General features: G+C 39.8%; 1 protein-coding gene across 4 annotated transcripts; it reads left to right on the forward strand.

Moving 5' to 3' along the window:
• Positions 1 to 5,956: 5,956 nt before the first annotated feature.
• Positions 5,957 to 40,307, forward strand: LOC133654342 (uncharacterized). Of its 4 annotated transcripts, none has more exons than XM_062054674.1 (5): positions 5,957 to 6,241; positions 6,900 to 7,549; positions 17,921 to 18,039; positions 25,383 to 25,601; positions 39,557 to 40,307. In XM_062054674.1, exons 2-5 carry the CDS (start codon positions 7,516 to 7,518, stop codon positions 39,650 to 39,652), a joined length of 468 nt encoding a protein of 155 aa, XP_061910658.1. In that variant the 5' UTR covers positions 5,957 to 6,241; positions 6,900 to 7,515; the 3' UTR covers positions 39,653 to 40,307. The 4 variants fall into 4 exon arrangements, with proteins under 4 accessions (XP_061910658.1, XP_061910664.1, XP_061910644.1 ...); XM_062054680.1 differs by having other exon boundaries at positions 6,961 to 7,549; XM_062054660.1 differs by lacking the exon at positions 6,900 to 7,549 and having other exon boundaries at positions 5,961 to 6,241; positions 39,557 to 40,301.
• The last annotated feature ends 31,782 nt before the right edge of the window (positions 40,308 to 72,089 follow it).

Raw genomic sequence — 72,089 nt, forward strand, 5'->3', positions numbered from 1 at the left:
GGGCGGTAGATAACAGCCAGGTCGAGAGGTAGCGGTGTGACAGACCTCATAGTAAGCACCTCAAACGATTTATATTTATTATTTAGGTTAGGGGTAAGGTTGAAATTTTCATTGTATATTAGTGCGACACCCCCTCCCCTTTTAAGAGGGCGGGCAACATGCGCATTCGTATAGTTAGGAGGAGATGCCTCATTGAGCGCAAAAAATTCGTCCGGTTTGAGCCAGGTTTCGCTCAGACCAATGACGTTAAGATTGTTGTCTCTAATGACCTCATTAACCAATAACGCCTTGGGAGACAATGATCTTATGTTTAAAAAGCCCATATTATAGGTATTGGGCTGTTTTGACGAGTTTTTGTTAAGATTATCCGTAGTGGCAATATTAACAATGTTGCGTTTATTATGCGTAGTGCACTTTAAATAGTTTCGACCATATCTAGGAATTGATATGACGGGAATTTTCCGATTGTTTGTTTGGTGCTGCAATAGACTGGACATATCATAATTTGCCACCTCAGTAGAATGCATGTCCACCCCTGACACAGACACAACAGAAAAAACATTATGTGAATTGTGTATTATTCTAAGAGAATTGCTATGCGTACATGGATTATCCAGCCTGGCGCTGGCTAGTTCTAGCTTAACTGACTCCTCACCCGGACTAACAGACATTGTAGTTGCCTGTGACCGGGCTTGCTCTAGTGTAGTCAGTCAAGTGAGACTTAAATAGTAGTCTATGTTTCTAGACAGGATGATGGCGCCTTCCTGGTTAGGGTGAAGGCCGTCTCTCATCAGCAAGCCTGGTTTGCCCCAGAAAGAGGGCCAGTTATCAATAAACGTTAGTCCCTTCTGCCTACAGTAGCTAGCCAACCACTTGTTAAGCGAGACTAATCTGCTATATCTCTCATCATTGCCTCTCGCAGGCAGGGGGCCAGAGACAATTACTCGATGCCTGGACATCTTTCTGGCGAGATCACAAGTCCTGGCTATGTTTCTCTTTGTAATCTCTGACTGTCTCATTCTAGTGTCATTGGAGCCAACGTGTACAACTATATTCGCATAATTAGTGGTGCGATTAGCCTGTCGTACGTGTTTACTAGGCCTGTTGCGAGTTAGCTCCCTAAGATTAGCTTCAATGTCAGGTGCTCTGGCCCCGGGGATACACTTTATTGTGGCTGGTTTGCTAAGCTTTATGTTTCGGGTGATGGAGTCCCCTATAACTAAGGTGTGGTGCCCGGTAGACTGGGGTGTAGGACTAGCTAAAGAGCTAAATCTATTATGCGTCTCAACCGGTACACCGTAGCTTGTAGGCCGCTTAGGACTGCTACAAGCTGGGCTAGTTAGCTCGCTACAGCTAACGCTAGCAGATGTGTCCGCAACATCTAAAGTTACGACATTACTCTGCTCTAACTGGCGGACACGGCCCTCTAGCAGAGCCAACCTCTCCGTGAGTATGGTGCAAGACGCGCAGGAAGCCATTACTCACAGTGTTTTCTGTCACCGAGTGAAGTTCCTGCTGTCCTCAGGGAAGTGGTCGCGGTCTGTAGGAGTAGCTTCTTACTGACCGGCGCTGCCTTTCTCCGCGCTAGCTTAGCAGCTAGCTAGCTGAGGAAAGGGTGGTGGGACAGAGATCGGGTGATTTGCAAGTTAAATAGTACCACTAAAAATGTTTGAGAAGTGATAAAGAAAGCTGTAGAACAATTAAAAGCACACAGATAGAGCGCTACTTAGCTTTTTCGCAACAGCGAACAGACGGCGAGCAGTCACGCACGGTGGCCGCGGGGTTGACTAGTTGATAGCGGCGCACGTCTGCCCGGATGCCCGGCCAATAGAATCGGACCATTACCCGGTTGAGTGTTTTATCATACCCCATGTGACCGGCCATCGGGTTAAAATGCGCCGCCTGGAAAATAATTTCCCAACGGCTTTTTGGCACCAGCAACTGGGTGATTTTCTCCCCTGTCTGAGTGTCACGACTCACTCTGTATAATTTGTCCCTAATTAATGCAAAGTGAAGGAACCCCTGCGCTATCCCCGGGCGAACCCGCTGCCCACCAATTGTTATCACTTGGTCCCAGGTCGTGCGCAGAGTGTCATCTCGAGACTGCTCGAGTGGAAAATCATTCATGGGGCGCCATTGGGGAACCGGGGAAACCTCTTGCGAAGCCCCCGCGGCTCCCCTTCCCCTTCCCCCACGGCAGCGTCGGATAATCTTGCGTCTCCGCTGAGAACAGCGCGGCTATCCCCTTTCCCTACCGGTCGTGAACGCACCCCTGCGCACTGCTTTATTAACCCGTTAAACCCCGGCCAATTGGTTACCAAGATTACAGGGTGCGTTAGGCGCGAATTTACAGCCACCTTCACAATATGCTTTTCCACTGGCACCATAGGGTACTCGTGAATATCCCCATGCACACATTTAACCCGTACCCCCCAACACTTTGGTTAGGGGGGTGGGCTTTGGTGGAAGCGGGGGTGTATAATGTAGCCCGGAAGAGTTAAGGCTGCATGGGATTCTGGGTATTTGTTCTATTGTGTTTATGTTGTGTTACGGTGCAGATGTTCTCCCGAAATGTGTTTGTCATTCTTGTTTGGTGTGGGTTCACAGTGTGGCGCATATTAGTAAGAGTGTTAAAGTTGTTTTATACAGCCACAGTCAGTGTAACCTGCATGGCTGTTGACCAAGTATGCCTTACTGTCGCTTACGTGTGCAAGCAGAAGCTGCATACAACATGTGGCTGGGCTGGCACGCCATTTTTACAGGATGTAGAGGGCGTTAAATGCTGTGCCATCACGGCACACCCTTATTATTGTTGTTGGGGTGAAATCCGTAGCATGTTTGACCCGGGAGATTTCTGGGAGAGGCACTGAAACCCGGAAGTCTCCCGGGAAAATCGGGAGGGTCGGCAAGTATGCAGCTGAGCCGCATCAGAGTGGTCAAAGAGCCGCATGCGGCTCCGGAGCTGCGGGTTGCCGACCCCTGTCCTAGGGCGAAAGGCCGCTCCTCCTGTCCTTGCCTCAGTGTCCGGAACCGGCGCCTGTGGTCCTCTTCCGATCCTCCTGTCCGGTCCTGCACCGCTCTCCTCATGTCCCGGTACTTCACCCGGGACGCTGGTGGCAAGCTGAGTGCCGCTCGCTGCGCTTCTCCCGCCAGCAGCGGCAACAGCCGTACCGCCCACTCCTCTTCTGGAAACGCGCATGCTTTTGCCGTCACCTCAAACATGTCCACGAAGGTTTGCGGGTCTTCCGTCTCCACCATCCGGTGCCAATGCTGGCGCTGCCGCCGTGGGTGTCCCCGCTCTGGACCGCTCCACCAGCGCTCACAGCACTTAACTCTGCAGCGCAATTTGCGCTTGCATCTCCTTCATCTGCTGCTGGTTTGCGCATGACATCTCAGCTATGAGCTGCCCGAGTGCCGCTATTGGGCTCGATGTCGACATTGTTCTTTTCCCTTTTAATTGGGCGCCAGATGTGGAAGTCGCTTCCTAGCGGTACCACTGACATATGCTTCACAGGATCCAAGTGTGCAGGTTTTAACAAGGTTTTAATAATAATGTTTCAACAACAGTTTTTCTCTCCAGTAGAACGTGACCTTTCAGTCATGTCCGTATCCTCTCTCCCCTCCTGCTCCCGGCCGCTTGCTGTTAAAGACAACAGATGATTAGATTACCACGTACCACCTGTGAAATCCAATCACCTGCCAGCTGTGTGTCGCCGTCAGCACTGCCACGGCCCCGTCTGATGGTGCTCTGTCCTCAGCACCATGGACAGAGGTGGTGACCTTTGGTCCTGCAGGCAGCGCTGGCAACATCTCCCTCCACAACTAGTAATATTTATTTGGGCCTGATGGGTGACAATTAAGGGAATCTGAATTTACAGTCGTGGTCATGTCGTGGCTGTCTTGAGTTTCCAATAATTTCTACAACTCTTTTTTTTTTGTGATAGAGTGATTGGCGCACATACTTGTTTGTCACAAAACATTCATGAAATTTGGTTCTTTTATGAATTTATTATGGGTGTACTGAAAATGTGACCAACTCTGCTGGGTCAAAAGTGACATGACATGGACTTTGGCGCAGTTTCCTGCGTGAGTTGCTTTCCCGGAATGCAAACAAACTTGACTGGACATCGGATGAAGGTAGATACATCATTTATTTTAACACTAACAAAAAGGAACAAACAAAAGGCGTGCTCAAGACGGAGACAAAAACTTGACTAAGAAAACAAAAACTAGCACTTGGGCAGAAACTATGAACATGAAACAAAAATACTTACTGTGGCATGGCATGAAGCATGACCTATGGTATCATCGGGTAGCAAAGGATAACAGCGGTAACAGAGTTAATGTCGCCAGGCTGACCTCCTGGCAACTATCGGCTTAAATAGTCGTGAACATGATTAGCAACAGGTGCGTGAGTGCAAACGTGAAACAGGTGGAACTAATGGGTTGCTATGGTGACCAAACAGGAACTAAAAAGAGTCCAAAAACCAAACAGGACATAACTTAGACAAAACATGATCACAGACATGACAAAAAGTATACATACGGCAATGTTAATATTTGGTTACATGTCCCTTGGCAAGTTTCACTGCAATAAGGCGCTTTTGGTAGCCATCCACAAGCTTCTGGCAAGCTTCTGGTTGAATTTTTAACCACTCCTTTTGACAAAATTGGTGCAGTTCAGCTAAATTTGTTGGTTTTCTGACGTGGACTTTTTTCTTTAGCATTGTCAACACAAAGTCAGGACTTTGGGAAGGCCATTCTAAAACCTTAATTCTAGCCTGATTTAGCCGTTCCTTTCCAAACATATTGCTGGGTATTATGGCCAAACAGCTAAATTTTTGTTTTATCTGACCACAGAACTTTTCTGCAGAAGGTCTTATCTTTGTCTATGTGATGACAGATGAAACAAAAATTGAGCTGTTTGGCCACAATACCCAGCTATATGTTTGGAGGAGAACTGGTGCTTTAAATAGGACAACGAAAAAGGAGGATTACCTCCAAATTCTTCAGGACAACCTAAAATAATCAGCCCGGAGGTTGGGTCTTGGGCACAGTTGGGTGTTCCAACAGGACAATGACCCCAAACACGCGTCAAAAGTGGTAAAGGAATGGCTAAATCAGGCTAGAATTAAGGTTTTATAATGGCCTTCCCATAGTCCTGACTTAAACATGTGGACAATGCTGAGAAACAAGTCAATGTCAGAAAACCAACAAATTTAGCTGAACTGCACCAATTGTGTCAGGCGGAAAGGTCAAAAATTCAACCAGAAGCTTACCAGAAGCTTGCCAGAAGCTCGTGGATGGCTACCAAAAGCGTGGACGGTGTGGCGAAGTTGGTAGAGTGGCCGTGCCAGCAAGCGGAGGGTTGCTGGTTACTGGGGTTCAATCCCCACCTTCTACCATCCTAGTCACGTCCGTTGTGTCCTTGGGCAAGACACTTCACCCTTGCTCCTGGTGGCTGCTGGTTAGCGCCTTGCATGGCAGCTCCCGCCATCAGTGTGTGAATGTGTGTGTGAATGGGTGAATGTGGAAATACTGTCAAAGCGCTTTGAGTACCTTGAAGGTAGAAAAGCGCTATACAAGTATAACCCATTTATCATTTATTTACCTTATTGCAGTGAAACTTGCCAAGGGACATGTAAGCAAATATTAACATTGCTGTATGTATACTTTTGACCCAGCAGATTTGGTCACATTTTCAGTACACCCATAATAAATGCATAAAAGAAACAAACTTCATGAATGTTTTTTGTGACAAACAAGTATGTGCGCCAATCACTCTATCACAAAAAATAAGAGTTGTAGAAATTATTGGAAACTCAAGACAGCCATGACATGATTATGTCCTTCACAGGTGTATGTAAAGTTTTGACCACGACTGTAGTAGATTGAAAAAATACATGCAGTACTCATGTCAATCGATAGATGGCAACCCCTGATGTGCAGACTGCAGAACCACCGAAGAAGCAGTTTGCCTGGTGTTGAAAAAATACATGCAGTACTCATGTCAATCGATAAATGGCAACCCCTGATGTGCAGACTGTAGAACCACCGAAGAAGCAGTTTGCCTGGTGCTGTTTTCGCGCGCGCCACCCTACTCTCTCCGGCAGGCAGGGATCAACAATGGCCACAACACAAGCCGACGTCGAGCTACAAACCTTTCAAATAATGGAACATATGTTCGCGGACGTCTGCGATTACCAAGTCGACTGCGGAGGGTCGAATTTGCAAGTGGATGGTAATTGGTATTTTAATGTTTTCATATACGATCTATGTATAGTACGTGACAGGTCAAGGAAAACGCTCGCCCCGGTTTGTTGCAGATTTGTCACATTTCCAAACTATGTTAAATGGATTACGAACTACTTTATAGTGCGATTGTCAACAATATTAAGCTTCTGAGAAACATTAATAATGTACACTTTAACAACTATAGGTTTTCCAATTCGAAAGTGAAAGGTTATATATCATGGGAATGAATCAAGTGCGTTTTCTCGAAGCGAACAATGACCGGGTAATAAGTGACAGAACACCTTAGAAGCAACTACAATTCAACTACTGTTGGTTATTTTAAAAACCGAGTTTAAATGTATTTGCGGAATAAAAAATCGATCCTACATATTTTTGGATTGCATGGTTTTGATTGTACACATGTAGTAAAGTGAGCACATAAGTTAAGTTTGACACTGTTGCCCTCTTTTGTTGTGTATAATAACGATGATACCAGTATGTGTTGATGGGCAATACAGTAGTAATAAAAACATATACATTTAATCTGGAATTAGGGCTGGGCGATATGGCCTTTTTTTAATATTGCCTTAGCCTTGATTGAACACTTGATACATATAATCACAGCAGTATGATGATTCTATGTGTCTACATTAAAACATGCTAAGAGGAAGGAAGACAGCTCCAGTGTGGACTCAGAAGACGCAACTGGGCTCTGGGTACGTGCAGGCTTCCTGTGGAAGACGTCGGTGGCGAGGGAGAGGCCTGGCTAGCAGCTAGCAGCAGCTAGCAGAAGCAAGACGACCTCGCGACGACGGGACCGGTAGGTGACGGCGGCGGCGAGTGACGGCAGCGGGGCGGCGAGGTAGAGGCCCGGCTAGCAGCCAGCAGCAGTGGGACCACCACCCCACCGCCTCACGGCGGCGAGATCGACAGCTTTCTTGCGGCGGCGTGTGATAGCAGCAGAGCGGCGAGGGAGAGGCCCGGCTAGCAGAAGCGGGACCACCTCGCGACGACGGGACCGGCAGGTGACGGCGACGGCGAGTGACGGCAGCCGGGCGGCGAGGGAGAGGCCCGGCTAGCAGCCAGCAGCAGTGGGACCACCACCTCACGGCGGCGAGAGCGACAGCTTTCGCGCGGCGGCGTGTGACAGCAGCAGAGCGGCAAGGGAGAGGCCCGGCTAGCGGCTAGCAGCAGCTAGCAGAAGCGGGACCACCTCGCGACGACGGGACCGGGGACAGCCTTGGCTGAAGGCGGTAAACACCCGCGACAGCCAAAATCAACATGGGGCCAAAGAAGGTGCTCTCTCCTGATGAAGGTGAGGAGATAAGGCGATCACTTGAATTTTTAACAGCAGAGGTATCAGCCATTAAGCAGTACCAACAGACAATTATGCAGCTGGTGGAGGAGGTAACAATTATACGAGTCGAGAATGATGCAAAAACTCTACAAATAGAACAGTTAACAGACCGAGTGGATGAACTGGAACAATACACAAGAATAAATGACGTTATTTTGACCGGGCTTAATATTAAGCCCCGTTCATATGCTCGGGCGGTGACCGCCAATGGTGGAGAAGAGCCCGGGAATTTGGACATCTCCACAGAGAGGCAAGTGGCAACATTCATGGAGTCAAAAGGCATATTCATGGACATGGCAAATGTGGAAGCTTGCCACCCACTCCATAAGAAGAAAGATAATTCGGCACTAGTAATAATAATGAGATTTGTCAATAGGAAACATAAAACTGCATTACTAAAACAAGGAAGGAAGCTGAAAGGAACAGACGTGTACATAAATGAACATTTAACAAAGAAAAACGCAGACATAGCCAGAAAAGCACGTAGCTTAAGAAAACAAGGAAAAATACAACAAACATGGACAGCAAACTGTAAAATATTTATTAAACTAAATGGAACACCAGAGGAAGCAAGAGTAATAGTCATAAGGAAAATAGCAGAGCTGGATAAATATCAATAACGATAAAAAAATTAAACACAACCATGACACAAACAAACAATAATCAATCAAACAGAGAATTTATAACCTTTTCCAGCACCGACTATAACAGGATGGAATTGGACAGTGCTATAGATCCAGACATACATTTTTTTTCTCACATGGACAATAATTGTTTATATTATACAGAAGGACAGTACAACACCAACATTAATTCCAATAACAAACTGTCAATTATTCATATTAACTGCAGAAGCTTGTATGCCAATTTTAACAATATGAAATTATTTTTGGAACACTTTAAAGAACCTTTCAAAATTATCGCTGTATCAGAGACATGGATGGATCCAAAAAAAGGAATGGACTTTGGACTAGAAGGATATGAACTCAATTATATTAATAGAGTAAATAAGAATGGAGGCGGAGTTGCTGTATATGTGATGAAGGACTTCCATTACAAGGTGGTAAAAGACATGTCACTGGCTATTGACAATGTTTTAGAGTGTATAACCATTGAGATATGTCATGAAAGAAATAGAAATGTATTGATCAGTTGTATATATAGGGCACCCAACTCAAGTATTGAAGGATTTGAAGACTGGATTAAGGGAACTTTCAATGGAATCAGTCAAAAAGTACTCTTTTTATGTGGAGACTTCAACATTGATCTCTTGAACCCCAACAAGCAAACGTCCATTAATGATTTCACAGATACAATGTATAGTATGAGTTTGTATCCTCAAATCACAAGGCCAACCAGAATTGCAAGTCACAGTGCTACACTTATTGACAATATATTCACTAATGTCTTTGATAATAATATAACAAGTGGACTGTTAACAACCGACATCAGCGACCATCTGCCAGTCTTTACTATTTATGATGGGAACTACAGGAAGAAGAACATTGACAAAAAGACATTTCAAAGACTATGTACAGAGGAAGGAATGATTTTCTTCAAGAAGGATCTGAGGAAACAAATTTGGGACAATGTATATAATGAAGATGATGTAGATGATGCATATGGGAATTTTGTCAACACCTTTCTAACACTCTATGATAAACATTGCCCATGGAAAGAACGTAGTAAGAAGCAAAAGAAAAACAACCAACCGTGGATGACAAAAGGACTGAAAAATGCTTGTCACAAAAAAACACATTGTATCGAATATTTATAACACAAAGATCTATAGAGGCAGAAAATAAGTATAAGAAATATAAAAACAAGGTAATTGGTATACTACGAACATGTAAGAAGGAATACTACAGTCAATTATTAAACAAGAACAAAAACAACATGAGAGCAACTTGGGGCATCCTAAATAGCATCATTAAAAATGGTGCTAAGAAAGATTACCCCCAGTACTTTCTAGATGGACATACAAAAAATGACAATATGAACCAAATAGCTGAATGTTTCAATGATTATTTTGTTAATATCGGAACAAATCTGGATCAAAGAATTCCAAATGCAGATGATAGGTCAGTTGAGGACTTGAGTGAGCTCATAGACAGAAATCCCAATTCCATGTTTCTTAACCCTCCTATTGTCCTTGGGGTCAATGTGACCCCAAGGCATTTTGAGAGTCTCTAAAAAGATGGTTGTCATTAGTTTTTCTTCCTAATATTTCATGACTTTTCCTAATCCATCAGGGAGACACAGAAAAATATAAAATCAACTGCATGATTGTTTCTCATTTCTCTGTACACATTTTGACCACGCCATCGTTCCTCAGGGGTCATATAGACCCCAGGATTGGAAAGCATTATAAGTCTTTGTGTGTTAGAGTGAGACACATGATCCAATTGACTTTTTTGTGCTCCCAAGTGATCTGAACACAGAGAATTCAATTGTGAGTTGATCTGACCATCATACACTGAATTATTGTTGGTTTAATATCGTTTGGCAGCCATTTTGACAGTTTTCCATAGATATTTCGGCACATTGCACCCCCCCCCCACCAAATACCCCCCAGTGGGAAATTACTTATGTGTGCTCCTAAGTCCCCTGAACACAAAGAAACAAATAGTGAGTCAATCCAACCATCATAGACCGAGTTATTGCAGTTTGAATACTGTTAGGCTTGGTCTTGAATGTGACCAAAAGTGATTTTCGTAATTTCTGAACGTACAAATACATATAAACTCAGTTTTCCATATAAGTGTCACACAAGAAATGAAATGGAACAATCACTGTGAGTTTATCTGACTATTACATGCTGAACTAGTGTGGTTTGAGTAGCGTTTGGTGGCCATTTTAGCGTTTTTCTACCTCGAACATCCCAGTAGGAAACCATTTATTTGTGCTCCTAAGTCCCCTGAACACAGAAAAAAGCAGTGAGTAGATCTTTATTAGTAATTGATGCAGAAACCACTGAGATAAATGGTCTTGAAAATAAATTTATAATTTATACTCTGTCGGAATGGCGGGATGTCGGAACAGTTCAAACATTCCGTTCCCGCGCCGTGTGAGAACAGGAGGAGGAGAGGGGGGAGGAGCAAACATATAAAAGCACTCGCATAGCAGCCTTCTAAACCATTTCTCTGCTGCTGTCTCTGCTGCTGTTTGTGATATACTCTCTCTCTCTCTCTCTTGTTTCGAGTTTGCCTTCTAAACCATTTCTCTGCTGCTGTTTGTGATATACTCTCTCTCTCTCTCTTGTTTCGAGTTTGCCTTCTAAACCATTTCTCTGCTGCTGTTTGTGATATACTCTCTCTCTCTCTCTCTCTTGTTTTGAGTTTGATGATGCCAAACCACAAGACGTTCTCTGTCCAGGAGGTTTTGGATCAGGTTTTTAGTGAAGAGGTAGACATAGAGGAAAATGTGTCTGAAATCGAAGACAATGTTGTGGAAGACCCTGATTATGGGGCATCGTCCTCTGATGAGGATGAGACCCTTGATGCTGAAGTTCCTGTCAACACTGGAACACCAGCAGACATTTTCCTGTCCAAAAATGGAAAGTTGTCGTGGTCCCCTGCCCCACGTCAACGGCAGGGTAGACTTAGCGCTGGTAATGTCATCAAAATGGTTCCAGGCCCAACCCGATATGCGATTAGCCGTGTCCAAGACATAAAATCTGCATTTGAGCTCCTCATGACACCATCAATTGAGAACCATGTACTCTTGATGACCAATTTAGAGGGGAGTCGTGTGTTTGGGGACAGTTGGAAGCCGATCGATGCAATTGACTTGCAGGCATACATCGGGTTGCTCATTTTGGGGGGCGTGTACAAGTCCAAAGGCGAGGCAGCAGAAAGCCTGTGGAATAAAGAGACTGGAAGGGCCATCTTCCCAGCCACCATGTCTCTGAAGAAATTCCATATTATGTCTCGTGTCCTACGGTTCGATGACAGAGAGAAAAGACAGGGCCGGAGAGAACATGACAAGCTGGCAGCTATCCGGGATGTATGGGACAAGTGGGTTCAGCAACTGCCATTGCTTTACAACCCAGGCCCCCATGTGACTGTGGATGAATGTCTGGTGGCGTTTCGTGGCCGCTGTCCATTTAGACAGTACATCCCGAGTAAACCAGCCAAATACGGCATTAAAATATGGGCAGCATGTGATGCCCAGTCGAGCTATGCCTGGAATATGCAGGTCTACACCGGCAAAGCCCCTGGGGAAGCACCTGAAAAAAATCAGGGCATGAGGGTTGTCCTGGACATGGCTGAGGGACTGGAGGGGCACAATATAACGTGCGACAACTTCTTCACCTCCTATGCCCTTGGTGAAGAACTCGCAAAGCGGAAAGTCACCATGCTGGGGACAGTCCGCAAGAACAAGCCAGAGCTTCCCTCTGAGCTTGTTGCAATCAAGAACAGACAGGCTACATCCTCAGTGTTTGCCTTCACTGAGAACGCCACAGCTGTTTCGTATTGCCCCAAGAAAGGGAAGAACGTTGTGCTCATGAGTACGATGCACAAGGATGCCCAGCTCAGCACCAGGGAGGACAAGAAGCCACAAATGGTGTTGGACTACAATGCCACAAAGGGTGGTGTTGACAACCTGGATAAAGTCACAGGCACGTACAGCTGCCGACGCATGACTGCACGATGGCCCCTTGTTGTATTCTTCAACATCATCGATGTGAGTGCCTACAACGCTTTTGTGCTTTGGAGGGAGATCAGTGAAGGCTGGAACAGCGAAAAGCTGTACCGGAGGAGGCTGTTCCTGGAACAGCTGGGGTACGTGCTGGTGCAACCCCAAATTGCACGAAGAGTTGTCCTACCAAGAGCCTCAGCGGCTGCTGTGGTGATAGTGGAGGATGTTCAGAGGGAGGCACACACCTCCAATCCTCCAGTGGCCAGAGGGCAAAAACGAGGCAGGTGCCAGATCTGTTCCACTAGGAACGATAACAAGACAACTAATACATGTGGGGGATGTGGCAAATACATCTGCAAGGAGCACATCCGTTGTGGATCATGTGCCCAGTAGTGCTTTACCCTTTCTTGGAGAGTGGGGGATGAATATTGCCATTTTTCATTTGTTTTACATTTCTTGAGAGAGGTAGACTCTAGGCTACTTTTTGCAGTCTGTGAAAAAATAGGAGTGGCAGACTTTTACAGTATTTTAGTTTTTTTGAAATAAGACAATATTTTTGGTAAATAGCCTACTGTCTTGTTATTTTTTTCTTCAAATATGGACACTCCAAATGGCCGGCCAATGGTCAGATATTTGTTGTTGTTGAAAAAAAACAAAACAAAAAAAAAAAAAATACAAAATATAAAGAGTAATAAAAAAACTTCCCCCATTGAGGATTGCCACCTTATCCTGGTCAGAGGGTTTGTGCTTGACCCTTTCTTGGAGAGTGAGACGAATATTGTTATTTTCAAATGGACACTCCAAATGGCCAACGGTCAGATATTTGTTGTTGTTGAAAAAAAAAAAAAAGAAAAAAAAAAAAAGTTATAAAAAACTTCCCCCTGGAGGATTGCCACCTTATCGTGGTCAGGGGGTTTGCGTGCTTCCATGACCCTAAGAGCTATAGCTGGTCTTAGGGTAGAAGCCTGACTAAGTGCAATCTAAATGGCAAAAAACAACAACAACAACAACACCATACAATTAATACAATTCGGTCACATTCAATGATGGCCGCCTAACAGTATTCAAACTGCGATAACTCGGTCTAAGATGGTTGGATTGACTCACAATTTGTTTCTTTGTGTTCAGGGGACCTAGGAGCACAAATAAGTGGTTTACCACTGGGAGGTTATCTGGGGGGGGGGGCGTAGTGTGCCAAAAAATCAATAAAAAACGGTCAAATTTGACACCAAACGGTATTCAAACAACAATAATTCAGTGTATGATGGTCAGATCGACTCAGAGTTGACTTCTCTGTGTTCAGAAGACTTGGGAGCACAAAAAAGTCAATTGGATCATGTGTCTTACTCCCACACACAACAACTTATAGAGCTTTACATCTCTGGGGTCTATGTGACCCCTGAGGAACGATGGTGTAGGCAAAAATCGAGGTCAATAGGAGGGTTAAAAGTGTAACAAAAGAAGAAATAATCAAAATTGTAAATACAACACTTCAACTGACTGTCATGGAATACATATGGTAACGATAAAAAAGGTTATAGAAGACATTTCAGAACCTCTGACATATATCACCAATGTATCATTTTTAACCGGAAAATTCCCAGACAAAATGAAAATTGCAAAAGTCGTACCAATCTATAAGAATGGAGATGTACACCAGTTTACTAACTACAGACCAGTTTCATTACTTCCACAATTCTCCAAAATCATGGAAAAATTATTCAATAGTCGATTAGATTTATTTATTAACAAAAGTGGGACGCTCGTGGAGAACCAATATGGATTTCGAGCAAATATCTCAACATCAATACCATTAATTAAAATAACAGAGGAAATTATTATAATGATAAATGGGTTGTACTTGTATAGCGCTTTTCTACCTTCGAGGTACTCAAAGCGCTTTGACAGTATTTCCACATTTACCCATTGACACACAATTACCAATGCAATAGATGGTAAAGAATGTGCAGCAGCAGTATTCATGGACTTAACAAAAGCATTTGATACAATTAATCATGATATTTTAATACAAAAATTAGAACGATATGGCATCAGAGGTTTGGTATTGAACTGGGTAAGAAGCTATTTAACCAACAGGAAGCAATATGTGAAGATGGGTGAAAATATGTCAACACGGCTAGATATGTCCTGTGGTGTGCCGCAGGGATCAATACTGGGACCAAAATGGTTTAATCTTTATATAAACGACATTTGTAAAGTTACAAAGGACTTAAAGTTAGTTTTATTTGCAGATGATACAACTGCTTTCTGTTCAGGAGAGAACACACAGAAGATAATACAAATAATAACAGAAGAAATGAACAAATTAAAAAGATGGTTTGACAAAAACAGACTATCTTTGAATCTCAGTAAAACTAAAATAATGCTATTTGGTAATAGTAGGAAAGAGCATCATACGCAAATACAAATAGACGGAGTAGACATCGAAAGGGTAAAAGAAACCAGATTTTTGGGAGTATTAATAGATGATAAAATGAACTGGAAATCTCATATACAAAACATACAACATAAGGTAGCAAAAAACATTTCAATAATGAATAAAACAAAACACGTCCTGGGCCAAAAATCACTTCATATTCTCTACTGCTCACTAGTGTTACCATATCTGACTTATTGTGCAGAAATATGGGGAAAAAACTACAAATGTGCGCTACATTCGTTAACCATGTTACAAAAAAGATCAGTTAGAATAATACCTAATGTTGGATATAGAGAACATACAAACCCTTTATTTATTAAGTCAAAAATATTAAAGTTTGGTGATTTGGTAAAATTGCAAACAGCTAAAATGATGTACAAAGCAATCTATAACCTGCTACCAAAGAATGTACAACATTTCTTCTCAACTAAAGAGGAGAAATATAACCTTAGAGGAAAAAATAATTTATAACATTTATATGCACGTACAACACTTAAAACGTTTAGCATAACAATATGTGGAATTAAATTATGGAATGGATTAAGTAAAGAAGTTAAAAATTGTACTGACATGATCCAGTTTAAGAGGTTGTTTAAATTAATAGTGCTTACAAAGTACAAAGAAGAAGAATTATGAGAAAAACTTCCAACCTTATTGAAAATATTCATCTCAGTATGTTAATAATGACTGAATTAATTAATTACATATTACAAACTGTTGTATATACTAATTCATAGATGTTATTTTATTATATAAAAAGGTCAGTAAATGATTTTATATAATTGTAAATGCTTTGAAGTGGGAAAGGGGTAGGATTAAATAAGCTTTGCTTCTTCCTACTCCTTTTCGGATATGATGTAAATGAAATGATATGAAATTGTGTGATGTATTATGATGTAAATGTGTTCATGTTCGAAATAAACTAAAAGAAAGAAAGAAACATTCTTGTTCATACTGCATTAATATATGCTCATTTTAAACTTTCATGCAGAGAGGGAAATCACAACTAAGTCAATTGACCAAAAGTGTATTTATTAAACAGTTATTAAGCAGTTGCACAAACATTCATGTCATTTCCAAATCAGAAAGTGCAAAATTGTCAGTCTTTTTAAAACAAGCTATTAGTGCACTTTTGTGCATGATGTCTCTAAGATGACAAATCAAAACAACACTAAATTAAAGTGCACTTTTTGTACAGAACGCCACTACAATAGTTTAAAACAAATAAAGTGCACTTTTGCACATGTCACACAAGATATTTCAATAAGTGTCAAATAAAAATGAGCTGCTTAATAGGAAATCAAATTGTGTACATCCTTCGCTATGTGGTAGGTTCCTGCGGACATTATCTCTTTTGTGGTTTACTATTTTTTTCATACGGTGTTGATCTGGAAATGTTTGCCTCGGCATTTTGATGGTGTGGGCGTGTGGCACCGAACGGAGATGTTGACATGCGGAATAAGCACTCTACATTCTCTAGCAGGTGACTTTTCAAATGATGCTACATATTAGCAGTAATGCTACTTTTTGTAGCAATGCTTTTTCCCCACACTTGACAAATTACGGTTGTCTGTTCGACATATTCCCACTTGAAGCCAAACCACCGCCAGACGATGGACCCCGTGCTGTTTTTCTTGGGAATTAATTATTCCTTCATTTGTTACTAGATTCGCACCTTCTTTCTCTCGTATTACCACTCGCACCACAGCTAACTTTAGCCATGCTGCTACCTCTCTGCTGCATGAGGGCGTATACGTATGTGACGTATGACGTGACAGTATGTGACGTGTGTAAGAAAGTGCGCTCGCTGTCTGTGAGAAGGACAGACAAGAAAGAGTGGGAAGAGCCTGCAGTGTAATATCCGCAGCTAAAAGCAACTGCATGAGGACGTATACTCGAATATCACAATATAGTCATTTTGTATATCGCACAGAGACAAACCCGCGATATATCGCGTATATCGATATATCGCCCAGCCCTATCGGGAATCATGTTCATAGTGTAGAATTATATAGACCTGCCGAATTAGAGCTCCCCGATTTTGGGGGGGGGCAATTGCGATTGATCTCTTCAAAATTGCGATTCGAATTGCGAATTTTATACGTAAAAATGCATATTCCTGTCTCAGGGTGCCGCACATTAGAGCAATATGCAATAACTAACTTTAAAAATATTTAGCTTTATACAGACAGACTCAGAGCTTTTGTCTACATCATGCTCTAAAACTGTAGAAATAACCGATAAAAACTATACAGTGTTTGTAATGTAATCATAATACATAATAATAATGCACACAACCATTTAAAATTATATTTATATTTAGTTCTCGTTACCGTAGAATTGTTTACCATTATACTGTACTTTGAAGGTAACTTTGTTATCCTAAATAAATAAAAAGACAAAAAATTAAATGCACTTATTTCTGTGAGTAACAATTTAACATAAATATAAGTGCTTTTTTTTTCACCAGTTGGAAAAACTAGGTTGGGCAGTGTCTTTTTGTTTATTGCCATCACTTTATCACGGCATTCTCGCTCGCTTGTCTATGTTGATGGGCTCATATTGCCCATCTCATTTGAAGCTGAAAAATTGCGACAACAGGACATATGGCTTTGTAATCATATTTTTTCCCTCCTAATTTTTGTTACTTTGCGGCAAGTCGCGAGTAGGGAGAGTGTGTGTGTGTGTGTGTGTGTGTGTGTGTGTGTGTGTGTGTGTGTGTGTGTGTGTGTGTGTGTGTGTGTGTGTGTGTGTGTGTGTGTGTGTGTGTGTGTGTGTGTGTGTGTGTGTGTGTGTGTGTGTGTGTGTAAGCCAGCAGACCGCTCTAGACAAATATTATAAATGACTGAGAAGAGGGCTCACTGTGTTCAGCTAATTCTACTGTTAAATAAACGCGCTCAGGTGATGAGAGCAAATGCAGAGTGAGACATCTTTACCCCTGTTTGAAGCGAGAGAGAAACAAACGCGAGGCTCAACAATTCTGATTGGCGAACGTCTGTCACCCAAATGCCGGTGGTGGCGGAGAGAAAAAAAAAACTCTGCCTCTTGTGATTACGTAATCACACTAATTAAAACTTCCATGTAGAGTTGATGACGATTATTTGTGAAGCCCTATGCTGAATACATACTTATAGTGGTTTTACAGCACTTTTTAAGACACATAGTGTCATTTAACCTTCCATTTTGTGTTTGTCATCCACATTTACTCAATGTATTTATTGGCCATTAATATGTTGTTGTTTTTTCAGGTTTGGACTTTGATCCAGTTTCAATAGGTGATCAACTGAAAAGAATCGGCGATTCTCTGAACGAGGACGCAACGTTTTGTGCTGCTCTGGCCGGCATGGAGCGCTCATTAGCTCAAGAGGTAAACACGCACACACAACTGCACACACATCTTAATCATAGTAATATGTAGTAATTAGAGATGTCAGGTAGAGATGAAAATTTCATATCACAGTTATTGTGACCAAAACAGTTATCATTATTCAGGGTTTCCCTTATACGTATCTGCTTGTGGCGCAGCGCCACAGCTAAATTAAAGCCGCCACGCCTTAAAAATTTGGATTTTTTAAAGTGGAAACAAATTAAATAAATATATTGTATGACAAAATATATAGCCTATATGAGGGGTCGGCAACCCGCGGCTCCAGAGCCTCATGCGGCTCTTTGATCACTCTGATGCGGCTTAGCTTGTCACGGTCTCTCTCTCTCTCTCTCTCTCTCTCTCTCTCTCTCTCTCTCTCTCTCTCTCTCTCTCTCTCTCTCTCTCTCTCTCTCTCTCTCTCTCTGCGCAATACAATGTAAATCGTTGGCCAACCAAAAAGTAACCACAAACACTATACGGTATAGTGTTCTGTGGTTACTTTTTGGTTGGCCAAGAGGACGTGACGACAGGCTGTCCTCACTCAGGTCCGCGTGCGTGCCTTAAGTCCGGCTGGAAATCGGGGAGAAATTTGGGAGAATGGTTGTCCCGGGAGATTTTCGGGAGATACACTGAAATTCGGGAGTCTCCCGGAAAATTCGGGAGGGTTGGCAAGAATGAACATCGCACACGCCTCACAGATGAGAGCTTACAATCCTGTGTGAAGATAAAGGTGACGTCATACAGTCCTGATGTGGAGACGCTGTGCGCTGCGGTTCAGGAGCAGAAATCACATTGACCATGTATGATAAATATTTTAATTTCCTATAATTTTGCATATATTCACATTTTTTAATTGTTCAGTGAAATAGACATTTTATTATTCAGGTTGGCAGCTGACTGCACGGCGCCAGTAAAAGGATGACGGCACAAGAGAGAGGACGGCATTTTTGGTTCTCTGCCAGTGGATAATTTAAGTTTGGCGTTTTGTTTTTTCATTACTACAAGGAGGACTTAAATAGACATTAAGTATTTTACTTAACCTTCAACCGGACGTCTTTTTCGGAGTTAAAAACGTTTTGTTGCTGGCAGAAATGTTATTTCATTTTCTCTGCAGTCGTTCATTGATTTCATAATAGTTTGTTTATACATAGCACAAAGCAAAAAAAAAATTATATGCAGTGTTATTTCATTTTAAATTTCAAAAGAGTTTTGTGGCTCCCATTGTTTTCTTTAATTTGTGAAATGTCAAAATGGCTCTTTGAGTGGTAAAGGTTGCCGACCCCTGGCCTATATCATTTAAGCACGATTGACTCGTGATGCGCAGAAAATGTGTGCGGTTGTTGATGACCTGTCAGAGCTTAATCCCTTTTTGATTGACAGCAAATCAGAAATCTTGAAATACAAAACACTGCCAATACATTTTTAAATTTTCATTCTGGCATTCCTATTGATATGTGTTATTTTTTAAGTGAAGTTTTCTTTGTAAAATCTTGCATGTTTATATCTTAAATTTTTTTGGCGACTGCACTCATGTCTAAAGAGTAGCTGAAAAATAGCTTCCCCTACTTGAAAGACCAGAAGTTGCCACTGGTATACATCCTGTGTTACATTATACAATAATAACAATTATTAAAAATAGAGCAAAATGATATCACATAAATTAGGTTGATTGGCAACACTATATTGGCCCTAGAGTGTGAATGTTGTCTGTCTACCTGTGTTGGCCCTGCCATGAGGTGGCGACTTCCGAATGCAGCCTTAGATACTTATTTTTAAATGTATGTAAATTATTTTACCATTAAAATATATATATATATATATAAACACTGTATATAAATATATATAAACACTGTGTGTGTATATATATATATATATATATATATATATATATATATATATATATATATATATATATATATAAACACTGTATATAAATATATATAAACACTGTATATATATATATATATATATATATATATATATATATATATATATATATATATATATATATATATATATATATAAACACTGTGTATATATATATATATATATATATATATATATATATATATATATATATATATATATATATATATATATATATATATATATATATATAGGCATCACAGTGTTGGTGCTAGGAATTTTCAAAATAAGGTCCCAGGGACCCCATGAAGTCATAAAAATGGGGTCCCACAGTAAATTTTTGGGGTCCCACTTTTTTGTAACCGTTTTGAAAACAAATGATGAATGTATGCATCATCCTGTTATATCTCATATTCTATATTGTGTTATGGAAAAAGGTTGTCATAAACGTCACTAAATTCATGAAAAAAATAATACGAAAGAAAACACGTTTTTATGCATATGTAAATGTATTCAGTTATAAATATTCATTCACGTTCTTCTTTCCTTCATGGATCTAAACTTTACCGCTGCCGGTATTTTTTTCTATATTTTCATTTAATAAGTTGTAGGTGTATTTATTTCAGTATAAAAGTGTAAAAAGTGTTTTGCTTCAGTCAGGAAATGATGATAATGGTGTGCCAGGGCATACATGCATATGACAAATTGAATGGATTATTCTCACCTGTATGTAGATCATCAGTCGTTTAAAAACCGCCACATCTACATTTTCATGTCAAATAATGCCAACAAACTTAGAATTTGGCAAGTTAGTTTCAATGTCATTTAATAGAGTGGCACTCAATGCCTCCAGCATTCCATCTCTGGCTTGGTGATGGCCATAAGCCGTGTGTTCCCCTTTAGGAAGGCGGTATGTGGTGTGAGTGACGTGTGTAAGTGAGTGGGCAAGTTAGGAGAGGGAGCGCTAGCATGTTCAGGAGTGTTAATAGCATGGTGGATGTCCGGTTGGCTTTGTGGAAAATATAAATAAAGAATTGTAACAAATCGACGGCCTCGTCATTCCGACCAAGTGGATGGTGTTACCCCCGACAATATATCGGCCCTGGAGGCAACGTCTCCCCCGCGTTCCTCGACCACGGTCTGGGAGCCGACAAGCAGGAGGTAACATGATATTTCTTGGTGCCTGGTGAGGCTGGATCTTTGAAAATCAGTGCACCCGGTCGTAAAGGTGTTCTTTTTATTAGTCCGTTTACATGGCGTGCAAAACATCTTTATATCTTCATAAGTGAGCCATTTGCTGAAAAGTGGCTCCTGAAGCCACTTTTCAATGAAGCTTCGCTTCTTGGGTTTATTGCTCGTCATGACGAAAAAAATAACACACGGGAGTACTAATACCGGAAATGCAGTATTTGTGATCGATAAAACTTTTGCCGAATCAAAATTTAAGAAATTGTCCCGGAAAGTGCATTACTCTGAAGTCGACAAATAATTAATAATTTGACCCGGCAAATATAAACAAAACAAAACACTGGCGGAAAGCGATAATCGATAAAAAAAAACAAGCAAACCGGGCGTTAAAAAAAAACCGCATCCAGGTAACGCGTGGACTTCCGGAAATTTGCATCCTTTCTGATTTCAATGCGTAAAAAGGCACAAAAAGTGCGTTCACGCCAACACTGCATCATCAACAATTATGCAAAGTACATGATGATGTCACATTGACCACGCCCCCACTGCCACATGTAGATTTCAAGCTGGGGGAAACCCTGTTATTACTGCGGTATTTCAAAATGTGCTCTAAATTACAAAAAAATATTTTAACCATGTTTTATAAAAAAAAAACTAATAACACATTCAGAAGTATTTCATTTTAAAATAAACATTATTGTACCTTAAGTAGAAATCAAATGTGCATACGAAAGCAACACAAGCATTATAAACAAAGTAATATGGCAGAAAACATTATACTATAAGTAAAATAAATAAAGATAAATGTAAGAATTGTGCAAGATGGCAGCTTATGGACATAGAATGTACAGTCATAAAATGTAACTGCACTTTTTGTCCACGTAGATAAAAATACAGTCAGTGTTCATGTGATCTCCTCCTACACGTGTCAGAAGACACCTTTCAACTATTTGAAACGGCGTCATGTCTTTGGCAATGAAATATGACAGAGTTGCAGTGAGGTCGTTTGCCATTTTTGACAAGAGAGCATAAGCCGCCTGCCTCTGGAAGGCATCAGGTATTGTATGTGTGATGTTGGTAGAAGATACAGCTGTGCCCGCTGGAAGCACACTCTGTAAATAAGGAGGGAAAAAAGCAAATGTACAGTATTGTCAGTGTAAGTCCATGCTTATTATTACTGTAATCATCTGACTGAGACACAAAGCCAAACTGACGCACAAACGCCAACGTTACTTCTGTGAAAACAAAACACTTTGCAATGTTTCTGCTCGGATTTGTTTTAAACACTAATTTTTAACACTGACATTCAGTAGCAGCGGTCATAAACAGCACAAAACATAACAGGGTGTCCCGCAGCGCTTTGTTGTTAAGGTGGCCGCCTTAACAACAAAGAGCCACCGCCTAAACTAACGTCTTAACAAGCTCCCCTGTCAGTACGTCTCTTTGCTGTGCTGCTGTCCCCCAGCATTGTCCCACCCACAGAACCATCTGATTGGTTACACGCAGAGCGGTAACAGCCAATCAGCAGTGCGTATTCAGAGCGCATGGCACAGGCAGGCAGAGAGGACAGACGGTGGGGTGAGCAGATAGGTGTTTAGCAGGTAAGCATAAGGCAGCGGACTCTCCCCAAATTATATTAAACGCCTCCCAGCCTTCTACAAGTCAACTACTAGTTACATCACTAATATAACATTTACATAATAAAAATCAACTACAGGCTTCCCAAATGCTGTAATAAGTTAAGCATGATGAGTTGAGCATATGTCAGCATGTGGCCCCACTTTTAACTCTTTTTTTTTTTCAAACGCTTAATTACAGTAAGACATTAATTTGACTTAGTAAGTCATTATTTTGTCATTATTTTGACTTAAAGTCATTATTTTGACTTAGTAAGTTACTAAGTCAAAATATTGACTTACTAAGTCATAATAATGACATACTTAGTATCTCAGGTAACTAGGACTGTTTTGTGTTTTGTTTTTACTTTACGGAAAAAATATCGAGATATATATCTCTCCAATCAGCGAAACCGACTCAATAACTCCACGGTGACGTTTTGGTGAATTTACAAAACTGAAACAATACCAATAAAAACGACATTTGAAGTTAATAATACTAACACATACACTTGTAAACGTTTTAACATATTTGCTAATTACATTACAATAGCACGTACAAATATGTATGAAAACACTCCTACAGACATCACACATGGGACAGTTTAATAAGTAAAAATTGTTTTAGATATATTTTAAAACTTACAAACATTGCTTGCAGCCAACGTTCCCTCTAAGGTGCGTGCCTGTGCAATTGTGCACTGCTCAAGCGTCCTCTGCGCACGGCAAATCTATGCCACGCACAAAATCAAATAAAAAAATAAGCGCATAACAATTTTCGACGCATGGACACGACAGAGAAAACAGTTTTCGTCATCATTGTTCAAATATTGTAACGTCTGTCGAGACACTTTGAGGACATGAATTCCATCGATCACTTTATTGAGCAAAACTCTTTATTGTCGGCCGTAAACACATCACCAAAACATTAGTAAAAAAAATATCTAGCAAAAGTGGTCATTTTCTGCAGTACAAACCAGACCAAAAGCAACTTTGTTATATCAACAGCAGCCGCTCGCTCTTTCTCACTTGCGCCAACACATGCACATATGGCACTTAGCCAGTGATGCGTTTACAGACACACAAAAAGTCGGACAACTCCAACACCACACATAAAGTGTCATTTCAGGTCGTTACACTATGATTTACCAATCAAATGTGTGCTTATTCTAGTGTCATTTATTAGGAATCTTATATTATAAATATTAATCATGAAATGCTGTTAGTATATTAAATAAATACTAATAAAAAGATATTTTTTACAAACAGGAAGTTGCAGGAATGTACACATGATCCCCTGCTTACATCTCATTGTGCAACATGTGAATGTTTTAATGGGAACTAAATGCAATGTCTGAAAGGGGTACAAATTATTTCCAAAGCAGGACCTCCACCCAGACAAACAATACAAGTACACAGTTCATGAAAAACTTTTTTTGTTATTGTCATTATAAGTGGGCCTAAACACTTATATTAGAAAATAATCTCATGGAAATGACTGCTGTCATTTGATTATAATAAGAGAATGTTGTCTTTCTATCTGTGTTGGCCCTGCGATGAGGTGGGGACTTGTCCAGGGTGTACCCCGCCTTCCGCCCGAATGCAGCTGAGCGGCCCCGAAAGAGACAAGCGGTAGAAAATGGATGGATGGATGGAGATTGAACTTGTTATTTAGTCAGGTTTGGGACAGGTGTGCTGCTGGTGTAGCCACAGCACGTCTGATGTTGCTCACATGGGCTCCACTGAATGCTCAGGGAGTTTTTGCGTTTGCTCACACACATGAAAACTTTGAGGGAACATTGCTTGCAGTGATGAATAAATAATCGTTTTAAGCAGGAATGCTATGGAGGGTTAAACTTCCGGTTCAAGGCACGAAATAGTACATTTTCCACCTGCAGTGAGCCAACTTGTCCAAAAGATGGCTCCGTAGCACAAACAATAACACACCATTTAAGTGTCTAGGGATACTATTTTTTGAATACAAAACATTATGTGCCGTTAGGGAAGAACATTTCATAAATTAGCTGCACTGTTTAATAAACCGCAGGGTTCAAAGCGTAGAAAAAAAGTAGCGGCATATATAATCTGGAAAATACAGTAATTATGTGTAATCATTTTTAAACACTTTCCATCATGCATTAAGCCCCAAGGTGACTTACCTTGCACTCGTGTATACTAGTAGTGGGTGGTGTTCCTGGAGATGGCTCATCATGTTTGAAGTGTTGCCCCCTTCGCGGGGACTTTTTTTTACCTGTATTTCCTGCAGATGGGTTGACTATCCTCAATTAGTGCACCTTCAGTATCCTTTACCAATCCAAAATACGTCCAGACTTCAGATTTTGAACGTTTACTAGTAGGGCAAAACTCCAGAGCAAGGTCTGTGTTGCTTTCCGCTTCCTCAAGCAAAACGTTGCAAACAGCGCTTGGGCCATCTTCAGAGGCGCCAGAGTTTCCAGGTAATGAAAATGCCTTAATAAAGTTTTTTCAAAAATGTAAAAGATATTACTAACTGTCGGAAATTTACCCGCGGTTTTATCATTATGCCGTTTATCGTTAGATCCCTAATAGTAATGCTAATATAGGTTACATACAGTGACCATTGCCATTGCTGTCAACGTGTAAAGATGTGTTTTTGTGTCTTTTCTAAAGAGTTCTAATTTGAATCCTTCCCAGGCCATGGAGGTAGCATTTAGCCGTGGCGTGGACACCTTGTTGCAGACTCAAGTCCAAAACGAAGCAGTTGCCCCGGAGATGCAGATGATCAAAGTATGTGTTGCCTTTGGACTTTTTGTGAAGAAATCATTCCCCGAGCAGAAAAACCAAGTCCAGAGAGCTGTGACTGCCTTCTTCAACAGCCGTTTAAACCCATGGATATCAGAGCGAGGTGGCTGGGTGAGTGCACTTATTTATCATCTTATCATCTTTGGAAAGTCGAGTTATTGGTAGCAAATTTTAGAATCCTAGTTTTGATGTCATTAAGTGACTAGTTAAACTAGTATTTGATTAGTTTCAATCAAATACTATTTGTATGTTAAGGAACTCATGCGTATATATCAGATAAAACATACGGCTGGACCATTATGGCAAAAATAAATATTGTAATTATTTTTGTTGGTATTGAAATCACGATTAATAACACGATTATTTGTTGCATCACCCAAACTGAACTTTAAATGTAATTTAAAAGAACAACAGATATCAATTAATAATGAAAAAAACATGTAAAATAATCACAGTAACATGAATTAAAATAACAATAGCAAAATTTTAAAAACCATTCATCTTTTTCAGTTTTTTATCTTTTACACTTATTTTACCACCATAGAGAGTGTGGGCTTCTTGTGTCAAATAACATTGAATAAAATGTTTGTAATTGAATGCAAAAATCCTCACTTTTATTGTTGCAATACATCTTTGGACAATTTGGACCAGTATTTAAGGTCAGAGCTTAAAAGTTGTGAAAATGTAACAATAGGTGATTTAAGTATATTATGTTTGTGTAAGATACTTTTTTGAAAACCTTATTTTGTTAGCGCAGTCACACCAGATGTGGCGCACAGCGCCGTTATTGTGAAGGGGGGGAAGTGTGCTAGTTCTGAGCTTGACGTCTTGAGACGACTTGAAGCCATTAAAAAAAAAAGAGAGAGAGAGAGAGCGCTTCTCAAGTTGCGACTGCTGTTTGTACATTTATCTTACATCGATGATGTACAACACAAGCAGCTGAGATGTGTTGTGGGATTGTTCTTGCTAGCTTGGTAGTTTGGTCGCTGTTTCAAGTGGCCGTTACGACAGATTTGGCGGTTGAGTGTTTTGGGGATGAATGAGCGCTACCGGACACATTGTTTTTCTAAACTAATGTTCCTTCTCCTCACAATGACAACATTGCACTTACATTTATGTCAATTTCCCTGAACATCTGCGTTTACTCTGGGATTCCGTTTTATCGGCCAATTATGTGACTCCGTCTGGGAAATTATATGCCTTGCTTTTTTTTGTATTAAGTTGAGTGATTATCGATTATGCATCCAGCGCTGTGTCAAATAAAAAGTAGCAACCATAGTGACACCCCAAACTTCTCGTAGACTTGCTCTTTTTCCATTAAAACACTCACTGGCCCGTTTCACCGCTACAAGTGTAGGAAATTGCATGAATGTTGCGCGACCCATTAATGTGTTTTTTTTCCGATTTATAATATTTTTATGATCGTGAGACGCCATGAAAGGCAGACACATTTTATTGAAGAGTAGCCAGAAAATTGACAAATTGGAAACTGAAATTTAATGCTGCAATGTCTAGAGCTAAGTCACTGCAACAAGGTAGCTAACTGTTTTTCTCATTTCTAGTTGCAATGGGTTATGCATAATATGATCTTAAGGAAACATACATTATATAATTGAGTGTACAAAGACTGTGAATGCCTTAAAAGTGTGCTCACTGCGTTCAGTTGATTCTACTCTTAAATAAACAGGCTCAGGTGCTGAGAATGTTTCACAGAGTAAAACCTCTTTCTGTTTAAAGCGAGAGACTCAACAATTCGGACTGGCGGAGAAAAAAAAAACAGCCTCTTGTGGTTATTTATCTCACTAATTAAAACCTGGATGTCAATTAATCGTGCAGCCTTGCAATACAGTACCTTTGCTTTTTGAATGAAGAAATGTTGCTTAGTTGTAATAAAACTTCTCTTTCCTGGGGAAAAACAGCTGTTACACTTGATCTAAATTTAAGCTGAGTTTTTCATTTAAAGCTTCTTTCTGAAAGATCCATGTTTTCTGCTTTTATTTCTTGCAGGAAAATGTCCGACAGGAAATGGAAGGCATTTAAAATCGTGATCTATGAAGGACGAAACCTACTTGAACATCAATGTTGCACCGTTAACGCTCGTGGGGCCACATTATTTATTCTGCTTGATATTTCTGATTAATTACAAAGCTTTAAAAAGATGGAAAACGGAAGTAAACAAGGTTGGAGTTCAACTTTCACACACTCTCAACATCCAATTATAACAATAATTAATGTATATAAATATCGTTATTTTGCATGCTTTCGGCCCCCAGCCAAATTTTTTAGCCCAATGCGGCCCCCCAGTGAAAAAAAGTTTGGGCACCCCTGATTTAATCAGTAACCTGAGTGTTTCCCTTTTCTCTTGTTGGGATCCATAATAAGACTTGGGAAGATTACATTTGACTCATCAATAAGGTAAAACCTGACAAATTGCATATCCTCAGTTGATTGAACAAAGTAATTGTTGTCGCACCGTTGTAGGCCCTTTGTTCAATTCGTGTAGTCATAATTTTAGAAATGTGCTGTTTTGATTCAAAGTTTCACTTAAATGTGCTTTTTCCTTTATTTTGTTAAGGATGCACTTTGCCACAAAGCCTTGTACCTTCTTTGCCAACTATGTGTTTACTCAGCTTGTGCTAATAATGTAAGTTTCACATAAATACTTGACAATTGTAATGTTATTTGCTATGCTTTTTATTATGAAATGTTCTTTGTTGCCAGGCTATTGCCTGATATTCAAAAGGTAAAGGAATGTGTAAAACTGTTCTAAATGGTGTAGTCATTCACATATGCAAGATTTAAATACCATTAGGTACCATTTGTGCCAATTTATTTAGTTATTATTCATAGTAAAAAAGTGTTTACTTTTGCTATAATTTATCATTATATTTATATTTGTATGATTAGTTATGTCCTCATCAATCAATCAATCAAAATTTAATTATATAGCCCTTAATATCAAGTGCCTCAAAGGGCTTCCACAACGACATCCTGGGACCATTAGATGTTTTGATTTAGAATTGACCAGGATATTCCACAAGTACGTAGCATCCACTGTAAACATATCCATAGTAAATTCACAGCTAATTACCAGCTAATAATTGCACTACTTTGACAGGAATAGCTTTACAGCAATATACTGTATTTGCAGAACTGTAATTTTACAGTTAGTTATAATAAAGCTACAAGTAAATGCAGTACCTTAACAATTGTAATTGTATAGTTAGTTTTAATAAAATGCCAACTAAATGCTGTAATTTCACAATTGCAATCTCTGTGGAATATAAGGGTTTCATAATTTTTACAGTTATTTGTTGTAATGTAACAGTTATTTAACTGTGAAATAAATACTGTTAAAGGCCTACTGAAACCCACTATTACCGACCACGCAGCCTGATAGTTTATATATCAATGATGAAATCTTAACATTGCAACACATGCCAATACGGCCGGGTTAATTTATAAAGTGCAATTTTAAATTTCCCGCGAAACTTCCGGTTGAAAACGTCTATGTATGATGACGTATGCGCGTGATGTCAATCGTTGAAACGGAAGTATTCGGACACCATTGTATCCAATACAAAAAGCTCTGTTTTCATCGCAAAATTCCACAGTATTCTGGACATCTGTGTTGGTGAATCTTTTGCAATTTGTTTAATGAACAATGAAGACTGCAAAGAAGAAAGCTGTAGGTGGGATCGGTGTATTAGCGGCTGGCTGCAGCAACACAACCAGGAAGACTTTGACTTGGATAGCAGACGCGCTATCCGACGCTAGCCGCCGACCGCATCGATGATCGGGTGAAGTCCTTCGTCGCTCCGTCGATCACTGGAACGCAGGTGAGCACGGGTGTTGATGAGCAGATGAGGGCTGGCTGGCGTAGGTGGATAGCTAATGTTTTTAGCATAGCTCTGTGAGGTCCTGATGCTAAGTTAGCTTCAATGGCGTCGTTAGCAACAGCATTGTTAAGCTTCGCCAGGCTGGAAAGCATTAACCGTGTAGTTACAGGTCCATGATTTAATAGTATTGTTGATTTTCTGTCTATCCTTCCAGTCAGGGGTTTATTTCTTTTGTTTCTATCTGCAGTTAAAGGCCTACTGAAATGATTTTTTATTTATTTAAACGGGGATAGCAGATCCATTCTATGTGTCATACTTGATCATTTCGAGATATTGCCATATTTTTGCTGAAAGGATTTAGTATAGAACGACGACGATAAAGTTCGCAACTTTTGGTCTCCGATAAAAAATAGCCTTGCCCCTACCGGAAGTAGCGTGACGTAGTCAGTTGATCGCCTCCTCATATTTTCCTATTGTTTTCAATGCAGCTAGAGCGATTCGGACCGAGAAAGCGACGATTACCCCATTAATTTGAGCGAGGATAAAAGATTCGTGGATGAGGAACGTTAGAGTGACGGACTAGAATGCAGTGCAAGACATATCTTTTTTCGCTCTGACCGTAACTTAGGTACAAGCTGGCTCATTGGATTCCACACTCTCCTTTTTCTATTGTGGATCACGGATTTGTATTTTAAACCACCTCGGATACTATATCCTCTTGAAAATGAGAGTCGAGAACGCGAAATGGACATTCACAGTGACTTTTATCTCCACGACAATACATCGACAAAACACTTTAGCTACGGAGCTAACATGATAGCATCGTGCTTAACTGCATATAGAAACTAAATAAATAAATCCCTGACTGGAAGGATAGACAGAAGATCAACAATACTATTAAACCATGGACATGTAAATACACGGTTAATACTTTCCAGCCTGGCGAAGGTTAACAATGATGTTGCTAACGACGCCATTGAAGCTAACTTAGCTAGGGAGCTAACGTGATAGCATCTGGCTCAAATGCAGATAGAAACAAAATACATAAACCCCTGACTGGAAGGATAGACAGAAAATCAACAATACTATTAAACCATGAACATGTAAATACACAGTTAATGCTTTCCAGCTTGGCGAAGCTTAAAAATGCTGTTGCTAACGACGCCATTGAAGCTAACTTAGTAACGGGACCTCACAGAGCTATGATAAAAACATTAGCGCTCCACCTACGCCAGCCAGCCCTCATCTGCTCATCAACACCCGTGCTCACCTGCGTTCCAGCGATCGACGGAAGGACGAAGGACTTCATCACGATCATCCGTGCGGTCGGTGGCTAGCGTCGGCTAGCGTGTCTGCTATCCGAGTCAAAGTCTTCCTGGTTGTGTTGCTGTAGTCCGCCGCTAATACACCGATCCCACCTACAACTTTCCTTTTTGCAGTCTTCATTGTTCATTAAACAAATTGCAAAAGATTCACCAACACAGATGTCCAGAATACTGTGGAATTATGAGATGAAAACAGAGCTATTTTATATTGGATACAATGGGGTACCGATACTTCTGTTTCACTGGTTACGTCACGCGCATACGTCATCATCCAAAGACGTTTTTAACCGGAAGTTTAGCGGGAAATTTAAAATTGCACTTTATACGTTAACCCGGCCGTATTGGCATGTGTTACAATGTTAAGATTTCATCATTGATATATAAACTATCAGACTGCGTGGTCGGTAGTAGTGGGTTTCAGTAGGCCTTTAAGCCCGATGCTATCACGTTAGCTCCGTAGCTAAAGTGCTTCGCCGATGTATTGTCGTGGAGATAAAAGTCACTGTGAATGTCCATTTTGCGTTCTCCACTCTCATTTTTAAGAGGATATAGTATCCGAGGTGGTTTAAAATACAAATCCGTGATCCACAATAGAAAAAGGAGAAAGTGTGGAATCCAATGAGCCCTTGTACCTAAGTTACGGTCAGAGCGAAAAAAGATACGTCCTGCACTGCACTCTAATCCTTCACTCTTACGTTCCTCATCCACGAACCTTTCATCCTCGCTCAAATTAATCGGGTAATCGTCGCTTTCTCGGTCCGAATCGCTCTCGCTGCTGGTGTAAACAATGGGGAAATGTGAGGAGCCTTTCAACCTGCGACGTCACGCTACTTCCGGTACAGGCTAGGCTTTTTTAATCAGCGACCAAAAGTTGCGAACTTTATCGTCGATGTTCTCTACTAAATCCTTTCAGCAAAAATATGGCAATATCGCAAAATGATCAAGTATGACACATAGAATGGATCTGCTATCCCCGTTTGAATAAAAAAAATTCATTTCAGCAGGCCTTTAATTGCTGTGAAATCCTGCTACATTATTACAGTGAGAGTGACACCAGGCACTTCAATTTGAATAACTTTGTATGTTAATCATTTGAAAATAGTCTCTGAATTTTTAAAAATGTATAAAAACAAATTGGAACGTTTTTTTCGTCCAACTTTATGTACCCCAGGGATGAGTAACTGTATTTCACCAATGTTGTGTTTATCTTGTATGACTCATTTATGTCAAAGTGGCTTATAAAGAATCCACATTTGGCTGCTGACATATGTGGCAACATATCGCGTCGTTTCCTGCTGTATTGTTTTCTCAAAACTATTTTTAATCTACTTGCCCTAGTGTGTGAATGTGAGTGTGAATGTTGTCTGTCTATTTGTGTTGGCCCTGTGATGAGATGGCGACTTGTCCAGGGTGTACCCCGCCTTCCGCCCGAATGCAGCTGAGAGAGGCTCCAGCCACCCCCCGCAACCCCGAAAGGGACAAGCGGTAGAAATGGATGGATGGATGGATGGATGCTTATTAACTTTTATTAGCCGCTTACTTTTTGTTGTAACATGGTTCTATCCACACTTCTGTTTAAATACAATCAGCACTTATTCTTCTGATGTTGGGATATACTACAAAAGTGGCTATCCATCCAATAGCAGGTATTTACAGGGTTAGTAATGGTCATAACAAAGCTAGTACTGATACTTCACAAAATTATTGAATGTTTACATTTTTACCACAATTACATTCTGACAAAAGCACAGCATGACGGTGGTACTATTAATCAAATAAATAAATTCCTACAAGTTGCTCTGATTTAAATCATTTGTTTTTTTCCCCGTTAAGACCTCCTGTGTCCAGGGAATAATTTCCTGAGTTTGTGAACAATAACAAAAAAGACAAAAGATTTTTTATAATAAAAAATATTGATCCAGGCAGTGTGGTATCGACCATATACTGATAATTGACTTGGTATCGTTACTGTTGATGTTTGTTTCAATCCGCCCACATATGTTTACATTCAAGAGCTTTAGCGTAACAGTTATCATATCCGCCCACTTACGTTGTGTGGCGTAGCATGTTTAGCTATTTTTCGTCCTACGGGATGGTAATTGTAAAAACATTACTTTTTGCTGACTTAGATGTGGCTTTGCACTCTGGCGGGGCATTAGCCGCTAGCAAGAATGCTACATTGCATTGAGGATGCTTTCGTTTGCTTGTCGCTGTCAAATTTGTGGGACCCGGCTAAAATGTGTCAGCAACACGATATAACGATAGCATTAAAAAAATGTGTCATATAATTTTAATGGGGCCACAATGTAGACCGCCACATAATTTTATTGTGGACCGCCACTTTATTTTATAGTGGCCCTTCCCTTCATTGTAATGTGGCCAGATTCATAATTTTATCGTATACCGCCACATAAGTTTTTCGAGGACCGTTAGTTAATTTCTATCGTGGCCCTTCGCTCAATTTTAATGTGGCTCGCCACAACATTTTTTACAGCCCAATCATTTTATCGTGGCCCGCCACAGAATTTGATATGGTCCGCCTTATTTTATTGTGACACTGACAGTTCATTTTATAGTGGCCCGTCCCATAGCTTTAATGTGGCCCGCCACAAAATTTTATCTTGGACCGCCACTTCAATTTATCATGGCCCTTTCCTTAATTTTAAAGTGACCCATCACATAATTTTATGTGGTCCGTCGCATAATTTTACTGTGGGCCGCGACTTCATTTTATTGTGGCCCATCCCATAATTCTAATGTGGACTGCCGCATCATTTTAATTGTGGCCCTTCCCTTAATTTTTATGTGGCCCAACACATAATTGTACGTGGTCCGCCACTTAATTTTATTGTGGCACGCCACACCATTTTACGTGGCCTGCGAAAGGCTGTAAATTAAAAAGAAAAAAATTTCTTGCTTAATGTATTTGTCCTCTCAATTTTGACAGAAACATGCTGCTCATGCAATGGCAGATGTATTCCATTCTTTGATATTATCTGATGAACCAAGCATTTTTTTTTTTATTATCATATTACTATAACTATCGGCTTGTCATCTTGACTTACAATTTTATAGCAAGTTATCCATCAATCTGTAAAAAAATACACATTGCGACCTGGCCCCCAATAAAAATGAGTTTGACACCCCTGATGTATATTGCACAACACTAATAATGATATTTTTTATACAGAATGTTTTACCTGTTGTGTTCCTACTTTACCACTAGATGTAGTCTTTGTACCACAGTTAGAGCCGGGTCTATGCAATATTGTGGCATTTAAAAACTTTTACTGTGACTGCAATTTGTTTAGCTTCCATATCCAGAATTGTCTTTAAGAAATAGTAATACATCTCTCCACTCTCATACCTCGTCTGTGTGGCATTTAAATGGAAAATCCATCAATTGTTTTTTTCAGGCTCTTGCATCTCCTCTGAAGTCCTCTGGCACTTCCCTACAGCAGAGTTTCTCAAATATTGAGTCGCGATCAGGTTTCAGGGGAGATTTTCATTGTTTGTGTCTACACTAGTATTACTGTTAGAACGATACACAGGCCTGCAGCTGGGTGGCAGCAGTGCTCAATTTAATCAACCGACTGCCTATTCTACCTAGTAAAAGTAGTAAGTACACAGGAACACGTGTGTGCAGAGGTCATGGAGGTTCAGGTTGGTTTATTTGAACCTATATACAGATTCAAAATCATCCATCACATTTTTACATTTTCTTTACATGTCCAAAAAGGAGTAGGAAGAAGCCCCGCTTATTTAATCCTCCCCCTTTTCCACTTCATTTCAATTACTAACACGTTCACTCAGTTTGTGCACAATCAATGCAGTTTTCTTCCGAAGTAGGTAAGTCATTGATTATGAGTTGAATAATATCCTATTTTCATCAAATTCAAGTAATTTACCATTATTCTTCCTTGTACTTTGAATCCATTCCATAATTTAATCTCACATTCAGATACCTGTATGTTAAAGGTTTTAAGTGTTGTACGAGCATACAAATGCTAGAGGTTACATTTTTCACTCAGGTTATATTTGTCCTCTTTTGTTGAGAAGAATTGTTGTACATGTTTATAGTTTGCTTTGTACATCATTCTAGCTTGTAAATTCACCAAATCATTGAATTTCAATATTTTCGATTTAAGTGTTTGTACGTTGTCTATACCCAACATTGTGTTTTATCCTAACTGACCTTTTTTGTAACATGGTTAGGGAATGAAGTTTACTTTTGTACTTACTTCCCAGCAGGCACAAGACATTGATACAACTTTGATTAAACACACGTCCTTTAAAACTGACTTCTAAACAACGTTGCAAAATAGTTGAATCTGTAAATTGAGACAATGTACAAACGTTGGATCCACGCTGTTGGTTGGGAAATGACCAAATGTCAATGGTCAAATCAACATCACAACCTGACATTGAATAAACATCAGAAAGCATGTTGTTTCAACATTGTAATTGTGTTGTAGAATATCGGTTGGGAAATGACCAAATTTCAAAGGTCAAATCAACGTCACAACCTGACATTGAATAAAAGTCAAAAAGCATGTTTCAACGTTGTATTTGTGTTGTAAGAATATTGGTTGGGAAATGACCAAAATTCAATGGTCAAAACAACGTCAGAACCCAATATTGATTAAACATCGTCAAAAAGCATGTTGTTACAACGTTAAGTTTGAGTTGCTCTACGTCAGGACAAAATTCGACAAGTTCTCAACGCTGTTTTAATGTCTTGTGCCTGCAGGGCTCCCCATATTTCTGCACAATAACTCTAGCGAGCAGTAAAGAATATTAAGTTAAGTTAAGTTAAAGTACCAATGATTGTCACACACACACTAGGTGTGGTGAAATTTGTCCTCTGCATTTAACATTAAGTTATTTTTGGTCCACAACCTATTTTGCTTCATTCATTAGTGAAATTTTCTTGCCACTTTATGTTGTATATTTTTGTATAATTTTTCCAGTCCATTTTATCACCTATTGTTACACTTCAAAATGTGGTTCCTTTTACCCTTACAACGTTTTCTGCGTCTATTTGTATTTGTGTTTGACTTTCTCTTCTACTGTTACATTATAGCATTATTTTAGAGCTGGAGAAGTTTGTGACAGGAATGAAAAGCCATCCATCCATCCATTTTGTCCTGTTCGGGGTCGCGGGGGGTTGCTGGAGCCTATCTCAGCTGCTTCGGGCGGAAGGCGGGGTTCACCCTGGACAAGTCGCTACCTCATCGCAGGTCCAACACAGATAGACAGACAACATTCACACCCACATTCACACACAAGGGGCAATTTAGTGTTGCCAATCAACCTATCCCCAGGTGCATGTCTTTGAAAGTGGGCGGAAGCCGGAGTACCCGGAGGGAACCTACGCAGTCAAGGGGAGAACATGCAAACTCCACACAGAAAGATCCAGAGCCCAGGATTGAACCCGGCACACGCACTAACCCTTGTGCCATCGTACTGCCTAGGAATGAAAAGCAAAAATTATATATCAAGTTCTCAATAGTAGTTCAATTCAGGGGTCATGATGGAAAATAATTGAGACAGAGGCACATCTCTCACTAAAAAATGCTGGATTACATTTTTTACCCAAATGCTGGGTTATTTTTTCTAACTAAACTGGCAATACAGAAGTTAGAAACTACAAGTTGCAATACCGACGTCCGCCTGTACGGGTCGAGCTTGACTTCCATTTGGTGAGTCTTAATTCCCAAAGTGCATTGCAGCTACACTTTGTTTTCAATTAATTTAGAGATTAATTTATAGTTATTTCGTTGCTAAAAATATATAATAGTTGCTTGTTTGGAACATTTATTGCAATGGAACTCAGTTTTAAGGAGAACCAAAAGTTGAAACTAAGAGTGAGGATGGTGTGTGGAATGGCCAAGTAGTTGGGTGAAATCATTTTAAATTCAAGGTGAACAAGCTAGTGAATTAAATCAGTAATTAATACTGTAGACCAGGGGTCACCAACCTTTTTGAAACCAAGGGCTACTTCTTGGGTACTGATTAATGCGAAGGGCTACCAGTTAGATACACACTTAAATAAATTGCCAGAAGTAGCCAATTTGCTCAATTTACCTTTAACTCTGTTATTATTAATAATTAATGATATTTATCTTTGTGGAAACACTGATCATCTTAATGATTTCTCACAATAAATATATATAGAAACAGATAAATATCAATATGCAACACTTTATTTTTATATTTTCTCTAAGTGCACATTTTTCAAATTGAACATTTTCAAATGATCACTTCTAAGACAGTCTTGTGAAATCACAATATCCCATTTTAACTAGCTAGCCACTAACATTTTTTAACAAATCATGAATTACTTTGCACCATGTTTGTACAAATAATAACTCATGTAAAATACAAAAGTAAACTCTCAAATTTTTAAATCATGTCACACTTTGAACTGGACACCAAATCTGTTATCTGTTTCTTTGTCAGTTAGTGGGAAGCCTGGCATTGCATGCTGTTAACTAGTGTGTTGTACTCTGGTGTGTAACTTGACACTGCAACTCTGAGTGAGTCTTGCAGATGTGCATCAGTGAGGCGTGTTCTGTGTTTGTTCTTGATGAAGTTCATGTTAGAAAAGGCTGATTCACAAAGATAAGATTTTTCCTCATTGTTTGCGGAACCTTCTTAATCTTTTGGACATATTTTCACAGCAATCTGGCCTTAAGCTTAATTATGATAAATGTAAAATGTTAAGAATCGAAAATCTAAAGGGAACGTCCTTTCGAATGGAATGCAAAGTGCCTGTTTTGTGGACAGATGGACCAGTTAACATACTTGGTGTTGTTGTCCCAGAAAATCTGGAAGATCTAGGCTCAGTAAATTATGATAATCGACTAAGAAAGCTGGACAAAATTATGCAATTATGGAAAGGGAAATCCCTAACCTTGTATGGTAAAATGTCTATTGCCAACTCGTTAATTATTCCTCAATTTATTTATTTGTTTTTGTCATTACCAGTTCCATCACAAAACTTTTTTAAGATTTATGAGCGGAGGGTCTTCGATTTTGTCTGGAACGGCAAACCAGAAAAGATTAAAAGAAAGGTTTTGTACACAGAGTATGAATATGGGGGCCTGAAACTTCTCAACCTTGAAGCTATGTGTCTGTCTTTAAAAGCATCAATTGTTCCAAAGATGTATTTAAACATTGAGTGGCACACAAATGTCCTGTTGGACAAAAAACATGTACTGTATCAAAATAAATGGTATCCTTTTTTACAAGTGATCCCCTCCCAGAGAGTCTGCTGGGAAACATGGCGGGGTTCATAAAGGAAACAATCCACTCATAGTGGTGTTTTCAATTTTATGTGCCAGGAAAAAGAGACGATATTTTGCAGCAGTTAATATGGATGAACTCTAATATTGTAATAGATGGAAAGCCTTTCTTTTGGAAAAATATGTTTGAAAGAGGAATCATTTTTGTCAATGATATTATCAATGAGAATGGTAAAATTATGAAGTATGATGAATTTAGAGCTATGTATGGTGATGCTTGCTCAAGCTTTACATTTTATCAACTAACTGGAGTAATTGGGAAAAGATGGAAACAAATAATTAATTATGGAACTACTAAATTATTAGTTTGTAAACATCTAATAAGAAATTCTAGTTGGCAAAAAGGAACTAAAATAAATAGAAAAATATATAGTTTTTATTTAATAAAGAAATCTTTGAAGGCTGCCTCATACAACACAAATGGAAAATGGGAGGACTTTTTTGACTGCCCGTTGCCATGGGATGCCATATTCAAACTAATCTATAAAACCACTATCGATGTGCAAAATCGTTATTTTCAAATTTAAATTATGTATAACTTCTTACCCACAGGGACAATGTTAGAATTATGGAATATGACAGAGTCAGATGATTGCCGATTTTGTTGTCAGGAGCCTGAATCCACCCTGCATTTGTTTTGGTATTGTCATATTGTGTCTTTGTTTTGGGTGGAAGTTGAAAAAATGTGTTTAAGGATTGGTTTGTTTATGAAGCTTAATGTGGTTTCTGTTATTTTAGGAGAGTTCATTGACAATCATGATTTAGTCAATTTAATTATAGTACTCGGTAAAATGTTTATTTTTAAGGCCAAAAACAGATATTCACTTAGTATTACTTTCTTTAAAACATTTATTCAGTATTTTCTAACTTTAGAAAGTTACATGGTTGAAAACGATAATGATGCCAAAAAACATTTTAAAAAAAGATGAGAAGTCCTCAAAGGCTTATTTTGAAAGTATAATTATGTTTATAGATTATATGATATCTGTTGTTGTGTTCCCTAATTTGAGTGACCTGGACATAATCTGGACTGTACATAAATGCTTATTTTGAAAATTTAATTTTGTTTATAAATTATATGCAATCTGTTGTGTTCCCTAATTTTTTTCTGTGTACATGAATGAAGGTGTGTGTTGCTGAGTCCGACTTGGACATTATCTGGACTGGGCCTGGTTTAAAAAACCCTTTAAACAAATCTAATTTCATTGACAACCTGGTCTGTTGAAGATAAGGCCCTTTTTTAAAAAATAAGATAAATAAATAAAAAAACATTTTCTTGGATAAAAAAGAAAGTAAAACAATATAAAAATAATTACATAAAAAATAGTATTTAATGAAAATGTTAGTGGACCAGCAGCCTATACAATCATGTGTGCTTCAGGGACTGTGTCCCTTGCAGATGTGTTGTCTATGTTGTGGGAACCAGAATATTGGTAGCAGAAAGAAATAACCCCTTTTGTGTGAGTGGGTGTGGATGAGTGTGCATGGGGGAGGTTGTTTGGGTTGATGCACTGATTGAAAGTGTATCTTGTGTTTTTTCTATGTAGATTTAATTTTTTTTTTTTTTTTTTTTTTTTTTTTTTTTTTTTTTTTAGAACAGGCCCGCAGGCGACTCATCTGGTCCTTACGGGCGACCTGGTGCCCGCGGGCACCGCGTTGGTGACCCCTGCTGTAGACCAATTCAAAATTGAAGTTACATAAACTTGGGACTGCTCTGTATAATTATTAAATTCAATCACAAAAACCAAACAAATAAATTGGAACATTCAGCAGAATATTAAAATAAATAATGGGCAGGAAAAAGTAAGAAACCAATATCTGTCCCCTAATTTCACAAATACAGTAACTGACTTTCAATGTTGGTAACTACAAAGTCATATAATTTTTCAACAATTAAACCAATTATGAAGAAATAATTGTACTCATCCTCATGATTTGTTAAGAAAGAAAATTACATTGTTTTATTCCACTGTCAAGTTTGTTCCATAAACTAACACATCTGATTGAAATGCTTATTTCCATTATCACTATTCTAAATGTAGATTTATCAAATATATATATATTTACTTCCTCTTTTTACAAATCTGTTTTGAATTTTCTTTGGTAGAATTGTTGCATGAGCTCTACCAGTTCATTAAATATTAATAAGTTTAACAACACGGTGGACAGGGGTTAGTGCATGTGCCTCACAATACGAAGGTCCGGAGTTCAATCCTGGGCTCGGGATCTTTCTGTGTGGACTTTGCATGTTCTCCCCGTGACTGTGTGGATTCCCTCCGGGTACTCCGGCTTCCTCCCACCTCCAATGACATGCACCTGGGGATAGGTTGATTGGCAACACTAGTGTGTGAATGTGAGTGTGAATGTTGTCTGTCTATCTGTGTTGGTCCTGCGATGAGCTGGCAACTTGTCCAGGGTGTACCCCGCCTACCGCCCGAATGCAGCTGAGATAGGTTCCTGCACCCCCCGCGTCCCCGAAAGATATAAGCTGTAGAAAATGGATGGATGGAAGTTTAACTGTTGAACATTGGGTTTGTGGGTTCCCTGTGTGCATTTCCAGTAATGATCCTTATGGCTCTTTTTTGCAGAAGGAAGATTGGATTGAAATATGTTTTACAGGCACTACCCCCCACTTCAATACAGTTTGTTAGATATGTTGAATATATAACCAGTTTATGTGGTAGAAATTAACCCAGCTTTGCAGTGTAAATGAGCCAGCATTTAGGTTGAATATATAACCAGTTTATGTGGTAAAATTAACCCAGAATTGCAATTAAAATGACCCAGCATTTGGGTTGAATACATAGCCACTTCATGTGGTAGAATTAACCAAGGATTGTAATAAAAATTACCCAGCATTTAGGTTGAATATATAACCTGTTTATGTGGTAGAATCAACCCAGGATTGCAGTTAAAATGACCCAGCATTTGGTTTGAATATATAATCACTTTATTAGGATCTTCAACCTCTCCCTGGCTCAGGCAGTCATCCCATCCTGCCTGAAGTCATCTACAATAATCCTGGTGCCGAAGAAGTCTCCCATCACCAGCCTGAATGATTACCGACCAGTGGCCCTCACTCCGGTAATCATGAAGTGCTTCGAGAGACTGGTTCTCCAGCACATCAAGGACCATATCCCTCCAGACTTTGACCCCCACCAGTTCGCATACCGGGCGAACAGATCCACAGAGGACGCCATCGCTGTTGCTCTCCACTCTGGTCTGAACCACCTGGAGCAGCCGCAGAGCTACGTCCGGATGCTCTCTGTGGATTATAGTTCTGCCTTCAATACAATAATCCCGGACAGACTCTGCAATAAACTGGACACTCTTGGCCTCCCCCCTCTCACAAACGCCTGGATAAGGGACTTCCTAACGGACCGACCCCAGAATGTGAGACTTGGCCCCCACCTCTCATCCACCCGCACGCTGAGCATCGGCTCCCCACAGGGCTGTGTGCTGAGCCCCCTCCTCTACTGCCTCTACACCCATGACTGCAGTCCAGCCCACAGTGACAACCTTATCGTCAAGTTCGCTGACGATACCCCAGTAGTCGGGCTCATCTCCAGGGGTGACGAGGCTGCCTACAGGGAGGAGGTCCTGAAGCTGACGGCCTGGTCTTCGGAGAACAACCTCGCTCTCAACACCAGCAAGACCAGAGAGATTATCGTCGACTTCAGGAGGAGCAGCACCGACCCTGCCCCCCTCTACATCAACGGCGAGCGTGTGGAGGGGGTCCACACCTTCAGGTACCTTGGAGTCCACATCTCCAACGACTTTTCCTGGACAGTCAACACCACAGCAATCATCAAGAAGGCTCAGCAGCGGCTACACTTCCTGAGAGTCCTCGGGAAGTACAACCTGAAGCCTGACCTGCTGCTGACCTTCTACCGCTCGTCCATCGAGAGCCTGCTGACCTACTGTATTACAGTATGGTACGGCAGCTGCACTGCAGCAGACAGGGAGAGGCTGCAAAGAGTGGTCAAGACGGCTCAGAAGATCATCAGCCGCCCTCTCCCCTCTCTGATGGACATCTACACCTCCCGCTGCCTCAACAGAGCCAGTGCCATCATCAAGGACAGCACCCACCCTAGCTCTGACCTGTTCCACCTGCTGCCCTCTGGGAAGCGCTACAGGTGCATTAAAACCAAGACGAACAGGCTAAAGAACAGCTTCTTCCCCAGGGCCATAACCACCCTGAAAACAGACTTCCCCATTGACCCTCATAACTGCCTTCTCTTCGGTGCAATAACCCATTCCACCAACCACCCTGTCATGTAGATATTCATGTACATATTCATTTCACCCTCTGTATAGAGTGTACATTTGTTTTATCGCACTGTATGGAATGGCCTCAATCTTGTTACACTGCGTAATGACAATAAAGCTGATTCTGATTCTGATTCTGGTAGAATTAACCCAGGATTGCAGTTAAACTGACCCAGCATTTGGGTTGAATATATAACCAGTTTACGTGGTAAAATTAACCCAGCATTTGGGTTGACTATATAACCAGTTTATGTGGTAGAATTAACCCAGGATTGCAGTTAAAATGACCCAGCATTTGGGTTGAATATGTGGTAGAATTAACCCAGCATTGCAGTTAAAATGACCCAGCATTTGGGTTGAATATATAACCAGTTTATGTGGTCAAATTAACCCAGCATTGCAGTTAAAATGACCTAGCATTTGGGTTAAATATATAACCAGTTTATGTGGTAGAATTAAGCCAGGATTGCAGTTAAAATGACCCAGCATTTGGGTTAAATATGTGGTAGAATTAACCCAGCTTTGGAGTTAAAATGACCCAGCATTTGGGTTGAATATAGAACCAGTTTATATGGTAAAATTAACCAAGGATTGCAGTTAAAATGACCCAGCATTTGGGTTGAATAGATAATCTATCTTTCTGGGTTAAATTTACCCAGTGTCGGTTGGTCCAGTAGTTACCCAGCATTTTAGAATTCACTCAAAAAAAGCAGAGTGTAGTAATTTACTCAGTTATTTATTTAATGTATGCATACATTTGCAACATTTCCAGAAATATCTACACCAAATGTCTAGTAGGCTATGTCTGCTTTTAATTGTGCAGTAAAATTATTATATCATAGTGTGTCGTGTTCTGTATTAATATACATATTACTACATTACTACAAACCCTAATGCAGTCTTTATTATTGTACCCCAAGGTAAGATTTTATATTTTTACATTTTATAGACCACATTCCCATTGTGCCAAAGGAAATGGTTAAGCGTATTTCCCCATTATGTTTCCATTTAAGCCTCCAGTGGTCCTTCGACACAGCTTTGCACTTCCCACACATGCAAACTGTCTCAATCGATGAATTTTTTTTAACTCAAGGGAGCAACTTATGTGTGAAAATAAGTCAAATACAAGGTTAAAAATTAGTATTTGGTTCAAAAGTATGAGGAATGTAATACCGTAGATATTGTGTCAAAGGGCAGAGTATCGAAATGAACATTTGACAGCGAATAGACTTGATATTTATAAAATTTCTCCAGCAGACATACTAAAACTGTATATATTTGTCAATAACTATCATGCTTTAACATTGAATAAGTTCAAGTATTTAGTTCACTGGTGTCCAAAGTGCAGCCTGCAGCTTGATTTTTGTTGGCCCGTGACACATTCTAAAGACAAACTAAAAACATCCCGGACATAACAAAAAAAACGAGAATTTGCAATTTGTGCAAGCCAAATTTTAATGCTAACTTTAGCATGTGTCAAGTACTAAGTCATATGACTTGGAAATGTGTACGGATGCAAAATCTGCCAAAAAAAAAAAAAAAAAGTAGGCATGCTAACAATTAACATGTGTCAGGTACCTTTTTATATGACTCTGAGGTGTTCGGCTGTAAAATTGGCTAAAAAAGTTAGCATGCTAGAATGCTCACATTACGTTAGCATGCTTACAGTTAGCATGTGTGAAGTAACAAGTCACGTGACTGGGGTATTTCGGCTGCAAAATTGTCTAAAAAAGGTAACACATTTTTGTTAGCAGTCTAGCATGCTAACAGTTAGCATGCGTCAGGTAACAAGTTATATACTGTATATAAGTTAGCATGCTAATGTTAGTAATGCTACCTGAGCCAATCAAAGGCCACAATACTGAACAGCACGGTCTGATTGTTTTCTCGTCTAGTGGCCAACACAACTGTAGTATTGTTATTTTTGGTTCATTTAGCCATGTTTATGCTTGGAAAAGTTTTTGAAGGTTTTTTAAAAATGTGAAAGCAGAAGTGACTTTGCTGTGTCGTCTCGCTACTAAGAACCGAACTATTTGTGATTTATTCAACTTCATCTTCCCTTGCCAACATGAACACTCCGAGAGAACGAGGATTATTTGGATTGTCTTCATCAGAGCCTTTAGCTCACTGACTACATTATTCATCCATCCCATTTTCTACCGCATGCATACCAGGGGTTCTTAACCTTTTGGACCTCAAGGCTCAACTTTTCTACTACAGGGGGGCCCACTGAAATATTAACACTGAATTAGTATTCTTACTCGTGATTTTAATCGTATTTAATAATTGTATAATTGTATCTAACCTAATTACAGTTTAACAGGATAAACATTGTCAAATGAAAAAAAAGCGTGTTAATCACAAAGATTATTATCATTATTATCATTATCTTAGGTCAGGCTGATTACAAAAATAAATACTGATCGACTATACTACACAAGAAGGGACTCGTAAAAACTGATGAAAAATGTGATATGAATATGTATGTTTTTTAAATAAACTGCCATTAAAATGTAAGTGCAAATCAAAATACAGTTTAACCACTTTAGTCATAATTTTTGCGCTTAAGAAACTTCTCTATGACTTTAGCTCCAGACTTCCTCTGTTTGTTTGATATTGTCATTACTGCCACAAATGATGGAAAAGTGTATTACCACTGAGTACCACAGCTGAGAAAAAACTGATATTTTTTGGCGACCCTCTAGGGCAGTGGTCCCAACCTTTTTGTACTTGCGGACCGGTCAACGCTTGAAAATTTGTCCCACGGACCGGGGGACAAATACAAATTTATTTTTATTTATTTATTTCTTGTGCGGCCGCGGCCCGGTACCAATCGGTCCACGGATCGGTACCGGGCCCCGTCCCGGTGGTTGGGGACCACTGCTCTAGGGGGCACTGGCGGCCCAACATTGGTTAAGAAACACTGGTATAAACCGACAAGGAAAAAGGCTTTTTAATGCATAGTTCCCACCCTGGAGATGCTTGGCCATTTAGTGCAGCAGCTTCCTGCTTAATTGTTTTGGTTTCATTTTGACTTGTCCAAAGGCTTCAGACTTTGACCAAAGATTATTGTCAGATTTTGCATGCATGCAAGACATGCGTTAATTGACTTGCAGTTAATTGTGCTTCTAAAAATAGGAGCTGGTCTGCATGAATCCTATGGTGTTCGAGAGGCCCGACAAAAACTGAATTGTACAAAAACAGAAGTATTATTTCTCGTTACAAACAACGTACCGTATTTTCCCGACTATCAGCCGCTACTAGTTTCCCAAGCTTTGAACGGGCTATATATAATCTATGGATTTTTCTTTGCTAACGGCCATAATAATTTGTATTGAACAAACTTACAAAGTAGTAACACCGATAGAGAGACTGAAAAAGTGTGTTATTGTTTGTGCTATGGCGCCACCTTTTGGACGAGTTCGCTCACTGAAGGTGCAGCGGGTTGAAAGTATACAGTATTTCCTTCTGTTTCGCGCCTTGAACCGGAAGTATAAGTGCCTTTCTGTCTTCTAACCGTCCATAGCGTTTCTACTCGTATGGATTCTTCATTCCTCACTCCAAGCAACGTTTGTACATTTTACAATATAACTAAAATAATTCTTACTTACTAAACCGTCCCATGTGTGATGTCTGTAGGAGTGTTTTCACGCTATCGTAATGTAACCGAGCTAGCATTGTTAGCATTAGCTAAAATGTCAACACATTTACGAGTGTCTGTGTTAGTATTATTAACTTACAATGGCATTTATTTTGTATTGTTTCAGTTTCACAAATTCCTCAGTAAATTTACTAAAACGTCACCGTGGAGTTATTGAGTCTGTTTAGCTGATTGGAGAGCTAGCTTGCGCAGCTAGTGGGTCCATGACGATGACTTCTGTTTTGTTTGACCAGCCGTTTTACAAACACCATTTGGAAACAATTAGTATGTAAATGAACATTTACAGAATATTTCTTGGTAAATAACTCATTTCACGACGTATATTTATGCGGTGCAGCTAATATATGTAAAATAAATACTTTTTTCTCAAATTTAGTGGGTGGGACTTACATACCGGAGCTCTCTATAGTCCGGAAAATACGGTAAATCCAATTAATCTTTTCCAGAAACACAAAAATATTAACACATTTTATAACAGTTATAGTATCATATGCAGAAAAAATGCCAAACAAATAGAAATGATGTGTAAAATGGTGAAACAGAAACACGGATGCAACTACTCAGTGGCCTAGTGGTTAGAGTGTCCGCCCTGAGATGGGTAGATTGTGAGTTCAAACCCCGGCCGAGTCATACCAAAGACTATAAAAATGGGACCCATTACCTCCCTGCTTGGCACTCAGTATCAAGGGTTGGAATTGGGGGTTAAATCACCAAAGATGATTCCTGGGCGCATCACCGCTGCTGCCCACTGCTCCCCTCACCTCCCAGGGGGTGAACAAGGGGATGGGTCAAATGCAGAGGACACATTTCACCACACCTTTTGTGTGTGTGACAATCATTGGTACTTTAACTTTAACTTTAACATGTCCTTTTTTTGACATGTTGCGTTGTTAAAAAAAAGAATCAGACACTAAATTAGTCTAATTTTTTATGCGATTTAAATATTTGCATTTCATGTTTTACAAAAGATAAACAATTACTCAAGGTGCATATTCATTCTTGTGGTGTAAATCTATAACATGACGGCAAATGTATAAAAACTTCCTATTAAGACACTGACTGCTATCTTTAGGTCTTCAGCACAAGTACTTGAAGGCATTGCGACATGTCAGAGGAAGTCCAGAGCTGTTAGGCATGAAACCAACTGGGAGAATAAAATGCTTTACAAGGTCCAAAGTAAAAATAGCTTCAATTCCTCGCTTTTCCTTTCTGTTGAAAACCTACAGAAATGACCATTTTTCCTGTTCAGATACAAAACCTTGCCGTCATTCCATCTTGATTTAATTTGTCATTCTGGCTGCATAAGAAATACCTTATTTTCCGGGCTGGCGACCACACCAGTATTCAAGCCGCACCCACCATATGTTAGAAGAAACTAATATTTTTACATATATTAGCCACACCGGACCATAAGCCGCAGATATATATACCCGGTATGAAATATTTTATAAATGTTTATTTACGTATCTTAATTGTTTCCAAATGGTTACTCTGTGGTGATGTTTTGATGCATTTATGAAACTGAAACAATACAAAAACAATGCCATTGTAAGTTAATAATACTAACAGAAACACTCGTACACATGTTAGCATATTAGCTAATGCTAACGACGCTAGCTTCATTACATTATGATTGCACGTACAAATATGCATGAAAACACTCCTACAGACATCACAATGGGATGGTTTAGTAAGTATGAATAGTTTTAGTTACATTGTAAAACTTACAACCGTTGCTTGGAGTGATGAATGAAAAATATTTTCGAGCAGAAACGCTATGGACGGTTATACTTCCGGTTCAAGAAATGAAACAGGAAGTGCGTTTTTACTAACCGCATCACCTGCAGTGAGCGAACTGGTTGAAAAAATTATAGCACAAACAATAACACACCTTTTCAGTGTGTCTGTCAGTGTTTTATGAAAACTATTTGTTGAACACAAAACATTATGGCTGTTAGCAAATTAAAGTCCATAAATTAGCCGCACCGTTTTAGAAGCCGCTGGATTCAAAGCGCGGGAAAATAGTAGCTGCTTATAGTCCAGAAAATACAATACATACTGTTAGTAGGAAAGTGTATATTCTAATATTATATTGTCAAACTTTTTTCACCAAGTACCACCTCAGACTACCACCATCATAACCAACATTAAAATACAGTCGCATAGTAGGCCTAAGTATTCAATAAATAACAAGGCAGAGGTATATTTAATATTTTTGCACACAGTTTGAACAGTAACACTGAGTTGGAATATAAGAAAAATAAAACACTACGTAAATGATTAATCAAATATTTGGCGTACCTCTAGATGAAGCCCACGTACCACAGTTTTGGAATCACAGTATACTTTTCTACCAGACCACATTTAGTTCTTAAACCTGTGTTAAATAATTGATCACTTCTAGTGCTGTGCGATACCAGTGATTTTCTTTCCGATCCAAAACCAAGTAAAATTAAGGCTGGTATCAATACCGATGCTTTGCGCATGAATGCGTAACGTGTCTGATAACATTTTAAAAGTTGGGTATTTTCAAATAATAACATATCTTAAAAAAACAACATTAAAAATGTAAGAAAAAAGAGCAAAAAATTGAAATGTAATGACAAAAAGCTGAACATTTTAAACTAATAATAAATAATTATGTGTTAAGACACCCATAACACATAAAGTTGTGTCTTTAAATATATACTGTATAATATCTGTTTTTAGTAAAAAAATTTTAACATAAAAACAAAATATTAAAATGGTCCACACCCATACTTGACTTTTCAGTATGCGCCCTTGATGGAAAAAGTTTAGACACCTCTGATCTGAAATATTAGAATCTCTCAAAATAAAAATGAAATATACCTAAAATATGAACAAAGTTTAGTTAGTATTGTTTTATTGTTTTAATTAACTACATTATGAATAAATATGAAAAATACTAGACGTTCTCAAAATAAAAATGAAATGCACTTAAAATATAAATCAAGTTTAGTTAGTTAGTATTGTTTTATTTTTTTAATTAACTAACTTATGAATAAATATGAAAAATACTAGAAGCTCTCAAAATAAAAATAAAATATACAAAAAAATATAAACAAGCTTTAGTTAGTTAGTCAGTTAATTAAAAGATAAAATAATACTAACTTGTGAATAAATAGGAAAAATGATAGAAGAAATAAAAATGAAATGTATTTAAAATATAAATAAAGTTTATTGTTTTATTTTTTTTAAATTAACTAACTTATGAATAATATGAACAATATTAGAAACTCTCAAAATAAAAAATAAATGTACTTAAAATATAATCAATGTTTAGCTATTTAGTTATTTAAAACAAAATAATACTAACTTATGAATAAATATGAAAAATGTTAAAAGCTCTCAAAATAAAAATGAAATGTATTTAAAATATGAATAAAGTTTAGTTAGTTACTTAAACAAATGTAATAATACTAACTCGTGAATAAATATGAAAAATAATAGAATAAATAAAAAATAAAATGTACTTAAAATATTAATAAAGGTTATTTAGTTGGTATTATTATTTTGTTTAATAACTATCCATGCATCCATCCATTTTCTACCGCTTGTCCCTTTCGGAGTCGCGGAGGGTGCTGGAGCCTATCTCAGCTGCATTTGGGCGGAAGGCGGTGTACACCCTGGACAAGTCGCCACCTCATCACAGGGCCAACACAGAGAGACAGACAACATTCACACTCACATTCACACACTAGGGCTAATTTAGAATTGCCAATCAACCTATCCCCAGGTGCATGTCTTTGGAGGTGGGAGGAAGCTGGAGTACCCGGAGGGAACCCACAGTCACAGGGAGAACATGCAAACTCCACACAGAAAGATCCCGAGCGCAGGATCGAACCCGGGACCTTCGTATTGTGAGGCAGACGCACTAACCCCTCTACCACCGTGCTGCCCGTTTAATAACTAACTTATGAAAAAAAATATGAAAAATACTAGAAGCTCTCAAAAGAAAAAGAAAATATACCAAAAAATATAAACAAACTTTAGTTAGTTAGTCAGGTAATTAAAAGATAAAATAATACTAACTTGTGAATAAATATGAAAAATAATAGAATGAATAAAAATAAAATGTATTTAAAATATAAATAAAGTTTAGTTAATTGGTATTATTATTTTGTTTAATAACTAACTTATGAATAAATATGAAAAATATTAAAAGCTCTCAAAATTAAAATGAAATGTATCTAAAATATAATCAATGTTTAGCTATTTAGTTAATTCAAACAATAAAATAATTTAGGATTAAATACGAAAAATATTGGAAGCTCTTAAAATAAAATAAAATATACCAAAAATATAAACAAACTTTAGTTAGTTAGTTAGTTCATTAAAATATATAATAATACTAACTTATGAATCAATATGAAAAATACTAGAAGTTCTCAAAATAAAAATGAAATGCATTTAAAATATAAATCAAGCTTAGTTAGTTAGTATTGTTTTATTTTTTTAATTAACTAACTTATGATTAAATATGAAAAATAATAGAAAAAATTAAATGTAATTAAAATATAAACAAAGTTTAGTTAGTTAGTATTGTTTTATTTTTTTAATTAACTAACTTATGATTAAATATGAAAAATATTACAAGCTCTTAAAATTAAAATTAAATATACCAAAAAATCTAAACAAACTTTAGTTAGTTAGTTAGTTAATTAAAAGATAAAATAATACTAACTTATGAATACATATGGAAAACATTTTACAAGCTCTCAAAATACAAATGAAATATACTTGAAATATAAATAAAGTTGAGTTAGTTAGTTCATTAAAAAAATAAAATAATAACTTATGAATAAATATAAGAAATACAAATAAAATAAAGTTTCGTTAGTTTCAAAGGCAGCACAATGGAACAGGGGTAAGTGCATCTGCCTCACAATACGAAGGTCCTGGGTTTGATCCCCAGGCTTGGGGTCTTTCTATGCCGCTGAGATAGGCTCCAGCGACCCCAAAAGGGACAAGCAGTAGAAAATAGATGGATGGATAGATAGTAGTGTTTTATTTTTTTAATGAACTAACTTATGAATACATATGAAAAATATTAGAAGCTCTCAAAAGAAAAAATAAATATACTTAAAATATAAATAAAGTTTTGTTAGTATTATTTTATTTTTTAAATTAACTAACATATGAATAAATATGAATATGAAAAATATAAGCTCTCAAAATAAAAATGAAATGTACCTAAAATATGATCAATGTTGAACTATTTAGTTAATTTAAACAATAAAATAATACTAACTTGTGATTAAATATGAAAAATATTAGAATCTCTTAAAAAAATAAACTATATCAAAAATAATAATTTTTTAAAGTTGATTATGCAATTTACTGTGATTAATCATGATTAATCACAATGCAAAAGTGTGATTAATCTGATAAATAAGAATCATTTGATAACACAAATTTATTTTAAATGCAATAAACCAACAAAACAGAAATTAAATAGTTAAACACATGTATATATTTACTTTTTTTAAAATTTACCATTCATTAAAAACATTGTGTTATGCATTGGGAAATCAATTGTGATTTAAAAAGTAAAGTTAGTATGAAGCAGTGTTTTTAAACCATTGTGGGGTTAGAGCGCCCCCTAGGTAGCGGCCCAAAAATCATGTGTTTCAGATGTAATACACTTTCTCACCACTTGTGGCAGTAATGACAACATCAAACTAACAGAAAACGTCTGGCGCTAAAGTCGTAGAGAAGTTTAAGTGCACACATTATGACTAAAGAGGTGAAGCTGTATTTTAATTTGCACTTAAATTTTATTGACCGCTTAGTTAGGAAACATATTCTTTATAATTTATGATTAATTTAGTTTATATATTTTAGCACTAAAAAATTGAATGTACATATATTTTTCATCAGTTATTAATGAGTTACTATTCATGCAGTATATTTGATTAGCATTTATTTTTGTAATCAGCCTGACCTAAGCCTTGATAAGATGCTTTGTTAACATGTGTACCTCATGTTTATTTGACGTACACATAATAATGATAAATGATAAATGATAAATGGGTTATACTTGTACATGCTTTCATTCATTTGACAAGGTTTAAGTAGGTTAGATATACTTTTTGATAATGATTGAAATCAAAAGAAAGATCACTAATTCAGTGTTAATACTTGTAGAGGAAAAGTTGGGCCCCGAGGTCAAAAAGGTGAAGAACCCCTGGTATAAAGTATAGATTATGTATATTATTCTAAAATGATATCAGTAGACATTATAAATCAATTGCAAACGGCAGCTTTGTTACTCAATAATAACTTCAACTTAATGTTTTGCCCATGGCTTTATTCGGCAACTGCCATCTTCCCTGACCCCACAGAATAACCATGACAAAATTTCCTGTTCCGCCCTTTACAACAATACTCCCTTCACAATAAGAGTTTGTGCTTATCAAGTGAACAATAATAATAGCAATAAAATGTACACAAATGAGTCTATATCTTAACAAACGCCCACTATCCTAAAAAAACAAAAAACTTGAGTAATACTATAGTCTTGTGACTTAGTAACAAAATAACACAACTCCAATACAGTTCACATAAAAGCCGTATTTATGTAGTAGAATTTCTGACCTTTGACCTATATTGCATGTCGAATAAGAATGTACGCTCATTTAATTTCTCTTCTATTCTGTGCCAGTGGGACAAAGGTGAATATGGAGTTGTGCCAACCTGTCTACAGAATGTTTAGAATTTCCAAATATGACTAAGAGATACAAGGTTGTTTTGGAACAAACAAAACCAAAACAAAATAATTATGACGCATTAGATAACAAACAATGACGCACAAGAGACATAAAAAATGGCAGAAGACCGGAACTCGAGAGTGATTTTGGCTTGTGTGTGTCTTGTTTACTCCGGAGTAACATGTGGTCTGTCTGCACGGCCAACTTAATTCAACCTGCACTTCTGATAATGGGTAAATAAATTTGTTGTACTAAACTACTTTTGTTGCCTGCATAAGCTTCGGACAATCCACTACACAAATTGGCGTCACGAACAGGATGGCACAGAAGCTACAGGTCGACAGCCGCTCCCGCTCTCTCTGTCAGGCAGACAGTGTGTTGCACGCGCGCATCACAAGGTAAGCGTTTTGCTTAAAGTGTAAACATTTTCTGCCTGGAGAGAGCCGGATCGATAAGACTAATTGCTGAATCTATTTTTGATAAAAGATAGGTTTAGTCAGGTTCTCCAAAAACAACCTGGAATGGGGTAAATTATGGTTGGATTGAGTTGTTTTATATGTGATCATTTGTCTGTGTGTTTGTTGAAAACTTGTGATTTCTTGTTTTTAACATAAGGGGATTGTTATTAGAATTTTGGTGGTTTGGAGTGTAGAAGCACAGACGATGTGAGACGAAAAATTTCTTTTAACCTCTTCATCCTCTGTCGTTGCTGGCAAAGGATGCTTCTTTCTACAAGTGCATCAGAATTAGCCTGAGTTGGACAAAGATACATTTAAGGCAAGGTTTGCTAACTGGTGTGACATTTGGCCCATATAAAATTGATACGTCTGTGAAAGTGCGAGACACCTGTCTATGTGGAAACTGCAGCGGTCCCTCGTCCTTGTGACTCAGCGTGTAAAAAAGCCTCATATTAGGTGACCATTCAGTGACTCCGGTAAAGGAGATCAACTGAGCCAAGTTGTCACGAATCAGTTTAATGGCTGCAGAATAGACAGGTGGCGTCTCGGGCTCCATATGGTAGAGCTTTGGTGAAACTTGGTGAAACTGTATGGGACTGACCAGACACGATGTCTGTAGGATTGTGGGTGATTCCTAGTGGTCCTATGGCGCCTTAGGCCAGTGATCCGTGTTGGTCAGTTTGATAACGCAGGTGCTGCTCCAATGAAATGGGTTAATCGCCGTTTTATGAGCAACGATGGAACCTGGTTTTTGTGATATGAGACGGCCGATTCCACAAAAGCACGCGTGCATTAGTTGTTTATATTTGTCCGGACAATGGGGTGGTATGGTAATTTAACAATGTGTGTGTATAATGATGAATGCTGAAATGTGTGTGTATTGAGTGAGTCAGTTTATGTTGGTACATTTATATATATGCATAATTTAATAACTTTTGTGTAGCACCTGGTTTCTTATCTGGTTTAATTCCCCCCTTCCTTCCCCCCCCCCTCTCGCAACCTCCCTTCACGCTTTTTCTCACAGCCCCGCTATCTGTAAAAGTTGGGAAATTGTCTAAAACGTGTGTGCGTGTGAGAAAGTAGACAAAGTTTATGTACAAAAAACATATGAGTGAATGATCTATCCATTTAATTATCTTATTCCGCTCGTGGAGGTTGGATCGCGGGGGCAGCAGCCTAAGCAGGGAAGTCTAGAATACCCTCCTTAAACTTGACTATTTGTCCATCTAAGAGTGAATGATAAATGTTGTTCTTATTTTTTAAGGTTCTGATATGATACAGCTGTGCTTCTGGATGAGAAAAATAGTTGTCTATTGCATTTACTTTGAACTGTGCTGGTGATTGTAACTGTGTGACACTGTGGTTTGAAAAAAAAAAAAAAAAAAAAAAAAAAAGGAGGCCCTGCTGGAAGACATTTTAAGATAAGGGATGTGTGCGTGTGACGAGGCTGTGTGAGTGACAGCTGCGTGAGGCGTGGGCCGAAGAGGTGTGACACTGTTAGCATAGCATTGAGCTAGGATAGCATTGAGCTAGGTTAGCATTGAGTTAGCATAGCATTGGATTAGTTTAGCATTGAGCTAGGTTTAAAGAATAAATAAATAAATAAATAAATAAATAAATAAAAAACTATATATATATATATATATATATATATATATATATATATATATATATATATATATAGTGGACAGCTGTACTCAATCTGAAGAGAAGGCTGACAGGTTGGTTTTGATAATAGGAAAAATAAAATATACTGTATATGAATAAATAAACATTTAAATATCAATACATACATTTGGACTGGGACATTGAAGCATTGTTACATTAATTAGTCATTAATTATGTGTGTAATATATTGTATTGAACAGCCTTGCTGCTTATCTGATCCATCCAGTTCCTGTGTGGAAGTTGAGACAAACACACACACACACACACACACGCACATCATAGAGTAGGACACATTGTAACTTTGAATTAATAGTTATACAACAAATAAATTAATAATATTGAATTTAAATTTGATAAAGATAAATTGATTATACATTGACATTTTAATTTTTTTTAGGAATAAACACACAATAAAATTCAAGTTAAATTTATATTCTAAAACATCTAAGGGTATCTGTGCAAACTGTGAAACATGTAGTCTGAAGAAGTACAGATAAGATTCGCCAACACTCAGCGCCATATTTAAAACAAAACGTAGAGAAGCGTTAAATAAATTCTAATCAGAAGGAAGACAGACCAAAATATGAGAACTTAAGTAAACAGACAGCAGGTAAAGCAGAAATAATAATGTAAATAAATAACAAAGAAAGCAAATTTCTATGTGACATTGGTGCATGTAGAATTACATGTAGAGAATAAAACTAAATGGAAATAACTGTCTGCAAGATGAGCATGACGCCATGAATTGTGCTCGGGTTAGTAATAGATAGATAGATAGACAGATAACACGTTATTGATTCCTTCAGGAGAGTTCCCTCAGGAAGAAGAAGTAAAAAGTAAACAGTAACTAATAAGGGTATAAATGGAAACAAAATAGAAAAATATTACAAGGAGAATAAAAATAGAACAGTAAAATAAGAGAAACTAGGCATTAACGACCATGATATAAAAAAGTATTGCACTGTTATTGTTTTGCATTCCCTGTCATCATAGCCCCCCCAAAGAGGAGTTGTACAGTCTAATGATGTATGAGACAAAGGATTTTTTACAGGCTAAACCAGTAGTTCTCAAAGGAGGATATGGTGTTTCCGCCCGGACAAAAAAGGGGGGTACTTGAAGGTATGCCAAGGGGTACCTGAGATTTTAAATATTTTAAAATAGCGACAATTCAAAATCCTTTATAAATATAATTATAGAAGAATAATTCTTCAACAAAATAAATATTTAAAATTAAGTTCACGAGCCCAGATGGATCTCTATTACAATATCCAAAGAAGGTTGATGATTGATTATATGTATAGAAATCTTTATTATAATTTAATCACTTGTTTAATTTTTAAAACGTTTTAGTTATTCTTATTTTTTTTGTTTGTCCAAATAAGTCAAGTAAGACCACAACAAATGAGCAATATGGTGCACTGTTATACAATTTAATAAATCAGAAAATGATGACATTATGCTGTATTTTATTTATTTATTTTACTGGGGAAAAAAATGTTGTTTGTATTGTGAGAGAAGGAGAGAAAGTGAGAGAGAGAGGAAGAGAGAGCAGGTGAAAAAACAGAAGGAGGGTGAAGAGGATGGTTTGAGAAAATATGGGAAAAGGATGTTTATAACCTTACGTTATGTGAATGGTTTCTAGGAGAACAGAAAATAGAAACATTGTGTGAAGTGTAAGGAAGAGATGGATACAGGATGTTGTTTGTAAAGGAAAACGAAAGTGAAGAAAAGATGAGAAAGTGACAAATGAAGGTATTCGTAAATGGTATGCTGTTGATTGTGGTTAGCTGCAAGTTTGTTTATTTGTTTGCTTAGTTGTTTGAGTGAAATGGGAAGAAATCAATAGGAATAATTACATGCAAAATGGAATAAAACTATGAGTGCGATAGATAATGAATGAATAAATGAAATAAGTTTATTTTGGTCATATAATCAACCATCAACCAATTTGTGTGAGCAGTTTAACAGTAAATTAGACATATTAACAATCATACACATTTACACACAGAAAAGAAAAGAAAAAAGAATGACCGAAAAAAGAATAGGCGGAAGCCAAAGCTTATATTGGCCTATGATGTACAATTACTGAACATTAAATTACCTGGAACATCAACGTTAAAAGATGAAAGTAATTGTTACTATATTTTATAATGTTCAAAAAACTTTACTTTTCAAGGGTCTGCAAAACCATAACAAAAAACTATATGTGTTCAGCTCATCACTGAGGATGGTACATCATTTAACTCCTAAAACTGAAATACATTTGTGTTTTTATTTTATTTTACTTGACCTATTTCAAAAATTAATATCCCCGTAAATGATAGTTTTCTCCTCATAATGTAAACAAGCTAAGAATACAAACTGGAAGGCTGTTGTTCTTTACTTGGAAACATAATTGCCATTGTTTTAAAATAAATTATCTGAACATTTAACACATTATGACTTATAAAAAATGGATTGATATGATCATAATAATAATGCTTTGTGTATTATTGAAATTAGCCTTTTAATTTTAAGTATTGGGTCTATATTTCTTCTATAAACATTTCCCCAAACTTCAAAACAATATTACATATGGAAAAATAAATGAATAATGTAACATGTGCAGACATTTCTTATTCAGCATGTGTTTAACTTTATACCGAATAGCAATGGATTTGGATATTTTTCTTTAATATGTTCAATATGCGGCTTCCAACATATTAATGATCAATTACTATTCTCAAGAATGTAGTTCATATACTCTGTCAATTTTTCTTGATTCAACTTTAATTTTTGTTTCATAATTTGACTTTGCACCCTGGACAGGTCACCACCTCATCACAGGGCCAACACAGATAGATAGACAGACAACATTCACACACTAGGGCAAATTTAGTCTTATTTATTTCTACATATTGAGATCTATTACTTAAAATAACTACTTAACCACTGTTGTGAAACACCTTTCTAATTTATGGGAGTATTGGGATAGGATTGAGGAAGATGTCTGCTGTGGTGGTGGTTAGTTTGGAAATTAATTTAATAAAAGTAACTTTAAAGTGGAGTCCGACATTTTAGTTTGGAGTAATTTATAGTTTTATTTAGACATTGCAGTACACCATACCATACGCCCGGGAATCGTTTTTGGTGATTTGGCTCCCAAAATGTTTTATAGTCTTTGGTATGACTCGGCCGGGGTTTTGAACTTGCGACCTGCCGATCTCAGGGCGGACACTCTAACCACTAGGCCACTGAGATGAAGGAGGCAAACCAAATCTCAACAGCTTTCAGTTAGCTACAGATTTTGAGAGTATAATGCGAATAACTAGAACTTTACAACTGTTTGCTGTGAATAGTGTTGAATAATAATTACAAATAACAGCCTACATTAATAATTAGAATAAGAGCTGATGTAAAGTGTTAAAAAGAGGAGAAGTGTGATTAGGCCTGGCGCTTAGAGCATGGCCTTGTGTGTTTGTTGTGACTAGGTTGGATAACCAGTCGGAGACATGCCAGGCAAGGCGGGGCAGCTTTGTTTGTGTGGCGTTTTTCATGCAACAAAGTGAAATGAAAGAAAATAAAAGCAAAATTAAAATGCAGACAATAAAAATAAACACAGTGCGGACGTTAAAAGATTAAAAGATTTAGCTGAAAGATAAGGAGAAACGTGAATAAAAACATTCTTTTGTTTTGGAGAATATCACGCACAGCGGGAGGTCAGAGTGCAAGCATGACAGCTTGCTCGCGGCTACTGATAGACAAATGATAGTTTAAATTAACTTATAGATAATCTTTAAGTGAATTAAAAGGGTACTTAAATACACATGAAGTAGTACGTATAATCTTTGAATTAAGGTTATTGATTAGCAATTAATGGGATAGTTAAGACTGTAATTTTAAAACGTGATATGCAAATTGAACTAACCGAGAGGATATGAAAACGATGGGTGTACATGTTTTGAGTTCCAAATTCTGGAGGAAAAAACCTCAACAAAACGTAAAACCATACAGACGGACTTGGGTGGTAGCCACGGTTGTGCTAGGTCAAGCGAGGGTGGAAAGGATATGCAGCAGGGGGACTGCCAATCTGAACAAGACAAGCTCCAAAGTTGTAGCCAGAACATGCTCACAAAAAATACAGGTGTGACAGCAGGACGAACAGCAGGATACAAACAGACCCCTGCTGGACATAAGTGTCAACGGACAATGTTCAACACAATCTTTGAAGCATTCCTTTGTGGTCAACCTGCACACACCTTTAAATGACCTGCTTACGAACTGTGCCCTGACAATTCAATACCGCACTGAAGGAACTTCCTGATGTTGCCTGACAGCACGACATCAGCTGACAACTACTGGGGACGCCTCCCAGGAAGGAATGGAGGACGGGGACTGCTCCAACTGTCCTAGCACTGGCTGACTGAGGTGCGTCCGTGTGCCCTGCCACCCAAACCGCCAAAGTGTATGATCACCAATTAGACGACTCATAATAGGAGCCTTTTGACTCTTATATATGGTGGGACTCAAGGTATGGCCGCTCATGTGAACTATCCTTACAACAATTAGAATGGTATAAGATGGACAACTAATGACCCACATTGTTCCTTTCCTTCTGTCCTGCCTACGAAACCAAAAATGTAGGTCAAATAATAAAACAGGGCGTAGCTGCCGCTGATTGAACCGATACGCTTATACCACATTTTTAATTATTTCGGTTGTCTGTTAAAAACATAGCTATTGGTTGCAATTTGGATATTCCTGCTGTAGGTTACAAGGAGCTAGCAGCTACACAACAGCTGAGCTAAAATAAAATTTAAGCATATCAAATATGTATAGTTGCTTATTACATACACAAAGTCGCAGAGAGAAGTCTGTAGAAAGTATTCAGTAACAAACGTGTCCGCATTATTAAACTTTCTACCACAGGAAACATACTGAACAAATACAGCAGTTACTGTCAGACTCTAATCCGGATTACCTTGTCTATCAGAGACATGGTTAAACCCACAACAACTTTCGTTCTAATTAATGTCCCGGGGGACAAGATTACAGAAAAGACAGATCGAGTGACAAAGGGGGGAGGAATTATGATTTATGAAAGGGAAAACATTAAAAGTAGATCAATTTGAGTATGTTGAAATTAAAATCACATTTTCCTCAGAAATGTATTTCAAGGTAATTGTAGTATACCGACCGACCACAGATAAAGACATTTTTCTTGATTCATTTTCAGACATCCTCAAACAGCATAGTATGAAAGAAGTAACGTCAGGGGGGACGTTAATCTGGACTGGTTAAATAAAACATGTAGAAAGAAACTTAAGGATATTATAAACGGCTTCTACATGATACAAATGATAAGCAGCCCTACTAGAATTACAATTGGATGGCAAAAATCAAAGAGAACATCTGTAAATACACAAATACAAAACCAGAAAGAAGAGTGTAAAATAAAAATACCATTGGATTAATAAAACAATTTGGATTCTAATAAAGACATGAGGACTCAGCTCTCATAAGAGCAATTAAAACAGGTCTAAATACAGATCGTATGATTTTAAAAGTTTGGAGGAACAAAGTTAAAATTTTTATGCGGAAGTCTAAGGCTGACTTTCACTTAGAATTAATCAAAGCTGCAAAAGGGAACATTAGAAAGTTATGGAAAACCAGATACAAACTTACGGAAAGAGAGCAAACAAGAAACAACACTATAACATTAAATATCAATGGCGCTACCATCGCAGACAGTCTGGACATAAGTAATAATTTTAATGAACATTTCATCCAGTCTGTACAAACCCTGAATAAAAAGTCCCTCAAAATCAGTGCAAATAATTGTCATTTATTCAGGACGGACTAATTTTAGAATTAACAAATGAAACAAAGTTAAACAAAATCTTCACTGCATTATCAGACTCACGATCTAGAGATATATATATGGGTTGGACACTATCTTCCTAAAAACATATAAGGATTGTATTATTGCTCGTATAACAACGATTGATGAATAAATTAATAACGGAAAACACTTTCCCTACCACGTCGAGAAACTGCTACTATGATTAAATCCATAAAGCAGGAAATAAAGAAGACCAGAACATGTACAGACCAATTAGCCTTCTCCACGTTATAACAAAAGGAATAGAAAATTTGAAATTAAAAAGTGGCTTTGGAGCAATCAAGGCTGCTCACACGGTCACTAAGAGGGGCATTATGTTGACACATCAATTTAATGAGTATTATATTTGTCTATGAGAGCATTTTTGTTGTAAATTGTGAGGTATGGCTGTTAAAAGCTTTGTTGTTGTTATGAATGATGACAGATGTGAACAAGAGCATGTATTGTCGTCCTGTGATGATGTAAATAAGGTGTGGTTGTATTGTATATTAAGAATGTGTCCATGAAGGGGTATGTTATGACTTTCCTAAATTTGATTACATGCTACAGTATGATTATTTTTTGATTAATTATTGATTATTATGAATGTATATATTTATTATGATTAATTAGTGTCATAATTTTATTGCTTGATTTTTGGATCCCTTTAATTTAGGTAGCCAGGGACTACAGATGGAAAGTAGCTATTTAGATATAATCTGGTACAGAACAAATCTGTTTCTGAATTTAATGTTTCTGTGCATTGTCCCATCATAGATAGACTAAATTAAATACAACTATTTAGTGAATTATTGAGGCCACAATAATTCACTAGGTGTTGTAAAATATCAAAGTACTATTGCAAAAGCGAACAGTGACCTCAAACATGACCTGTCCTCCGCCTCTGTTCTTGCTGCACTTGACTATCAGCTGCCTTTTCTTTTTCTTGGATGTTTCTGAAACTACTACTACTACCACTACTACTACTACTACTATTACTATTACTACGACTAACACTGTCCCTGTGAGAGGGACAGAGGGGGGAGGTGAGTTTGGATTGGGTCAAGTTTGAGCGTGTTGAGGTTTTATTTAATCGATATGATCAATCCGGTACAAGGATAAAGGAACGTAATGATTTAGATTGACAATTGCAGTGGTTGGCGGAAGCAACCCCAACCTCAAAGGAGGGTGCCAATTCAGTAATTAAATATTTTGTGAATTATCTAATATCCCGACATGGTTTCCCCAAAAAGATTAGGTCAAACAACGGCACCTATTTTAAGAAAACAGGTTAATCTTCTTCAGTCACAAGATCAGCACTTCTCAGGACCAGCAGCTTCCTAGGAAGGTGGAAAGACCATGAGACCAAAATGGTAAGTTTGCAAAATGTAGAATTTGTGTGCCAGTTCCTCTGTGCAGATTTGAGGATGAAAGCAGCCACTCCAGATTCCCTTGCACTCGCTAAGAGGGGCACGGTCAAAGCCAATCCAGGACCAACACCCGATACCTGACTGGAAGTAACCGAGAGGAGAGACAACACCTTGCCAGCGATGACGAGAACAACTAAGGTTGCCAGCCAATGTGTCCACCAGGACTCCAGCAGCTGTGGAAAGAAGTGTCGGGAGTGCCGAAGCGACAAGGAGGCCTGGACCAAAGCCCCACGCCCCATACTCTGCCCCCGCCTTCCCCATACCCACAGCTCCAACTCTACCTGAGTTTTCCCCAATTTCGGCCAGCACGCACCGGCCACTGAACAGTCTGCCCAATGGACTGAACCACACCCCAAGAAGAGACAGAGACAGACTGTTTGAGTGGATCTCTTTCTTCACCAAGGCAGCCAAAAGCCCAACGAGGTGTCGGCAGGCCACCAGCCTGAGGCACCACCGAGCCATCTATACGAGCACTAATCGAACATGGACTCATACGAAATTCAGTTGTGTGTTCAAAATCAATTGATAATTAACAATATTGGTAACTACATTCATTGCAAATGCCGGGAAAAATATTTTTGCAAATGTCTTACAGTCATAAGTCTATATACATTCATCTATTTATGTTCAATGATGTTCATGATCAAAGTATTTTGGTATTACGTTACTAAATCAAAGGGTAGGCCACTAATTGTGTTCTGTGAGATGGTTTTACTGCAGGCTGGTAACAGCGATCGCTCTGAAGGAGGGTCATAGACGGAATTTTTTCCTCGTATAAAAACATTGAGGTTTTTGCCTCTATCTGTGGTAGAGATTTAACTTAGTGGTCTACATCAGAAATTGTTTTGGTCCAGGGTCATAAGACCCTGGAAGGCGGGTATGTAGTAGAATTTCTGACCTTTGACCTATATTGCATGTCGAATAAGAATGTACGCTCATTTAATTTATCTTCTATTCTGTGCCAGTGGGACAAAGATGAATATGGAGTTGTGCCAACCTGTCTACAGAATGTTTAGAATTTCCAAATATGACTTAGAGATACAAGGTTGTTTTGGAACAGACAAAACCAAAACGAAATAATTATGACGCATTAGATAACAAACAATGACGCACAAGAGACATATAAAAAATGGCAGAAGACCGGAACTCGAGAGTGATTTTGGCTTGTGTGTGTCTTGTTTACTCCGGAGTAACATGTGGTCTGTCTGCACGGCCAACTTAATTCAACCTGCACTTCTGATAATGGGTAAATAAATTTGTTGTACTAAACTACTTTTGTTGCCTGCATAAGCTTCGGACAATCCACTACATTAACCTAAAACATTTTTCAACAAAATACATCAATAGCCATATTACTGTATTTTTCGGACTATAAGGCACATTTTAAATCCTTTCATTTTCTCAAAACTCGACAGTGCGCCTTATAACCCGGTGCGCCTAATGTACGGAATAATTTTGGTTGTGCTTACCGACCTCAAAGCTATTTTATTTGGTACATGGTGAAATGATAAGTGTGACCAGTAGATGGCAGTCACACATAAGAGATACGTGTAGACTGCAATATGACTCAAGTAAACAACACCAACATTTTATATGTTCCATTGAAAATATAGAACGTTACACGCGGTGCTCAAAAATATATCAAAATGTTTTAGTACAACTTTGGTAAGCTATGAAGCCGCACTGCTTTATGGATTGTACTGTGCTTCAACATACGAGTATTATTATGGTGTGTGTATAAGGTACGACATATTATCTGCCGTTTTGTTTCGCAATGTTATGCAAAAGCAACTTTTCTTACCTTCTGGTACCTGCTGATCTGTATTTGCGATCTGCATAAATCCTGAAAAATTGCCTTTGTAGTCCATGGCGACGCTGTAGTCAATAAGCTTCTTCTTGTTCTTTATGTTCTTGTTAAGGGACATTCATCCTCCGCTGTTGCCATTACTAATATAAAGTGGTGTAAAGTTCCTACTAATACCTGTCAGTAAACTCACCATGAAAGCACTAAAACAAACCGATGTAGTGAGTTTACATTATTCACCCAAGGAACTTTAGTTATTAGAGAGTTCTGGTCGCACGGTTTATTACGACACACATTTGTTGTTGTTTCCGGATGAGGAGATGCTGCTCCGTTATTGATTTAAGTAAAGTCTGAATGTCATTAAAACAGTTAGCTCCATCTTTTGACACTTCTTCCACCCCCGTCCTTGCACGCTACACCGCTAATAACAAAGATGACGGGGAGAAGACGCTGCCAAAGGGCAGCCATGTAAATAAGACCGCCCACAAAACGGCACATCCGGAAGCGATTGTCAGAAAATGACTTGAAGATGATCTGTAAAACATAATCTATGCAACATTTTGACCAAAGAACCACCATTACATGTTATGTAGACCACAAGGAAGTCTTTTACATTAAAAAAAAAAAATTATGATAATATGACTCCTTTAATGGTCCGGAAAATACGTTATGTCCATGTAATCACAACTTGAACCATGCAAAACTGTTATGATCCGCTGCCCGGATCATATTTCTGTTTATGTTTCCTTGTCACATGTGTTTTCGGCACCTTGAGTTTTGTTAGTTTCTGTTGCCATGATTGCAGATTGCTCACACCTGCCTCTGGTTAGTGTTCGGGACGCGCACCTGTTGCCCGGGCGCTAATCAGAGGGCTATTTAGTCTATGCGCTGGCCTCACTCGGTCTGGCTTGCTAGTTTGTTTTCATACAACAGTTGACGACGTTCTATTCCTGCTAAGTTCCTGCTAGCTCCCACGCTAGCCCATTTAGTTTTTGCCTTTTGTGCTATGTGCACGTCTTTGTTTTTTCCTACTATGATTTGTGCTTAAATAAATCATTTTCCTACCTGCACGCTGTGTCCGAGCCGTCTGCATCCCTGGGAGAACAACCGCACACCACGATGCGACCCGTCGTCACACAAAACTATATTATCAAACATTAAAACTATTTTTAAAATAGAAATTAATACTAATAATAATTATTTCAAAGAAAGTTATCCATCAAATTGTGCAATGTAAAAGTAGCAATAGATTTCATGGTAAAATTGTGAAATTTACTGTGATTTTTACAGCATTTTTCTCTAAATGAAAAAAAACAGTACTTTTTTACTGTAATAAACTGTGGTGCCGTTTTGATATTTCCAGTAATACACTCAAAATCTACAGTTGTTGATTTGCGGTAAAAACAAACAAACTGGCAGCTCAAATTTTTAATGTAAAATAGCAGTTTTTTTAATTTACAGTAAAAAAACAAATGTAAATTTTACAGTAAAATTCTGGCAACTGAGCTGCCGTTTTTTTTTTTTACCATAAAAACAGCAGCACTGTTTTTCCATTTACAGTAATATACACAAATTATTGCAACTTACCTTTTTTTTTTTTACATTTTGGTTTAAAAAAAAATCTACTAACAAAATGCTTAGAAAAACTGTATAATAATAGTGTTCACTGTTAGAAACGGCCCTCTGGGGCCAAACATAACTGTGATGTGGCCCTCACTGAAAACGACTTTGACACTTCTGATCTATACCATCAGACATTGCCAATGTTTCTCCCGCAAGTGTGCTCCGCACAACCCTCTTCACGCTTTTAGATTGCCAAGAAAGTGAGTGAGAACTTTCCATTTTCTCCCATCAGAGTAATGAAGTGTCCTCCTTGGGTACCTCCATCAGACAGATTTCAAATGAGGCATCACTGAAGACAATAATTTTCAAGGCACTGTCTCTGCCCAAGTATTGGAAATACAAAACCCAAAACCAGTGAAGTTGGCACGTTGTGTAATTTGTAAATAAAATCAGAATACAATAATTTGCAAATCCTTTTCGACTTATATTCAATTGAATAGACTGCAAAGACAAGATATTTAAGTTTGAACTGAGAAATTTAACTTTTTTTTGCAAATAATCATTAACTTAGAATTTAATGGCAGCAACTCATTGCAATAAAGTTGGCACAGGGGCAGTTTACCACTATGTTACATGGCCTTTCCTTTTAACAACACTCAGTAAACGTTTGGGAACTGAGGAGACACATTTTTGACGCTTTTCAGGTTAAATTATTTCCCATTCTTGCTTGATGTACAGCTTAAGTTGTATTTTAGGCTTCATAATGCACCACCCATTTTCAATGGGAGACAGGACTACAGGCAGGCCAGTCTAGTACCCGCACTCTTTTACTACGAAGCCACGCTGTTGTAACACGTGCAGAATGTGGCTTGGCATTGTCTAGCTGGAATAAGCAGGGGCCATGAAAAAGACGTTGCTTGGATGGCAACATATGTTGCTCCAAAACCTGTATGTACCTTTCAGCATTAATGGTGCCTTCACAGATGTGTAAGTTAGCCATGCCTTGGGCACTAATACACCCCCATACATCACAGATGCTGGCTTTTGAACTTTGCACCTATAACAGTCCAGATGGTTCTTTTCCTCTTTGGTCCGGAGGACACGACGTCCACAGGTTCCAAAAACAATTTGAAATGTGGATGTGGAGGGGGCGTGGTCCACGCGCCGCCTCGGGCGGGGCATGTGCAGGAGCCGGCTGTGAAGCAGATGACAGGTGAGTGGATATCTCAGCTGGAGCGAGTTATCTAATCACCTGTCTCTTTATTAGCAGCGTTGGTGACCACAGAAGGGGAGCTGAAAAGCAAGGAAAGACTTGGTGAGAGAGGAAAATGAGAAATACTTTCTGAAAGAGAAAGGACTTAAAAGAGAAAAGACTTTGTGGATGAAGAAAGGAGAAATACTTTCTGAAGGAGAAAAGACATTGTGACAAATAAAAGATTGTAAACCTGGAAAAGCCGTCTGGCATTCAGTCTGTCGGTCCTGAAAGAACCCCACGGCACAAGACGTGCCACAATTGGCGCCCAACGAAGCAAGGACCGAGGGAGAGATGTCAGCCCCAACCCCCCTGGAAGTGCTCGGAAGAGTGTTGGCGGAGGTATCAGCGGCCAGTCAGCAGCAGATGGAGACGGGCCGCCAGCAGACCCATATCCTGCAGGTGCTGGTGAGCCAGGCGGGAGGAGCCGCTAAGGCGGGGAAACAGCCGCCATGCAGCGAATGACTGAAGGCGAAGACCCGCTGGTGTTCCTCGACCTCTTCGAGGCCACAGCAGCGGCGTGTGAGTGGGGTGAAGCTGCTGCCGCTCCTGGCGGGGGAGGCGCAGCGGGCAGCGCATAGTCTCCCAGCGGAAGCCCGGGTGCACTTCCCCAACCTCCACCGCGTAATATTGGACCGGGTCGGGAGTCACCCGGAGGACCACCGACGCCGATTCCGGGCGATGCGACTGGGCCCCGAGGACCACCCGTTTGCGCTGGCGCAGCAGCTCCGAGACGTGGCCACACGGTGGCTCGAACCACAGCTGGAGGAGAGACGGATGTTCGAGCGGATCCTCCTGGAGCAGTTCCTCGACGCCATCTCCTCCAGGACGGCAGCGTGGGTGCGCTACCACCGTCCGCGGGACCTGATGGCCGCAGTGGTCCTGGCCGAGGACCACCTAGCGGTCCACCGGGAGCTGAAGACGGCCGAAAAACCCACCCCAGCGCCACGGGCGGCAGAACGGCCCGTCCCAGCCCCGCGGAGACGACTTGCGCAACCGGAGGGGGCGACCCGGACCCACGAGCAGGTTCCTGGGCGGGACATGGCCACCTCGCACCACACCACACCACACCCATTCCCGCCAACAGCAGTATCAAGGGGGGGGTTTGAGGGGTTATAACATTCACTATGGTCCTTCGTTCCAGGGTACCGGCGCTGCTGACAGGCTTCCCCCGCAGACGGCACCTCGAGCACCAGGGCCGGTGTGCTGGGGGTGCGGACAACCCGGTCACGTGAGGCGAGACTACTCCCTGATGGAAGTGGGACAGGTGATGCGGGTTGTCGGTCCCCCAGCGCCCGCCCCCGATCCAGGGGAGACGTACTGTGGTACGAGGGAGTACATATCGGGCAATGGTGGATTCGGGCTGTAGACAGTCCATGATCCACCAAAACCTGGTTCGACCCGTAGCACTGAGGCATGCGACACAGGGACAAATAAGGTGTATTCATGGGGATGTACACACGTATCCCATTGTGCCAGTTGAAATTTGGTATCAGGGACAAAAGCATAGTGTCAAGGTTGCGGTAAGCACGCACCTTACGCATCCCATAATATTAGGGACAAATTGGCCGGGATTCCATCTTCTAGTGACGCAATGTGTGGGGATGCGTTCACGGGGTGTAGGAAAGAGGAATATCCGCGCGGTTCTCAGTGGCGACGCGGGTTCATCCGACACTGCCGAGCGGGAACCGGCGGGGGCTTCGCGGGAAGGCCCCCCGGGGCCCCATTGGCACCCTACGGAGGATTTTCCCCTCGAGCAGTCCCGTGATGAAACCTTGCGCGCGGCCTGGGACCAGGTGGATTACATCGACGGTCAGCTGGTGCGCCCGGGAAAAGCGCGGGTATTCCCCCACTTTTCGATTATTAGGGACAGGTTATACCGAGTGACCCGTGACACTCAAACCGGGGAAGAATCCACCCAGTTGTTGGTGCCAAAACGCCGCCGGGAAATGGTTTTTCAGGCGGCGCATTTTAATCCCATGGCTGGCCACATGGGGTACGATAAGACACTCAATCGGGTCATGGTCCGATTCTATTGGCCGGGCATTCGGGCGGACGTGCGCCGCTGGTGCGCCGCCTGCCCGGACTGCCAGCTGGTGAATCCAGCAGCCATCCCGAAGGCGCCCTTGCACCCATTTCCGCTCATGGAGGTCCCATTCGAGAGAATAGGAATGGACCTCATCGGACCATTTCACCCGAGCACACGGGGATACCGCTTTGTGTTAGTCCTGGTGGATTACGCAACGCGTTATCCCGAAGCAGTGCCCCTGCGCTCTATCTCCGCCAAGAGCGTGGCGCAAGCGCTAATTCAGGTCATCTCCCGAGTCGGAATCCCGAAAGAGATTCTGACTGACCAGGGCACGTCCTTTATGTCGCGCACGATAAAGGAACTATACGGATTACTGGGAATTAAAGCGATCCGCACCATTGTGTACCACCCACAAACAGACGGGCTGGTGGAGCGGTTAAACAAGACGCTGAAAAGCATGATCCGTAAGTTCACGCACAAGGACAAACCAAATTGGGATAAATGGCTGGAGCCCCTAATGTTTGCGATGCGGGAGGTACCCCAGGCCTCAATCGGCTTTACGCCTTTCGAGCTATTGTACGGCCGGAGGCCGCGCGGAGTGCTGGACGTAATTAAGGAAAGCTGGGAGGAAGGTCCAAGCTCCAGCAAAAACGAAATCCAGTACGTCATGGACATGCGAGCAAAACTCCACACGGTGGGACACTTGTCACGCGAGAATTTGCTCCGTGCCCAGGAACATCAGCAGCGCACGTATAACAGGGGGACTCGGCTAAGAAAATGTTCACCGGGAGAAAAAGTGCTTGTATTGCTCCCAACTTCCAGCTCCAAATTACTTGCGCGCTGGCAAGGTCCTTTTGAGGTCATACGGCAAGTGGGTGATGTGGACTTTGAGGTTCGGCGCTCGGACCGGGGCGGAGGCACACAAATTTACCATCTGAACCGGCTGAAGGCATGGAGGGAGGCGGAGCCCGTTTCCATGGTGACGGTAGTGAGGGAGGAGGAGGAGTTGGGGCCAGAGGTCCCGCGCTCGGCCCTGCCCCCTCGTCTGCTCTGTGACAGCCAGCTCACATGTGCGCAGAGAGCGGATGTTGCTAAGCTGCAGCAGCGCTTTTCTGATGTGTTCTCCTCTCGGCCCGGCCGCACGGGCCTCGTTCAGCATCATATTGAGACCAGCCCGGGTGTTACGGTGCGATCTCGGCCATACAGGCTCCCCGAACACAAGCGCAAAGTGGTTCGGGAAGAATTAAAATCCCTGCTGGAGTTGGGTGTAATAGAAGAATCCCACAGTGTGTGGTGCAGCCCCATCGTCCTGGTAGGGAAGAAGGATGGGTCTGTGCGCTTCTGTGTCAATTACCGCAAGGTGAATGAAATATCACGGTTTGACGCGTACCCAATGCCTCGGGTCGACGAGCTCCTGGATCGGCTAGGCACTGCTCGTTTTTTTACGACACTGGATTTAACCAAGGGCTACTGGCAGATTCCCTTGTCACCAGAGGCCCGGGAAAAAACGGCCTTCTCCACTCCGGAAGGTTTATAACAATTCGTGACGCTTCCGTTTGGCTTGTTCGGTGCGCCCGCCACGTTCCAGCGTCTCATGGACCGGGTGCTGCGACCTCACGCTGCGTACGCGGCGGCCTATTTGGATGATGTAATCATCCAGAGTGGCAGCTCGGGGGAACATATGCGGCGGGTGGGAGCGGTGCTCGAGTCCCTGAGGCGGGCGGGGCTCACCGCCAACCCGGCGAAGTGCGCAGTTGGCCGTAGAGAGGTACAGTATCTGGGGTACCACTTGGGGGGGGGGGGGCAGGTGCGGCCGCAGATGGACAAGACAGCGGCTATCGCAGCCTGTCCACCTCCCAAGACAAAAAAAGAGGTGAGGCAGTTTTTGGGCTGGCGGGCTACTACCGCCGGTTTATTCCCCGGTTTGCGGATCTGACCAGCCCGCTAACTGACCTCACCCGAAAAGGTGCTCCAGATCTGGTCCAGTGGACGGAGCAGTGCCAGCGGGTGTTTGAGAAGGTAAAGAAAGCCCTCTGCGAGGAGCCAGTGCTGTGCATGCCTAACTTTGCCGTCCCTTTCTGTCTGCAGGCGGACGTGTCGGGCGGGGGCCTGGGGGGGGTGCTGTCCCATCGGGTGGGGGGCGTCGACTGCCCCGTCCTGTACATCAGCCGAAAACTTTCGGACCGGGAGGCGAGGTACAGCACGGTAGAGAGAGAGTGCCTCGCCATCCGGTGGGCGGTCGGGGCCCTTCGGTACTACCTGTTGGGGCGTGCCTTCAGCCTCTGCTCGGACCACAAACCGCTCCAGTGGCTCCACCGAATGAAGGATGCCAACGCGAGGATCACCCCGTGGTACCTCGCGTTGCAACCATACAATTTCCAGGTGGTCCACAGGCCGGGGGCCCAGATGGCCGTGGCCGACTTCCTCTCGCGGCCCTCTACGGGGGGGGAGGGGGAGTTGGCGCGGCCGGACGGCTGCCCGGCCTGAGACTGGCGGTGGAGGCATGTGGAGGGGGCGTGGTCCACGCGCCGCCTCGGGCGGGGCATGTGCAGGAGCCGGCTGTGAAGCAGATGACAGGTGAGTGGATATCTCAGCTGGAGCGAGTTATCTAATCACCTGTCTTTTTATTAGCAGCGTTGGTGACCACAGAAGGGGAGCTGAAAAGCAAGGAAAGACTTGGTGAGAGAGGAAAATGAGAAATACTTTCTGAAAGAGAAAGGACTTAAAAGAGAAAAGACTTTGTGGATGAAGAAAGGAGAAATACTTTCTGAAGGAGAAAAGACATTGTGACAAATAAAAGATTGTAAACCTGGAAAAGCCGTCTGGCATTCAGTCTGTCGGTCCTGAAAGAACCCCACGGCACAAGACGTGCCACAGTGGACTCGTCAGACCACAGAACACTTTCCCACTTTGCATCAGTCCATCTTAGATGAGCTCGGGCGCAGCGAAGGCGTTTCTGGGTGTTGTTGGTAGAGTTTTAACTTGCACTTACAGATGTAGCTACAAACTGTAGTTACTGAATGTGGTTTTCTGAAGTTTTCCTGAGCCCATGTGGTGATATCCTTTACACACTGATCTCACATTTTGATGCAGTACCACCTTAAGGGATCGAAGGTCATGGGCATTGCTGCTTACGTGCAGTGATTTCTCCAGATTCTCTGAACCTTTAGATATTACGGACCGTAGATGCTGAAATCCCTAAATTCCTTGCAATAGCTCGTTGAGAAATGTTGTTCTTAAAGTGTTCGACAATTTGCTCACGCATTTGTCCACAAGGTGGTGACCCTTGCCCCATCCTTGTTTGTGAATGACTGAGCATTTCATGGAAGCTGCTTTTATACCCAATCATGGCACCCACCAGTTCCCAATTAGCCTGTTCACCTGTGGGACGTTCCAAATAAGT

This window comes from Entelurus aequoreus, linkage group LG01 (genome assembly GCF_033978785.1).
Source record: "Entelurus aequoreus isolate RoL-2023_Sb linkage group LG01, RoL_Eaeq_v1.1, whole genome shotgun sequence".
NCBI classification, from domain to species: Eukaryota; Metazoa; Chordata; class Actinopteri; order Syngnathiformes; family Syngnathidae; genus Entelurus; species Entelurus aequoreus.

What these genes read in the sequence shown, in the direction of transcription:
- LOC133654342 (XM_062054660.1), top strand. Translation starts at nt 6,022, where the DNA reads ATGGCAACCCCTGATGTGCAGACTGTAGAACCACCGAAGAAGCAGTTT. An exon ending in GTCGAATTTGCAAGTGGATG is followed by an intron (nt 6,242 to 17,920) that starts GTAATTGGTATT and finishes TTGTTTTTTCAG; the next exon opens with GTTTGGACTTTGATCCAGTT. An exon ending in AGCGCTCATTAGCTCAAGAG is followed by an intron (nt 18,040 to 25,382) that starts GTAAACACGCAC and finishes AATCCTTCCCAG; the next exon opens with GCCATGGAGGTAGCATTTAG.